Genomic DNA, 72,089 nt, shown 5'->3' with positions numbered 1-72,089 from the left:
AGGCAGCCAAGAAGAAGCTTGAGCACAACATGATAACGAAAGTTAGCACTAAAAATCTTTTCCAGCACAGTAAAAAGCAATGCTTTCTCAGTAGGCATTTGAAGCGAAGCATCTTATTGAATGGATACCGCTGTTCAATTGAGCTTTGGCATACCTGGTCCAGTTTTGAAGCAAGATTAAGCATTTTGAAGCAGGTGAAATGACGACAAAATAACCAGTATGGTTTGGGAAGCTGGGTGTCTTTTTTTCTCACTTTTTAATTGTTTTAGTACAGGGACATACGGGTAAATAGCAAAAAAGACAGCGGTTTTTAAACCAAACGGTTTTAGCAGATGTTTGAAAAAATAACTGCTGAAATTTCAGTTTTTATGAGGTAGCAAACATTTTAGGTTTCGCAACACAGAGTAAATGATTGACATAGGGTTCATGGATAAAAACCTTGCCACAAGAATAATTGGAGATAAAAATCGGCAAAGAATACTTAAGTACCCCCCCCCCGAAAGGCAAACTTGTAGGAAGCAAATATGTATTCTACAAATCTTCAGCCAGATGAGGGCAAGCGGGCAAAATAAATTCTTGATAATTGTAGGTTCAAGTACATTTTTGAAAGAAACTAAGTTTGAAACACAAATCTTTCCGAATAAAGTAAAGGGTGGCATTAAGACTAAAATCAAACAGAAATTATTCTTTATATGAGGGTTAATGCCACTACAAAGAATAAAAAATAAAAGAAAATGAAAATGGGTTTTATAAGGCCAACAAAAATACTGGACGAACAAAACGGATATTTTCTTAGAAAAATTGTGTAACATTCCTCTTGTGCTAGAGAATTCCAGCACAAGGCAGGGTAGGGGTAAGGGGGCTGGGAAATTTACAAACCCCCCTCATATACGTGATAATTCTTATTTTTTACAGTTTTAATTTCGCTCTTTACTTTATGTTTATGGACTATGTGTGGGACTGTGTAAGCCATAAGCTTTCAATATGTATATGTATAAACATATACATATGTTTATGGACTATGTGTGGGACTGTGTAAGCCATAAGCTTTCAATCGTGTGATTGATCTGTCGTTGTTCAAAATGCCCAGGCGCTATACAAAAAATTCGCTGGCATAAATTTATACACATAAATAGTGTCTAAAAGAGGTGCAATTTGGTATGGGGCCGGGGAGGAGGGGGCGACTAACCCTCCCTGACATCGGTTTGCCCAACCCCAACCCCCGAGCTCAGTTTGCACCCCCTCCCCCGCCCAGCTGACATTTAGTCTCTTCGAAAATCTTGTCAAAACTAAAATAAGCCTGCGTAATTCAAGAATCCACAGAAAGGCGTCAGTTTTCTTTAGTATATATTTAGCTTTATGGTACTATATAACTCATTTTTCAGAGTAATTTTCACTTAATCTGTGAGATTTGGTTCCAACTTTTCAGGCGTTATGCCTGATCAGTTCTGAAAAGATCAAAAAGTTCTGCTTTCAGTATCGAAGTTATCATGAATAACTACAAAGACTAATAATTATCACATGGTCAAGCCATTTACGATCAATAAATGCTAAATAAAAATCTACCATCATCAATATCGACCGAAAATTAAAAGACTAGAAATTGTTGAAGTAATTTATTTATCGCACAAAATAATTTTTTCTGTATCAAAATATGTACAAATTATCCAGTTTGAAGTTATACATCGAAAGGTATGAGCATGCACACATTTGCATGATTTTTTTTTGAAAAGTGGAGGGACATCTTCAAACGGTTGTGAAACTTGATGGGAATAATCCACCCAATTCAACTAATCTGAGAAATTTGGAAGAATTCCAACCAAACAGAAAAATACTGTCTTATTTATCCTTGTTAAAATTGTGCTTTACCTCGATTAGTTCTTTTTGCAAGCAAATCACGCTCTTCGTTACGAATGTGACAGAAAGGGAAGCCAAATGACACGCCTTTTCTACCAAATTTTCAGCCACTAAAAAGAGCGAAAGACCTAATTGGTTCTTCTTTATGATATATTAATCCAGTCACATGAACGAACAGCTTTTGAGTAACAAGGTTTTCTTACGAGTAAACTATCTGTTTCTTTATGTTTTAACCTACGATTTAGAGCAATACGAAATGTAATATTCTTCCTGAGAAGGATAGTCATCGGGGCATGACTGTTTGTTTGTATTTTTTGCAGTGGGAGGGGAGATGATAACCAGTGCTGTTGCACTAAGACATTAGAAGTGGGTCTCGTACAAACAGAGTATCAAGGAAATAGGATGTAATCAAACAATAATAAATTCAAAAATCATCAACGGGCAAAATAATAATTGAGAGAATTAAATTGAGAAAGTATAGCGTCAATTAGGCAAACACTGAGAATGATTACTTAAAAAAAAGACTGGCCTAATTTATTTTATGACCGCATGCTATCAAACTCATCAGAGAGAAACCACCAAACCTTTACAATCGTCGCTGCTTTGTTTTATTCATAATAGATTCGTGTTTGTCTAAAAAATGAAATTACTTGGTTTTTGCTTCATTTATAGCAATTTATTAGGTGTCAGTGAAAAAACAGTCTTGCGCTTTATTGTTTGTCTGTTTAATCATTCTATAAAAGAAAACCACAAATACGTTGACTAAAGCAAATTTTTGTGTTCTTTTCTACCCACAAATTTCTCCTTCTCTATAAATCGACGGAGTGTTTCAAATGCCGAATTGATTAACTTCTAAGGCTTTATGGATTAGCTGGGATTCAATATCACCATTTTTTCTAAATTTGGAATATTGAACCTTGTTTTTGCATTTTTTTTTTTTTTTTTTTTTACAAAAGCGCAAAGCTATAGAGCAGATAAGTCTTTTTTTCACATGCTGACCAATGGTCAAAGTAGCGCAGGTACCGATTTCCTGATACGCTGCCTTCGGACGGGAGTGAAATGCGTGGTTGCTGGGATATCATCCGACGCTTCCCATGTTCTCCCCCCCCAAATTTCTCCAGGCACTCATTTGGAGCTAGGTTGGCTTTGGCTGAGCTGGCAAAGCCACTTCACTGACCACCGTTCCAAACCAAATACTGAGCCACCGAAGACATCAGTACTTGAACCCTTGCTCTAACGGAAACAGGATTTCCATTAGAGCGTGTTTACCATTCGGCTAGCCGCTCTGACGCTAAATCGTATAAAGTTGAATGAATCAACATCTGAGCAGCTGCAATTAAAACGGCATTTAAGCTTAGTTCTGACAGAGCGCGAATTTCGTATCGCCTAGTAAAATTTGCAACACCCCACAGAAAAAATACGCTTCGTTCATCGAAATCTTCGCTTCGCAGCGCTTCAAGGTCAAGTTGAAATAATTCGCATCGCTATCATCATTCACTCCAGAAATAAAAACACAAGGGGATATTGAAAAACTTATTAATCTAATTTCTACTTACCCTTGTATTTACAACATAAATAAAGCTGAAGCAGCACTGATTAGTCTCTTTATTCTTTTACTTTTGAACTGCATTTTCTCAATAGTAACGAAATTCGCGGTCTGTGAGAACTACATGGCGAATTCCGCAAAGCGGCGCGATGCGAAATATCGCAGAGCGAATTTTGTTCGCGCTCTGTCAGAACTAAGCTTTAGAGTAATTCTTTCTTATCTTTAATCTGTTATATATCTATATGATACATATATATATATATATATATATATATATATATATATATATATATATATATATATATATATATATATATATATATATATATGTATGTATATATATATCCCTCCCCCTGGAAATTTGGGACTATAAAGTAATTATATGAAAAACAAAGGAAAGAGAGCAGAATAGGGGAAAAACATGGGAAAAAGGGGTGTTGCCTCATTGTTGGCTGCCTGGCAGTAGATTTTGACCCTTTATAAGGAAAAATATAAGTTCTAATTTGTGACTGACTGACCCCTTTCTAGTTTTCCACGAACATTTTTTTCTATATGATTTGGTTGGAGCAACAACATAAAAATCCAATTCATCTTAGTAATGAATGCTAATTAAATACTTGTCAGTAACGAAAGTATAAGAGCCTAACTATTGATAACATTCAATCAAAGAATCAGCTTTTAATGATGATATAAAATAGGTATTTGTTTATTAGTAATTAGTGCAGTTATTAGTGCATAAGAAAGTTCGTATAATTATAGAACACAATTTAATAAGGGGCAATTTCGGTAAAAATATGCCGTCAACTTTTGGTTGCATTGTAAGAGTACCCATGAGTTAATATATGAAGCCACTAAGCTGACATGTAAGCCACTGTAATCCGAAATGTTTGCCATGAGCGGAATGCTGGGAATTTCTATATTTTACCCCTGTACGGATACGTTCTTTGTGTTTTGTTATCATTTTTTTCCAGAAGTGATTTTACTTATCAAGTTGTCACATTGAAAAAGATTTAATTATTTACACTTATGAAGTATAAAGGTGTTAAATATATTGGTTTTTGGTATTCAAAATTAAATTAAAAATATTGAATTAAAAATTTCTATTTGATTTTCTTAATCTTAGTTTTAATGTTTTACTTTGAACAAACTGCTTTGGTAATGCTTTACTTTTTATAAACACTGAGTAGTCTAAAGGCATTAAATATTTTGGTGTTTGATAACCAGCTTCAAAACTGTCGATATTGTTAAAAAATATCCGTCCAACGCTTCGGCATTGCACAACAAAACTGAATGCTGGCTATCTTAGGTTGTGTAAGTAGGCTATTGTTTTGCGTATTTTTTTTGTAATTACTTACTTTTTTCATTTTTATATACTTTTACTTTAATTAACATACTTTTTTCATTGCCTTTAAAAAAAATGTTTGTCTCTTAGCATCATTAAATAAAAAAAAACAAGTTTTTTCAACTGAAAGTAAGGAGGAACATCAAAAATTAATATGAACATAAATTATTACGTATATGAGGGGAGTTGTCCCCTCCTCAACATTTCGCTCTTCACGCTACAGTTTTTTTGTACTTTAAAAAAAGTTACTTATTGCTCTAATTAAACAACTCTTGTGTTTCAGGAGTCATTTTAAAATAATTTTGACGAAATTTAAACTTTAGCGTAAAAAGCGAGGTGTCGAGGAGGGGACAACCCACCTTATATACGTAATAATTTCTGTTCGTTATAAGTTATAATGTTGCCCCTTACTTTAAATTGAAAAAAACTTTTTTTTTATTTAATTTCAGACCGTTTTCTAAATAAGGCCAGGAAATCTGGCTCCACCTCCATGTAAAGATCTCCTACTCCACTGAAATATCCGCTGGTCAATTCAACCCTGGCGAAAATTTACCCCGGACAATTACCCTTAACATCTCCACGCGGAAAAGTGAATCGGTAAAGAGAAAGCAAGACACATTAAGAAATTTTGTAAAGGAGTTCTGGCAAATTCACCAGTGTGAAACTTCCCCTGAAAAGTTCACCCCCTTGAAACTTCCCTCTCCATGGAAAATTCTCCCAGCAGAAAATTTTTCCTCCCCTCCCCACCCAAGAAAATGTATGAACACTTCCCAACAATAAATACTATACGGGAACAATGGGCAAATTTTATAACTTAAAAACCTTAAAACTTAGGGGGTCATTTCAACACCTTGTTCGTTAAACATTAGTTTTTCAGTGCTTTGAAAAATCTTTTTTTTTTCAATTGCATATTTTCTTTAAAAATTTGGAAAAAAATCAAACTTCACAGTAAAGAGCAAGGAACTAAGAAGGAGACGGCTCCCTTCATATATAGAATACTGAAGCCATCACAACCTCTAGAATAGGATTTTCTTATCGGTAAATACCTTACATACACTTCTTTTAAATGCATTGAAGTACTTCATATAAATAGAAAAAGAAAAATATTACCATTTAAAATTGCTGAAAACTAGGTTCCAAGCAGTACTTGCCACTCCAAAGAAATTTCCTGGCGGGGCTGATGATGGCCTGTCTTGCTTTTTCCACCTCTGTGCTGGTAGATTCAGGAATGTAATATTTTAGCTAAATAGAGAAACATTTTAATTAATTCCTACTCCCCCTACCTCTTTCAACATTTATCTGAAGCCTCATGAAGAGTAAGCAGTTTGCCCATTAAAATGTAACTTTTTTAGGAATCTACCCTATCCCCACCTAAACAATGACTCCCCCCCTCTCATTATAGCTGATACGCAATTACAGATCACCAAACGTAGCCTAATTACATTACAATTCAAGCGAATCATATTGGCTGAATCCAGTACTACCACCGTGTGGCATTACTTCTTTTGTAACTGGAAAGCCTAAAATGTAGTAATTGATACTTTTAATTCAATTAGCTTCTCAGAATGTTAAATTGATTGCAAATTCGTCCTCTTTGGGGTAAAGTCGTAGTTTGGTGCCCTAAAATAGCATGAAAAAAAGACTTTCCCCTGGCCCAATCTGTATGGTCACTTAAAAAAGAATTTTAAGTTTACGTTTGAATGAGCTCCCTCCCAATTATCTTGGACCTTCGGTTTGATACAATGCCCCTGGGAAAAATTAAAACAGATAAACATGCATCGACGATGTTTCTTCTGAAAAACAAAGCAAAACTCTACGTTTTGAAGATTGGAGCTTGAAACCTCTACGGTAGGGTTCTCTGATATAAAGTATCTAATAAAGGGATTTCCAATAAGATCGCTAGTTTTTTTAGGGCGTTCCCCTTTTTTTCAAAAATCAGGCAAATTTTCTCAGATTTTTAGTTTTGGTTGGGTGACAATAAACTGAAAGAGTTTTATATATTTAGAATCAGCATAAAAAGCCAATACTGCCGGTGTAGCCATTGTCATGAGAATTCCAATTTTAGTTTTGGTGAATATTGGCCCAAGTCTCTTTTTACTACAATTATTTGATAAGATCCTCCTGTGACGAAATTTCTTTGAACCTGTTCATTTTATTTAGTTGAATAGGATAATAAAAAGAAAGAGGGGCAATTTGACATCTGGATAGTAAGTTTTTTTTTCTTTCGCTATTCCATTTTCTTTTTAATGTCTGAATATATAAGGGATTCAAAATCAAAACGTGGTATCTATGCAGGCAGGATGATTTTTGAGTATATCTACTCCTTCTGTAAACTATCTAAGGCGTAGGAAATTGCATAAAGACAAGTCTATATCTGTTATAATCTACGGAAGCAATAAATCGTTATGTAATTTTGGTTTGAGTTTTCTTAAATTGATCCCTTTGCCAAGAATCCTTGTTGTTTAAAATTTACTGTATTTTGTTTCATTTTACATGCAATTTAATTGCTCTTTTTATTTGAGTTTTTTCCTAAAAGTATTTAAAAATAGTTATCCCTACGAAAAAATCTGATATATATCCTGAAATATATTCCCTGTCTCCCAACCACCACTGCGTTTTGGCGTCTCCCCCCCCCCGGAAAATTTTCTGCCTGCGCCCTTACCTTAGCTGTTCCTAAGATATTTCATACACGGCCTTTTAACCTGGATGTGCATAGTTTAATTTTGTAGTTGTAGTAGCCGTATTAGTAGCTGTAGTAGCAGTATTAGCAGTAGCTTTTGAAGCAGTAGCAGTAGTCGTAGCAGATGCAGTCGCAGCCAGAGTCGCAACTGCAACATATGTTGTATTAGTGATCGCAGTCACAAGTAGATGTAGTACCAAGTAATCACAGTGACGAGCAATAGAAGTCTTAATTTGTTGCTGTTACAAGTAGTTGCAGTCACAAGTGGTTAATAGTCTTAGTCGCAAGTAGTTTCAGTCACAGTTGCGTGTAGACACAGCTGCAAGTAATTGCAATCGCAGCTAGTCGCAGTCACAAGTGGTCACAATTGCAAGCAGTTCCGTTTGCAAGCAGTCGCAGTCACAGTTACAAATAGTTGCAGTCGCATGTAGTTACAATTACAAGTAGTCACTGCTACTAGTAGCCATAGTCGCAGTCGCAAATAGTCAGAGTCGTAAGGAGTCATGTTGGCAGCGGCAGCATTTGTATTAGTTTTAGCAACAGTATTAGTAGCGGTAGTGCTAGCAGTGGTAGTAACCATACTAGCTGTAGTAGCATGCACTTAGCGTCTTTTGATTAGTTAAATATCCCTCTCAACATGCACAGAAAGCTTCAACTTAATATCGCAAGTCACTTTATATATTTGCTAATACACCTTTTTGACAACCTGCATGCACATGCTATATTTTCATTAATTTGACGTCCCCCTCAAAACTAGCTGAAATTTTTACCTTCATAACATTAGCCTTAGTAGTAGTAGTAGAAACATAATTCCTATTAATTAGCTCAACAGCCTCCCTCAGCATGCTCTGAAAGTTTGAACGTAATACTCTAAGCCGTTTCTGATATATTGCTGATACGCCCTTTTGATAATCTACATACAAATAGCGTGTTTGGATTTAGTTTAATATCCCCTAAGCCTTCCCTTACAGTTTCACCTTGATTGCCTTAGCTTTTGAAGCAGTAGTAACAGTAGTAGTACTAGTAGAAAATAGAAGTAGTAGTAGTACTAGTATCAACAGAAGTAGTAGTAGTGACAGTAGCAGTTGTGATAGTAGCAGTAGTGTGAATAAAGTACCTTTTGGTTAGTTCGAAGTCCTCAACATGGTCTGAAAATACAAATCTAATACCCTAAGCCGTTCCTGACACTACTGATAAACCATTTAGACGACCTGCATGCACATAGTGTGTTTTCGTTTAGTTTTACATGCCATCGAAATTCCCTAAAAGTTTCACCTTAATACTTTTACTCTAAGAGGTAAAAATTGCAATAATAGTAGTAGCAGCAGCATCCACATATTGCGTTTTGGTTTGTTCACCCTGCCTTGAAAGTTTCAAGCTAATAATCTAAGCCGTTCCTGAGATATTGCTGATATGCCTTTTTGACAAAATGGATGAACACAGTCAGTTTTGATTTAGTTCAACATCCCTTTTCCTTGAAAGTTTCACCTTAACACCCTTAGCGCTAGAAGTATTTATAGCAGTGGCAGTAGCAGAAGTAGTAGTAGCAGTAATAGCAATGGCACTAGGAGTGGCAGGAGTCGTAATAATAGTTGAAACAGTAGTAGTACTATGATCATGGTGCCTTTTAATTAGTTCAACATGCCCCTCACTCTGTCCTGAATGGTTGACTTAATCCCCTAGGCTTTCCGCAGATATTGCTGAAACATCCCATTGATAACCTGCATGCGCATAGTGTGTTTTGATTTCGTTCAACATCCCCATCAACCCTCCCTCAAGTTTTTTACCTTAACACCCTTAGCCTTAGAAGAAGAAGTAGCCGTAATAGAAGTAATAATAGCAGTAGCACCAATACTGGTAGAAGTATTAGTAGTAATATTGGTATTAGCAGTAGCAGTAATAATAGTAGCAGCAGCAGTGGTAGAAGTATGCAAATAGTGTCATTTGGTTAGTTCGACATTCTCCTCAGTATGCCCTGAAAGCTATACCTTAGGCCGTTTCTGAGATATTGCTGATATGCTCTTCTGACAACCTGTTCTCAAACAGTGTGTTTCGATTTAGTACAACATGTCCCTCAACATTACTAAAAAGCTTCACTCATATATAAGCGATTAGGAACTGCAGAAAAAAGTAACATTATAAGCAGTTACCTTTTGTCAAGCTCCCCAAATTTAATGAATAAGCCCATAAGTTTCATATTAGTCCATGATTTCTGAAGATGCCTTGTAAAAAGTAGCCAAGTCAGGTTTCTAACGCTCAACATTCCTAAATGTTTCTATTCAACTGTAGGCTTTACAACAGTAAGAATAAACAATTGATGCCTACTAAAGTTCACTATGGTTTTTATTTACTTGACGATTGATGCTGACTAAAATTCTAAGTTTCTTTGCTTAGCTTCAGTGTTGTGTTTAATAAGTTAAAAAAGTAGAAGTTAAAGAACAAGAAGTAGAGCTGTCTTTAAGAAACCATCAGAAAAAATAGTGAAAAATCACAAGAAATAATTGAAGATGTTATCTTTTTTAGTTAGAAAACTTTCGCTATTATTATTTATGTTTTTTGCTTGTAATAATTATCATTATGGTGAATTTCTCTCTTTTCTTGTCGTTGCAGTTTAGTTATGACAAATGAAACCACACTGTTCAGAAAACATATCGTTTTCAATGAAATGCAAAGGATATTAAGCTTTTTCAAGGGTTTGAGAAGGAGAGAGAGAGAGGGGGGGGGGTTAATTCCATTCGGTGACAGCAATTCATAGAAATTTTGCTGGAGAGAGGAATGCAACTTATTTTTCGAAGCATAGGGAGAGGAGCTCATTCGTCATTATTTCTGTTTCTCAATGAAAATACCCCCGGACTAAAAAGAGATTACTTTTCAAAATCTAAGAGGGGATGAGAAACAATGTAGGGGGAACAATTCTCTCCCTCCTCCCAATTGACAACACTGGTTGCACCACTCATATCAGTAAATTTTGAATAGTCTTGAGATATGATTTTTGTTCAATTCAAATGCATAGCAGCTCCTAAGCAGCCGAAATAAGCAGCCACGAAAATGCACAATCAGACGTAGAATTTTCTAAATGGTATACACCATTCAGGGAAAATCTCTAGTGTCATCCTCCTACTTGGCGGATAAAACAAACTCATAACTACACGAAGGTGATGCTTCCCATTAGGATTAGTTTAGATGGCTCAGGACTTACGGAAAAAATTACCACAACAGGGTTTCTTCGATGGACCCCCAGAAACAACATCCCTTTTTATTATAAATTAGAAGGAACCGATATGTGAAGGAATGAGTGGTCTTTGGCAGGAAGCTTTCACAAATTGCCTAGAAGACACCAGAACCGTCATAGAGGAAACTTTACCTAAGAACCTAATATTCTAGCCGAAGCTGTTGAGCTACTTATGTCGTAAGGTCCCAGGGATAGGTTTCTTTGCTAATGAATTGAAATGTAAAGGAGCTCCTAAGCAGCCAAATAAGCAGCCACGAAAATATACAAATCAGACGAAAAATTAAGTTTCCACTTAAAACACTCTCTCTGGTTTTGTTTCGTTGATGATATCCTTTCTGTTTGTGAACATGGACAGGACTCTCCAAGAGATTTTTTTGGCACATTTGAACCCTTTTGATTCGAATCTCCAATCCAAAATGGAACTGGAAGATTCAGGAAAGCTGCCTTCTTGGATGTTTTAATTATAAAAAATACTCCTAGCCTTGAATTTTCTATATATAGAAAGCCGACCCATAATGATCAGTATCTACATTTCTCGTCAAATCACCCTCTTTCTGTGGAAAGAGGGGTAATAACCTCTTTAGTCGAAAGAATTCTAAAAATCTCTTCACGTAATCATGTAAATTCTGAATTAATCTATGTCAAAGATATTCTATTCTGCAACGGCTACCCAATAAACCTTATTGAAAATGTCATAGATAGACGATTAAAAATGATAAAACAAGAAAATACGGAGCCCGTCCCCCTTGATTCAGTTATTCCGGCAATTGAGAACAAAACTTTAACCACTTTACCATACATCTCAAAACTCTCCGACAAACTTGAAAATTAAAAAAAAACATAATCTCTCTGTTTCTTTCAAAACTGAACAAAAAGTTTAATATTTTTTCAACTCAGGAAAATTAAAACTGACTGGGTAGTGGTGTCTCCAGAGTCCCGTGTTCATGTGGGAAATTTTACATAGGTAGGACCCATCAACAACTTGGTGAACATTTGCATGAACACAAAATTTCAAATGACAAGTCCCTGAGATTCGAAAATAAACATGACAACTTTGATTCCGCCTTCGCCCTGTATATTTTTCAAAATCCTACAAATTTGGTTCTTTTTTTTGAAGAGGCAACTTTGATGTCTAGTGTAATTGGTCTACCGCAGTCTTTTAAGGAGTCAGTTAAGATAAAAATATATAAACACAGATTTGGCTACAAAAATAGACACCGGAGATATTTCCTTAATTCCAATTCATAATAACTTAATTTCAAAAGGCTCTATCAATATTTTCACCCAGTCTAATTTGAGACAACCTGTCCGCATACCTCATGAAAATCGAAATTGCAGAATGGCGAAGTCTATTGCCAGGCAACGGGTGCTTATCCAATCCGATTGGTGATTTTTCTTTCTTTTATTTCTGGCTGTTTTTTTTTCTTTTAAACACGTGATAAAGAAAGATTTAAAGGAAATAGGAACTTCTTGGGAGGGTGTAAAAAGGGAAGCTTTGAATAGACTGGGATGGAGAAGGAGCGTGCGTAGCTGTGTTGGCCTCAGGCGGCTTGGTGTTGCGGTGAATTGTTAGTAGTAGTAGTAGTAGTATTCTGCTCTTGTTGGATTCACTTCGGAAGGTTAGATTTTTTTTTTTAGCACTGAGGACGACTTGGCGTAGGTCCTTGTCAAAATATTTGCTTGTTCTTCGTCTTCATACTTTGCCACTGGCTGACAAAATCCTCGTTTTCTCACCTATTTGATTTTATTTTTCATTTATTATTTCCTTTCCTCTCTTGGTTTCATACGTCATGCATAGCCAGTGTGGTGTATCTCAAATAAGTTAAAGAAGTAGAGCTGTCTTGAAGAAACCATCAGAAAAAAAGTGAAAGATACTAATAAGTAATTGAAGGTGTTATCTTTTTTTAGTTTAAAATCGAACTTAAGATTCAGCCTTTTTAGCAAAAAAAAAAAAAAAAAAAAAAAAACTACTCATCTTTTGGATCCGCAATGTGTATAATTTCTTATAATTTACTTTTCATTTCGGAGCATCAGACAATAAACTGTAAAAGAATGTTCTTATCGTCCAACTTTGGGCTAATCGGCATAAATCAACGCGTTGCATATGGTTCCGAGCTGGCGTGCCCCAATATCCGGATTCAACACTATCCATTGCTTTGGAAACCAACTCCAGCAGATATGTGCGACTCCCTTAAAGATATAGGCCTCGGGATCCCAAACTATAAGCAATCAGTACAGTTTCGCTATTATTATTTTTCGTAATTTTCATTATTATGGTAAACTTCTCTTTTTTCTTGTCGTTACAATTAAGTTACGATAAATAAAACCACACTGTTCAAAAAACATACCGTTTTCAATGAAATACAAATGACACTAAAACTTTTTTTTTTCCAAAAATAGACAAACAGTTCAAAATGCTGTACGAGATACGTTTGAAGAGACATAATAACAGAGATTACGACAGGAATGTACCGGAATTACAAAACAGATTAATCAAAACATTGTAACAAAAGATTTTCAGTAACTGAAGATTCATCTTGAATATTTTCAAGATAATTACAACACGCGTGGCTCTAGTAAACTCAAATGCTTTTATTTCAAATTTCAAATTTAAAAATTCAAGTATTTATTTTTACGGCTTTTCTAATAAAATACTTTCTTCCGTACCATTCTTAGGGTTATCTTCTAGTTGGGGTAACTCGACAACTTCACCTGAAAAGAATTTTTAGTTAGCAGTATTAATCTTTTTTTAACATCGGAAACATTACTATTTAAATTTATACTTTTAAATATTATCAACTTTATAAAAAAACTAATAATATTAACTGCAACCAATTAACTGCATATATCACTAACGTTTAATTAAATCATTGAACCCTAAATGGAGCTTGTAAAAATCACCTGGAAAAACTAAAATTATGAATAATTTTTACAAAGATTGACTATTAGGGAATATTATTTCAGACATTTTCTAGAAGCATGATTACTGTTAAAAATCGAAATTTCGAGACATGAGAACTTCAAAAAAAGTTCATTTGTTAGCCATAATCTAAAATCCTCATTACGGTTCCCTTGAAAATATGATTTATATGTATTGCCTGAATAGAAAATCATTTTGGACTTAAACATTAGCAAAAACAAATTCATACATTATTATTACTAAAATTATACTTCTAAAACGTTAACAAATCTACAAAAGCTAACTAATAGTATTAACAATAATCTTATAAATGATGTGAATAATTATAATTATATATATATATATATATATATATATATATATATATATATATATATATATATATATATATATATATATATATATATATATATATATATATATATATATATATATATATATATATATATATATATATATATATATATATATATATATATATATATATATATATATATATATATATATATATATATATATATATATATATATATATATATATATATATATAATATATAATATAATAATAGTTTTAATAATTTAATAATAATAAAAAAATAATTTTATGACTTGTCTACTATATAATTTTAGAACATTACCAGAAAAAAAAACTAATTCACATTTCATGACGAATCACAAGGAAATTAAAATAGGCTGAAATCAGAGAAGATCTGCAGTTGATTTCTAAATTCGTGAAATCGAGTAGGGTACATGAAACAGGGTATGAAAAAAAAGTTGTTTTTCCATCCGCTTAGTGTAACCCTTTATTCCAATCCATTGTACATACAATTGAAACCCTGAGTAACATGAATCAGAAAAAAAAATTGTCCTTTGGAATAAAATGGGGACATAATTATGCAGTTCTTTTTATGTTAAAATATGTTGTACATACTTAGAGCAGCTGAAGTTGGATGAAAAGGAAATTGAGGTAAAACCTTTAAACACAGCGATTACATCACAAGAATATTATTTATATTGCACGAATTTGTAATTTTTTCTTCGAAGCAACCTTATTAGAAAAAAGAAATCAAACGTGTTTACGTATGTTTAAATACATTAAAACATTGCATATGAATATGAAAAGAGGAATATTAGCAAGTGCTAAACTCCCTCCCCCACCACTGAAATTTCTTGGTGAGGCTCATAATGGCCCACCTCGTTTTCCCACCTCTACCAGAAAGCATGTGAATGTAATATTTTATGCTATACAGAAAAAGATTGTCGCAATAGGAGGGACGGTATTACCTCCTCGGAGGCGTGAACCAAAAATATTTCCGAGAATGAAGAAGGTCTACCTCCTCACCCCTCACTCAAAACCCATTGTACATTTATCTAAAGGCTCAACGACATTTAGGGTATTTAGGCATTAACATACAACCTTTGAGGCACCTGTCAATTTTTTCTGACAAACGACCGAGTGTTCTTTTTCCTTTTCAACTGATTCTTTATTTCTCATATTTTTATCTAATATCTCTGTTTATGTGATTAATCCGGTCCGATTCCACCTTAGCTAAACTTTCTCTTCGACTCAATTTTTTAACATAGTTTTCATCTTTAGAATTTATTTCTTGCGTATTTTACTTCCAATAGAATTTCGGAATATTTCTAACATAAACGCAAACTTATAATGCATCGACGGTGTATATGAGTAACAGACTAGTTTGGCGGGGCTTTTCACTAAAGTAGACCTTGCAATTTTATGGAGTGCCGCAGTAACCACCAATCAGTTTTAAGTGTAAATCTGGTGCGTGCAAAGTATCCTTATAATTAAACTTGCGGCTTATATACTGATTTAAAATTTTTAAGCAATCAAATAGCTAGCAACTTCATCTTCTGATCCACTTGACAAATAACAAATCACGTGTAAGTTTTCAGGGGTATATTTTATAAATTTACAAAATATTATATTTGAATTTTACAGAAGTTTGTCACTAAACGCTATTTTTCAAATATATTCAACCATATTCCATTTATTTAAAAAAGAAATATATTCCCTAAGAACAAAATATTTTTTTCTATATAAAACTAAAAAGTTTCAACCATAACAATAATTTCAGTCATAATTCTTGTCGGTTAAAAGTACTTTATTTTAAAAATTTCTGTGTTTTTAAAGTTGGTACTTCAAAAGTAGTACGAGAAGAGAACGTTAAATTGAGACCGACTTCCCTAAAATTGAACTATTTTTGTAAATTGAAATTAGCTAAATCATTTAAACTACCAAATTTGACGTTAATTCTATAATTTGTTGAAAATGTAGAACAAAAAAGAAAGAAAACAAAGATCCTGTAGAAAAAAATTACCAAGTGGGGACTTCAAGGTGAAGAGTACAGGAAAATCGGCTAATTTCGGGTTGGTTTTCTCTAAGAATCGGATCCAAGAGAGAAGGGAATCACGACTAGATGATCCTGTTGCACAGCACCCTAGGATCGTTCCGTCTTCTTGTTCATGCACCGTTGGCACAGCTTCAAGTTCGTGTTCTATTTCTTCTGGGTCTCTTAAAATCCACGATTTGAGGTGGGTGATGTCTGACAAAAAATAAAAGTACATGAAACTACATAACTATACAAAACATAGCATAGAACTGCATAATGACACCTTTAGAGTTCGAAAAATACCCTCTTTATAGCCCCTACTAGTCTGAATTCTTGCTTTGAACATATAATACACTTGTGAGACTCATAATTTCTCATAATCAATCTCATAATCTCTCATAAATTCTCATAATCAATATAAAAGCAGTACGCTTGATGATGGGTAATAATTATTTAATTCTAGTAAACGATAAATATTTACATCTGATCCCATACTTAACAACCAAAAAAAAATATTTCTGTAAGACTTAGCTCAATGATTACGGAAAACAACTAAAGATTAAACTCGAGCATTTTCAGATCGGTTTTAAAGGATTTAAATTAAATTAACGCCACTGATAGTCTTCTTCTTCATCTTTTACAAGAGAGCCAACTAGAGTCCTTTCAAGCTTTTGGCATAATGATTTGCATAGCTACTGGGGATGAGGGGTCAACAAGTGACGCTATTACTCTTCAATACAATGCTGTGGCAACTGTGGCAACGCTAGAATGTATCGTTACCAAGCGGAACTTCTGCAGAGTCATTTTGTACAGTGCAGAGTTGCCCAACATAACTTCATTATAAAAAGGAAGCAGAGTAGCAAAAAAAGAGTAGAAGAGCCTAACGAAAGAAAGGAAGACTTACGAAAGAACGACTATGCAATGAAGATGGTACGTTTGGTCAAAAATATAAATTTATTTTAATTATTACATTTGAAGTAATATCTGTGGATGTTACTACCTCGAAAAAAAAAAGCTGTCAAAGCGCATAAAGGCAAAGAAATGTAAGTCAGGCTATGATCGTTCCAGTCCAGCTTCAACGGAATACTAAAAAAAAAAGCGAGAGGCATTGAAATGCCATATCTTTTTCCGATTCTTTGGTTGTTTTTACCTTTCAAGATTGATATATGTAAGGTTTGTGATTCAAATAACGGCCAAGTCGGAAATTATCCTCTAAGAAATAAAAAAAAGTATTAAGAAAATAATATAATTCACATAATAAAATCTTTTAACAGCTTTATCCTCCTGAGACCTGACCATAGAAATACTTTTCTGATTATGTTCATTTCTTTGTAGTTTACTTAAAAAAAATCATTTTGACCATTGATCAACTAAAAAAAAAGTTGAACCCCCTCCCTCCCTTCTGGAGGATGTCCACAGGTGTGGACATTGGGTCCCTATCGAGCTAAGAGTATAGTAAAAATCTGTTTCATCTATTAAAAGAGATTTGTCAAAACGTTGAAAACAAAACATTACTCTTCATGAAATTTCTTGAAGCAGTTGTTTTCTCCTGTCAAGCAGAGAATGATTTTACACTGCGAGCGCATCCATCTTGACCTTTTGCAGCATCCAGGCCTTCTGCACCGGGCTGCATTCGCCAAGTCACAAAATTTTGGTAGATGCAGTGCAGCTCTGGCATATAGTGGAGGGATTGGCCTCTTTTTCACACTCAAAACACGGTGTTGAGTTTCACCCAATGGCTCTTCGTTGCTATTTTCTTGACCTCGTGACTCCGAGCTTCCAGAATTGAGCAAAAACGGCCACGTTGAAACGAAGATCAATGAGCTGTTTGAGGTCACCAGAAACTTCTGGGCCATGGCCCTTTAGCTCATGAAATGCATTGGCTAGTGCAGAATCCACAAAATGATGAAACAGACGCACAGTCCATTTTTTAGTACGCGTCTCAAATCGGTAATAGCTGACCATGCGGTCCACAAGGTCGACCCCACCCATGTAGGTGTTGTAGTCGGAGACTACTTGTGGACATTTGACCTGCACGTAAGACCCCTGGCGCTTGTCATACCGTTTGACCTCTGTCTCCTCTTCTATACCTTTGCAGTTTGAAGACAGGAGAAACACTTTGTTATCATACCACTGGGTCACGGCCACTTTTCTATCTGAGCGCACAGACATGACAGAGGGTCCTCTACACTTTCTTTTCATTTCTGTTTCGGTAAAAAGCGTTGGGCCGTTGGCACCCAAACGGTTCTTCATGATAGTTCCGGTCGCATTTATTTTTGTTTCAGCCAGCATGTCGAGGAGCTTAATAGACCAGAAGAATCGGTCAAAATAGAGGTATGTACCTTCTGGTAGGGTCTCAGACAAGCGCAGTACGATCCCAGCTGACAAGCCATGTGCTACCAGCTGTTATCCCAGGGTGGTGGCTCCCTGGTAGATTTGGAAGTCAAGTATCAGCCCTGAGGAGCTGGCAAGGACAAAATTCTTTAATCCAACCGGATTAGGCTTGTTAGGGACATATTGCTTGAGAGTTGACATACCCTGGAAGGGTATCATCTGTTCGTCAATTGAACAGTTCCTCACCCGTGGCAACTGGAGACAGATATTCCTGAAGTTGTCAAGGATCGGCTGCACCTTCCAAAGCCTATTTTTGTTTGTTTTTTTTTCGTCTGAGATTTCTGAAACAACAACGAACTTCAGGTTCGACCGGATTGTGAAGAATCTGTCTCGAGTCATCTTTTGTGATATGGCTTCCACCCTAAACTTCCCAGACCAGTACATGCGGATCCGAGGAAACTTGAGGTTCCCCATCAGGATGACAATGCCAACAAAAATTTTCAGCTCGTCTGGAGTTACATTCAAGCTTTTGTGGTGGGCCAACTGATAGTTGTAGTTCATGCAAGAATTATTCTGTACTCCAATTGTCGTGGTCCTGGAAATGAGCGGGGCCCACGTCCGGCCCACGATGATTATCGAACCGCCGAGACTTCCTCCAGGACAAGGTTGCTGCTACTTTGTCAGCCTTCAAGCGTTTGGCACGGGTTGCTAAGGGTACGTTGTCATCAGATTCTTCACTTTCAACATTTGGAAGAACAACATAACTGCTTGATGACAGAATGGCTGCAACAGCTGGTTCACCGTCAGAGTCTGAAGACGACAAGGAGTAGTTTTTTATCCATTCCTCATCATCATCTAAATCAGAGATGTCCAGGTCACTCTCATCGAGCATTCCAAGGGCGTCATCAAGGGAAACTACAATAAAGGAACAGGTTTAGTAAGCTTGAAACTAATAGCTAGATAGATAGATAGATAGATAGTGATTGGCAAAATAACTACTCACAAACCCTAGTGGACCAAATTTGCATTTCTTAGTAAAAAAAAAAATACAATAACAACACATAGTTACCACTGTAACTAAAACACGACATGTAACAGTCAGAAAATATAAAATACAAAAGTCATAAATATAGGGCATAACTATAAAATATTTTAAAGGTCATAATATAAAAAGATAAAAAGGGTAACAAATAAAATAGCCAAATATTCAACAATGAAAAAATAATATATACAAAATAGTTTAATTTTTAGCAGACTTACGGGTTGTGATTTTGGTTGATTTTATTTGCAAAAAAGGGAATAAAAGTTTTTTATAAAGTAAGCAATAAAAGGGTATGGGAGACATATTGGGGGGGGGGGGGCACACTATACGGAGGTGGCAATTTCTTATGGGTGAGTAGCGGCTAAGTTGTTGTCAATTTAGTAAATAAAACAATCATTGGCCTCGGCTATCCCCATTAGAATCGAGATTTGAACAACGAAAAATCAACCCTAGCTTTTTACTCAATTGGAACCGCCTGGCCATAGACGTGGACATAGAGGTTTTCCAAGTTCCAAAAGATAGCCCTTATCGAACTAACTGCTTTTAAAACTATCTAAGCACTGTCTACAATCAAGAGAGTACACCTGACTTTTCTCAGAACTCGTTCTCACTACTTTCTTTTTTTTTTCTTTTTTCTTACCTTTGCTTTTTTTCATCTGCTTATTTTAGCCTTTTCTAGCTTGTAAAAAAACCACTAAAAGTCGCAGAAACTTTCTGAAAAAAATCGTAGATGACTTTCCAGGTCCAAAAAGCACGTTGAAACAACAAAATCTTTGCTAGATGGCGAGGCCTTTGCACAAAAAATATTTTATGGGGGTGTCCACAGACGTGGACACCAGGTCCCAGGAGGTTATTGAGGATTTTTTTAAATTCCTCAAGTGGAATTTAAAGTGTCAACTATTCCGAGAAAAGTTGATATCATGCCCTGAAAAGTGAGAATGGTAGAATCTGGAAAAAATACCAATACTTTATTCAAATCTTGAGAATTTTGTTTAAGTTCAACAACCCAAAATGTCCCTTTAACCTATGGCATCAAAAGAAAGAGATATTTATATTAGGTAATGCAGTACCAAGCAAATTCAAATAATAGCGAAGTTGGACTCTGTCAGCTATCCTCAAGGTGACAACTCTGTCTAGAGAGATTGAACGTAGTTGATGGTTCTCGGCTTCAAACCATTCTGAGTCTGAATAAAAAAATATGGATAACTTGCAATATTGATTTTTTCAGAAACAGAGATGACACTTGTTATTGCACTTGCTTTAGCATTTACACTAATTTTTCTTATTATTGAAATGAAAAAATACAAAGAAACGTGAGACACTAGACAATCTTTGCGATTTTTTGTTTTTTGATACCAGCGCCCGTTTTCATTCTTGCAGCTTACCCCACTATTTGATCTAGACTACTTCTGCTAAGGGCGAGTAGGAGGCCGTTGGCCATTCTTTATCCGAGAAAACCATGTTGCCCGCGTATGATCCTTGTCTGTTTTAACAATGCCTATTAAAAAAGCTAGTAATTTTCTACTTGTACACATTAGCAGGAAACACAAATAATTCATGCCAGAGCAAATCTTTTTAAAAATAACTAAAATTAGAAAATTATAAATTATATACGTAACACTTTAATCATGAGTTTTATTTTAGTTTAGTTTATTCCTGGCTTAAAAGGCGCAACAGTTACTGAAAAGTCATGCGGAAAATATTACTCGAGGGCTGACGAAATGGATAAAACCAAATGCTACTAGGGAATAGATTCTGAAAACAAGCTTTAAAAACTCGCAAGAATTTAAGTTTTAGGCCATCCTGGCTGGACATACTAAAAATTAGGAAACTTATTTATAACTAAATTCATCAATATACTTTAATAATTGATTGTAATTAAGTACTTTTTCCATTAATTTAATTAAATAAAGCTTAAAATTAATAAAAATTCAATAAAATTACCTTCAATTAGTTGTATTCCAAATTTTAAATATTAAAATTTTTGCTAAGGATCCTCAATAACAAATCAATGGAGATTCAAAGGAAGTGAGCATCATGAAAAAGAGTAGAACACTATATTTCTATTCTGAACTGTGAACCTTATATTGTAAGCTGAATTTATGTTTATAGGGAATTAATTGCGCTGTTGCAACTGTGGAAGAGCAAAAATTTTAGTTTTTCATTAATATTTACTTAAAATACAAAACAAGCAAAGCACCATTACTACAGTAACAGTAACAACGAAATAGTAATACCATCAGCTTCTTCCGGATCTGGTTTCTTGTTCATACTCTCAACACTTCTTCCTGTAGTTTCACCTCTGAGAATGAAATAGTGGACACACATCTGCCGAAGCCAAACTCTGAAAGCACCCTCAACATAAAGCGCGGTTCCTGGAGGCAATTTGCTAAGTAGTTCCTTCTGTACTACGCTTTGACCACTGACAATCCATGTGTGGTCTATTGCATCTTCAAGTTCTGATGCCTGGAAAATTTTAAGCATTAAAACCAAAGTTAGGGCTAAAAACGAAGAGGCTGTTTTTGTATTTCTTTTTGGCCACTAAAAATGTATTTGTAGTTTATTATATTTTCAAATTCTGATACCAGAAACTTTAAAAATCATAAAATACAAAATAGTGGTTAAATATGGTTCAAAAATAGAGTTTTCAAAGCTCTCCTGTCTTTTATTATAATTATAATAATGAATATTACAATAGATTATAATTTATTCTTTTGTACTTTTGAATTTTGCAAACCCATTTGTAATTCATTGATTCTTCATATTCCCATACCTGAAAGCATAAAAAACGAAACTGTAGCAGAATAGGCCTCTTTTTAGCAGATTCACACCGCTTCCATCTGCATATATAAAGAGATTATAATTTATTTTTATACTTCTCTTTGGTCACTGAATAACTATTTGTAGTTTACTGAATATTTAAATTCTGATACAAAGAGCATAAAATATAAAATTATGACTGAATATGGTTGGTAAGAGGTTAAAACCCTTTCTCACTCCCAAACAAAATTTTTTTTTGACGGTTATTTAAATTATACAGTTTTTTTTCACTCATTGAGAACTTTATAGCTTTCATTTAAGCAAAGTTAATCTAAATCATATTTCAACAGCATGTCACATTTGACCCAATACGTGATATGCCACGTCAGGTGGTAGACAATTAGAAGGACAAAACAAATTGTGCACCTATTTCTGATGTCATAAATCGATTCAGTCTAATTTTATCAAAGCTTTTCGTCTTTGTTAAGGTTCTATTGGCCCTTTCAACACATAAAATTTGAAATCGATTGGGAAAAGACAATTTGCGGTTTTCCAAATTCACAATTGGAGGAAAAAAACTGTATGGCTCTCATTTGGCCAAGCATTTTTTTTTTTATTTATTTTTTTTTTTTTTTGTTTTTTACTGTAGGTTCTGCCAAGCCAGCAGATAACAGTTTCTAGTCCAGTTTTCAGTCCCCCTACTCCCCTGGCTATAAAACAGGTGTGGTTTCCTTAGCCCAGGCAATGATCCTTGAAAGATTCAAGGCAATCAGAAAAAAGGTATTGAGATTTTTTGGGTCCCATTTTCGGAGGCTGGATGCTACCTAAGAAAAAAAAAGTTCTTGCAACACATTCGGTACTTCTTCCCGGAGTTCATAGTTTTAAGTTTCAATCTGCCTAGAAGAAAAGACTTGTAGGCCCTTTCTGGGTTCGTTTTCAGGCAGACAATTTTTTTCAATTTCGGAGTCGGCTTTGCTTAAGGAATTTTATATATAAGTTACAATCCAATTAAAAAAAAAAAAAAAAAAAAAATTATTCTGCATATTAGGGCCCCTTGGCACAAAAACTTGCAGATGCAACTTTCAAGCCTCTTGATAAAAATGCCCCTATTCGGGGGAGCCATTTTTCCTAGTGTGTTGAGGTCCTCTTGGCTTAAGAACTTAAGGATATATGTTTTTAGACGAATAAAAATTTTTGACCTTTTTTGGTGACCTGAACCAATACTTTTTTTTATAGAGGGCTATGCTCCTCTTGGCCCATAGACTTAAAACTATACGTTTCAAATTGTTCAGGGCAACAAGGTACTTGGATATCTCCTAGCCCATTACCATTCTTCTCCTCCAATCCAAAAATGTGTGGTCTACTTAGGCAAGGTAACGATCCTTGAAAGCTTTAAGCGAATCTGAAAAAATTGGTGCCATTTTGCGACACAACTTTGAGGGAGGCCTGTACCCCTTCCCTTAACTAAAATTGTGTCTGTATATTACAGTGCGCTTAGCCAGGGATTTACGGTTTTGAGTTTCAACCGGCCAAGAAAAAAAATGATTGGCCTTTTTTCAGGCGAACCGTTTGTTGTTTTCTTTGGTCAACCGGGTTCCATTGAGTCAATGACACTGAAGTTCAAGTTTCAAGCCAACCAGAAAAACTTCTTCCACCTCCAGTTTATGGAGGCCCTTTGCCTAAACTACTTTTTGTGCATAAGAATTCCCTAAGAATAGTAACTTACGAGTGTAAGTTTCAAGCTGTCCAAAGAAAAAATTTTTTGGTCTCAAATGGAATCAGTATTTTTTTCTTCTTTTTTCTTATTGTGCGTTGGGTTTTTCATGACCCAGGGACATAAGGTATAAGTTATCAGCAGATCAGAAGAAAATTGGACTTCTCAGATACCAATTTTCGGGCAGTAATGCCCCTAAAATATATTTTAATTAGATTCCCCAGGGCCCATGGACTTGTAGCTGTAGGTTTGAAACTGACCCAAACACTCTTCTTTCTCCCGACAAAATATTTAGTCTCCGTAGTCCATACAGCAATTCTTGAATTTCGACTCCATTGAGGGAAAAATTTACCATTCTCAGGCCCCCAAATAAGTTTCATCCTTTTCCTTAAGCTCATTTTGGGGGAACAAAATCTCCCTTTCAATTCTGTCTAGTAAATTGGGGTGCCAATGACTTGAGGATGCAAGTTTTAAAGCAGCCGGAAAGGATACTGGGCCTTTTTGTAGGGGGGAGTACTCTACCCCCAAATTACAACTATTTATGTAAAGTATGGTCTCTTTGGACCACGTTTTACTGTTTTAATTTGCAAGTTATTCAGAGAAAAAACTGGTCCTTTGCAGGGCCTCGTTTTGGAGAAATTATTATTTTTTGCTTCTTGTACATTAGGATACTTTAGTAAAAAGGCTTGAGGCTTATGTTCCCTCTGTAACTTTGCTATCCATTTCTCTACTGTTGTACGTTTTTAATACGTCAAGGAAAGAGGAACATTTTGCTATCATTCCATAGCTAAGATTCAGCTCTATCCATCTACCGAATTTCATTTTTGAAACTTGGGGTACGTTGTTTTTTGTATTGAAAATACGTGGAACATATGCTGCTAATTTTTGAAAAAAGGATAATTTTGTCGTTTTCATAAGTAAGTTTAGATCCTCCAAGAAAAAGTGTTAATAATATCATAAATCCGGCTCAGTGAATGGATAGATCTGAGACTAATGAATCTAATAAGTGTCAATCAAAAATCTATATGACATTCACTGAATTTTAGAAGATATTTGGCGCAGTGGGTCACCAGAGTCTGTGGAAGATTATACTACACTATGGAGTTCCTGAAAAAATAATTTCACTGATTGCTACACTCTATGAAGACAGCAGATGCATAATCGCCATTGAGTACATACTAGGAAGCACTAGTAGAGACGGCATCCACTTGAATTCAGAGGCGCATTTCAGCGATATAGTCTCCGCCGACAACATTGTTGTCCTGTGATCGTGCAAGCAAATAGTCAAAGAAATCAGAGACTAGGTGACAGAAAAAAAGACGCCAAATTGGCCTGAAGACAAATACTGAGAAAACGAAATGCATGGTTACCACAGACTCACCCTTGAGCATCAAATGCGGGTACCAACAAATAGAGCAAGTTATCCATTTTCCATACCTTGGATTCCTAACTGACGAAACTGGATAGACCTCAAAAGAGTTACCGTGCTCACAAGAATAGGTCACACTGATGGGGCCTTCGGACTTCGGTCACACTTGTGGATAAAATGGACTACGGAAGTTTAGGCGGTCCAAAAGCTTCTCTCTACGGCCGAAAATGCGACTTTTCAATAGCAATGTTACTCCAGTTCTCCTTTACGCAGACATTACCTGGCACCAGAACCAGGAACAAGACAGAAAGATGCTCGCTTTCGAAAATTCATGTCTAAGAAGCATTCTTAACACCCACTGGCAGCAGAAGCTAACTAATCAATACATCCGCAACACGACAGGCCAGCCTCTTGATACGGATGCCATAAGAGATCACAGATGGAGATACCTTGGCCACACACTAACAACATGCAAGACCGATCTGCGTAACATCGACATATCAGTCCGATATATATAGGATGATCTTCTAATAGCAGGAAACCATCAGGAAGATTGAAGTAGCCAAATAGATTTAGCCGAGGAAAAGTGGCACAATCTCCCATATTAAGCTACCCGGTAACAAAGGAAGTAATGTCTCACTATGGCATTACACTATTTCTTAAACGTCAGGTAGTCTATAAAAGATAATGCAGGCAGAGAGGAGAGTGCTTCCAGATGCCAGAGTAGATTTTAATGCCAAAATTTCCCAACTATCATTAAGCCAGAAGTTATTTATAAAAAGGGTTTCAGACAAACGGGAGGGTGATAGAAATTCATATATAATCCCTGTTGATTCCCGGGAATACTTATGGTCCATACCTTTATTATTGGTGCTGGAAGTGATAGCACCTCTCCCACTGCGACAATCTCTTCCTAAGTAGCATAAACGATTATATACATATGGCTACTGGCACAGACGTGGTTAAGTGGGAGAGGGGATCATAAGCCTCGTCAGAAAATTTCTTTGCGGGGGGGGGGGGCAATTGCTACCGGAATTTCGTGTTCTGCAAGTTTAAACGACAACTTTTCTTGTTTCCTATTCACACATTTTCTTTTTTTTCAGGGGCGTCACTCCTTAATGAAGCCCAGGGGGGAACATCCCTATAAAACAATCTTGTTTGGAGAATTTATCCTTAAAATTGTGGAAATGATTACACAATAAATATTATTCGGTATTCCAACCTCACACATAAATATTTGAGCAGCTCATTTTTTTTTCAGGGATGAATATCATTCTTGAAGCAACATTTTATAAATATTAAACTAGAATGTGAAAATAGGAGGTGAACGAGGAAGTAGTAGCTCTCCTTCAAGTTTGGATTACAATACATGCAACAACGAAATATATTATTCACTCTGATTTTGGATGCGCAAAATGTATTGATTTTGATGTTGCTCATCAAAAACTTTTGTCAAGTGGAAATATAACAAATTTTAGAAACAAGAATGAAACTGTGAACTGAGGTGTCATCTTGATGGAAACTGTATTTGCTGTAAGAACGTCAAATTCGTATTTAAAGATTCGGGTTTGAGGGGTGGTAGCCCTCCTTGCATTTATGGTAGCAATGGGTATACTACAAAAAACGAACAGAAATTAAATATTAAAAAAAAATTCTCAAATGAAAGCAGAGAGGAATTTTAAACTTCAAACGAAAGGAAATTATTCCGTGTATCTTCATACACGGGAGGAGGGGCTACCCCCTCCTCAAATAACTGTTCTTTATACCGAAGTTTTATAGAGATTTATAAATACTGCTCATTTCAAACTGACACCTTTGTGAAAGTCAGTAAAACCTTGTATTTTTATTTTTAAAAGGTGGCAAAATCCAGGGGGATTTTGTTATTTTGAAAATACAAAAATAAAGGTATGTTTCAAAACTTATGGGGAGGGGACAAACAATCTAGGAAGAAGTAACCCCTTCCCCTAATTAAGGTTTACTAAGACAATATAACTAAGACTTAAACGCTATCAAGAAAGAGGGGCTGCACACTTAGGCTTTGGATAAGTACTCGAAAAAACGAAAAACCGATATCATAGAAATGGTAAGTTATAAGATCCAACTATTTTAGGACACTAAGTTCCTTCTCAGAGCCTTGAAAGTAATTCTTTTTCTGTCGAAGAATTAGTGTAAGTATTTAAACTAGAGTTCTTTTTATACCTTTTGCGCATATTTTCTCCTTTTTCTTCGAAAAAACGAAGAATTCAAAAGCAGTCGCATTAGTTTTCAACGGACTTTTTCTGACTCCTAGTGTACGTTGAGGATTCGTTTTTCCAACTTTATGTGAAAGGTCCGTCCAGTTGGGGAGAGGGAGTGTACCTTGCAGTACCCTCTCATTGGAAATAATATTTTTGGATAGCATAGCTTATATGGAGAGAATGATAGAATAACCTGACTTACCAACCTGATAGACATCAATCTCAGTTTGCAGATCTGGCAACGTAATCCTTTGGATAGCCAACTTAGCAAGTTCTAATGTGTCCATTGGCACTGGGTTAGGTAACGGGAATGGGGATAAATTCCTGAATTTAGGCATCCAGTATGCCATTCTTCTTAGTTTGTTTACTGCAAACGAGGTGTTGCCAAACGCATTGACCATTATAATCTCCAGCTCCCGGTCAGGTATCACACCTGAATTATATAAATATTTATTTAATAAGTATCTATGGTAATATGTACGTACTAGACTGCATACAATAATAATTTCACATTAAAATTCTTTTTAATTTGGATTTTACCGATAATGGTACTTAAATATACAAAAAAAAGTAAAAATCAACAAAATCAACTCAACATTGTTTCACACGGGGTGCTACCATTTCGACTAGCCGTCACAAGCACCAAACGTCATAACATCTAAAAGGAAAATCCGTCAGAACCACTAACCGTCATAAGATCTAAAAAAAAAATATAAGTTTATATAATAGTAATAAGTATATAATAGTTTTGAAACAAATTTCAGCTATATATTAGCACATCAGGGGGGTGGGGTTAAAGCATGGTATTTATTAAATACGTAACCTAGCCTAACCTACGTACCTTTCCCCCCCAAAAGCCCCAAAAAACTAAAATTTTAAAATTTTAAATGTATTAACGGCTAGTGGTTCTGACGAATTTTTTTGTCGATTTTATGACGGATTTTGTAGACGAAATGATTTGCTCCTGACGGTTAGATGTTATGACGCCTTCCCGTTTCACACAAGTTAAACACCGCGTGACATAATTACGATCATATCTTAGATCTATTACGTTTTCAAAAATGGGAACCAAACTAAGTAATTCATATCCCGCATGTCGCAGGCCGATCGGTTGTCATTTTGGGAAGAGGTGCTGCCACTTCGCAAGGGATTCTAGGAGTGTGTTCCAGGTTGTAATTGCAATTTAATTCGTATTTACTTCAAATTTAATACGAATTAACTGCCAAACTGGAACAGTTTATTAACTAATGCCTTAATATGCATTGTAGTTTATTGTCAAAACACAAGTAATTTTAATGAGGAATGAGTAAAATATGAAAAATATGAGTTTTGATCCCTTAATGCTCATTAATTACCATTAGATTGGTCATTTGCCTCCATTTTTTCCACTTTGATGATGAATGTACAGAAGTTAATTCAGTAAATGCGCTAGTTAACCGTATTCACAAAATTTAATACGAATTTAATTTTCGGTCGTTCCAGCTGTTAATTCGATCTCACCTGGAACGAAGTATTACATTTTTATTAAGTATTATTCACTTTTCGTCGGACCGGGAACACGCCCTAGGTATTCAGGAGTGATGAAAGAGGGGAAAGATATTTAGGTGAACAGGATGATTTAGAAGACATTTTGATGACCATCAGGCACGGTTTTAAGTTTAAAGTTCTCGAGCAACATCAGATAGGGAGCCTTACCTTCCCTTGGTGCAATTACTAATGCTCTAAACTAAATTCTCTCCAGCAAGTCAGATCCCAAAGATGTCAGATCAGACTGCCATACATGAAAAGAATATTTCAAGGCTGAGAGGATAGAAGTTTATCCTCTGCTCTTAATTAAATGATAGGACAAACAAATAGTTAAATGTGTTTTTTTTTTCTATCACAGGCAATTCAGCAAGGAAACGTTAGTTAATATTTGCTTTATTTATGGTATTATGAATAATTTTGTCTATTTATACCATCTAGGCCATACTCAGGTGCTTGACTCTTTCCTGGATTAAGTTTGAGACTCTTCTTCAGACGGGTCAACAGTTTAAAATACTGTCTGAAAACTGAGTTTAAAATCATTGAACTTTTACAAAAAGGTTCCATAAAAGCTGCTAGAATTTTCATTTCGTTGAGTCCTTATCTGTTTCTTTTTTTAACTACTTCTTCCTTGGCTATTTGAGCAAGTTAGCTTCTCAAAAAACAAGCTGCCTTAGCACTAATTGGGCTTACTTATATCATAAAAATATGGCGTGTTTCCAATTTTATTGTTGATTTCTTCAAGAAAACTGTCCCAAATCCATTCCCTTCATTTACTTGTTTGTTGTAAGTAAAGTAAAGCAATCGGATTAACGATACTTCTTGACTACTAAGGTCCCTACTTCGGCCCTGAAGTGTGTTGCTACAGCTGGGTTCAATTTTTGAGTCCCGTATCACCGAGCTAAGGTCAAACCCACCGCGGCACCACAGGACCTTGTTTACCATTCTAAAATTTGAATTACCTTGCCTAATTTGTTGGACCCAGTCTCCAACTCGGTCTTTGAATAAGCTCCAAGCATGAAAAAGCTTCAGAAACTTGGCTTGAGACAGAGCCCAGCGTGTGAATGCTGCTTTAGGAGAAAAAAGAGCGGATTGCAACAATTTACGCAGTTGCCAGCAACTTAGCAAATAACGCACTTTACTTTACATTTTGAGGGAAAATCTTGGATCTATTTACCTTATTCACCATACTCCTGAATGTCCTAACTTGGAAGTTTTTTTATTTTACAATGTGGCCGATAATGACATCCTAATTGTCATTTTGTTACTACATTCATTATTTCACCATGGGAATCCCAAATGCATTATCTTACAAGAAAAAGGAACTAAGCGAATCCTGTGGTGGGGTATGAGTTTGACCTTAGCTTGGTAATACAGGATCTAGAGTTCGAAACTCACCTGTTGCAAAACACAGCAGGACCAACGCAAAGACTTAACGTAGTTATGAAGGGTCGTTAATCCAGTTCAATACAAAAGGTTCAATTGGAGCATGGAGACCTAAACAAAGACTGTTGTTGTTGGCTATTGGACTGTTAATAACAAGCAACCCCTTTGGGTGAAATTTCCATTTTTTAATTATTTATATACCTGAAACCCCCATGGACTAAAAAATTACTGGACTAAAAAATTACTAAAATTACCATGGACTAAAAAGAGTTCAAACGGACCCTTTATTTGCGTATGTAGGTGGAAAGGACTCATGGGAATTTGGATTCGGGTCCATGTTCCAAAAGAAAAGAAAATTGATGACTTTCCTCATAAGCAACAATAACTGTCAAACAATTTGTCTGATTTATTTTTTGTATTTGTTTAATGAAATCCCAAAAAAATATGAATGCTACACATAATAAGTTTGAAAATGTATGCTATAAGTGCTGTTTTGCCGAAAAATTTTCACGTGACATCTCTGAACTACTACAAATATGCTAATTAGGTTCATGAACATGGTGGATTTGCGTAGCTTATGCTTCTGTTTAGAGCGGCCCTAAAAACAATAAACATTGTCTATGGACAGAAGAAGTCTGGCATCCCCATTGTAATATATATATATATATATATATATATATATATATATATATATATATATATATATATATATATATATATATATATATATATATATATATATATATATATATATATATATATATATATATATATATATATATATATATATATATATATATATATATATATATATATATATATATATATATATAGAAACTGTTGACACACTTCAGAGGTACTCGACTAAAATGATAAAAACATCCTTCTTCTTCTTTGACATAGAGGCCTTTGAGTTCTAGTTTGTAAAAGCCCTTTCTTTTTCCAGAAAATGAATGTTAGCATATCAGTGCAATGTTTTCTATCAGGGCTATACCTTTCCTCCGTGTAAATCTTCAGCTTTATTCTTCACTGGAGATTTAAACCAATGCCAATTAAGGAGCACATCCTTCTTTAGTTTTCATATTGGCTTATATTTAATATTAGATGTCAAAAGAGTCCAATCCAGAGGAGCGATTAAAGAGGGTGTCAAATAGACAGCAAGAGCATAGGAATTAGAACTGAAACTAGAAAGATCCTAAGTAAATCTTTTTTTGGGTTTGCTGGTTCAGTTATGGAGGCGTGGGTTCCAATATTACCGCTAAGACTTGTAGATTTTAACAAAACTCAGGTCCCCTCATATTAAGAACACCCATGCCATCTCAAGCTACAAATCCTTTCTCATACAAGTAAATGAGGGGAAATCATTACTGCTTACAATATTATATTTCAACAGACACTTCCCAATCTTCTTTCACTTCCTCTGTAAGGAGCATTTTAAAGAAAATTCTCCAGATGCTCTGCTGATGCAGAAGACAACATTACTTCTTCTCCAACAAAGTTCGTTAGAACCCTCTCAAAGTAGAAGCCAGATTGGGCACTAAATGGAGCAATGTCAAATGAAAGAACAATTGTGACGGCACTGAGTTCTTACAACGTTATTAAAATCTTCATTTGTGAGTACAGAATCTCAAAGGCTCAAAATCTTAGATTACTTCAACTTGCAATTTCAGCTTCAACTTGCAACTTCAGCTAATCAAAATTAAAAACCAGTCATACCAAATGACTTTGCAACCCATAGTACAATTACTTTTTGACACAAGAAGAAGTTCAGATTCGCTCATTCTAAAGTACAGGTTGACTATATGAGGGGTGTCTGGAAGTTCGCGCAAGGTTGTATGAGATGCTTTGTTTAGTCAAGAATAGCGTAGTGTGAATTTTTCAAGGTAAGTAGAAAGCCCGAGGAAAAGTACAAGGAAATCCAGGCAGCAATACAAGAAATGAATAGTAAATTTTTTTGGAGAAAAGTCTAACATCCACTGGGAAAGACATTTCAGTCTAAAATTCAATTAGTGAAAACTTGATCAGAGATGCTAGGAAAGAAAAAAGAGGAGGCATTGTTTTCAGAGGCCTGAATGAATCAAATTGGCAATTAAGTTGGCTTCCCTCTTAAAGAAGACATTTACCAGTTTATAGAGCCCGTAACCGTCGAAGAAGTATGGAATAAGCTTAAGAAAATGAAACGATAGTCTTTTCAAAGCTTGGATGGTATACTAGCCGTGGTCTGGAGGCAGAGCAGTACCCTGATACTGCACCTCATATCGCTTTTTTTCACGTTGGTTGTGAACAAAATGGAATGATCAGCAAACCAGAGCACATCAATAAGAGTATTTATATTCAAGAAGGGAAACCATGAAAATTACAGGTGGATTTACCTTGTGAATGCTATAGGCAAGTTGTTTGTTCAAGTACAGGATAGTTAGATTAAAAACGAGGTTGAATAAAAATGAAATAATAGCGCCAGAAAAGGTTGGTGGTAGAGAACAATACACAACTATTGATCAGCTTTTGGATTTAGATTTTATAGTTAAGAAACAGTTAAGTAAGAGGGGGGAAACTATATGAGGCAGTCTTAGATTTAAATGGGGCATTTGACTATGTTAGGAGGGATCTACTAATCATTGATTGTTTCAGCATTAATTTAAGTGTTCGTTTATTAGGCTATTGATTGGAGCGCATGACGTAATGAAGTTTGTGCTGAGAGTACCAAGAATATCCTCTAGGATGACTTGGTCAAATCTGGGTGTGACACAAGGATGTCCTCTCTCTCTCTCCACAATTATTTTCCGTTCTTGTGAACGACTTCCCAGCGTATTTAAAGGTAAATAAAAGACCTATGTTAGAAATCGATATGGGTGAATTGTGGGTGTTAATGTTGCTTATGTGTGTTAATGTTTGCGAAGTATATAGCGTTAGTGATAGAGTCAAGGTATAAATGTAGAGCACCTGATTGATAGGGTGTCATGCAACTTAAAAGAAGAAGCACTTAAGTCTAAATGTGAAGAACCCTCTTGTGTCATGGCGACGAGCCAGTTAGCTAAGGTTAGTGACATGAGGATACATAAACGAATATATCTTACTATGATAATTCAGGCTATTCATTATGCATGCGAAATTTGGAAAAAATTGAATTACTGCTAAGTTGGAAAGTGTTCAGGTGCTGAATTTCAAAAGAGTTCTTGGATAAGTAGATTTGTTGACAATTTGATAATAATGGGGGACTTGGGACTGATGTCATTGAGAAGTAAAAGACTGGTATCTATGATTAAGTTTTGGGGAAAGCTTCTGAAAATGTTTAGGTCTCGTCTTGCGAAAGCACCCTATTTAGACACCATACATGAGACTAAGGATGGTTCATGTTCAGGCGCAATAAAGAGAATACTAGTTGAATATGACCTAAGTGAGCTATAGAATGAATGTGCAGATGTGAAAGTAGATGTTGGAGTGAAAATGAGGCCATTTACTTTGGAACCAAAATGGGGGAGAATGGATTGGGTTGTTTGGTAATTATGAGGTCGGACGGGTTACCATTTGGGGAAAGACAGAAGTGTATGTGTTGGTTGAGGCAAAAAAAAACCTTTTGCATTTTGTAGGGAAGCCATATAATTGGCTGATTTAAGGAAATAATTTTTAAGGCAATGTTATTGAAACTAATAACAGATTAAGAATAATGAGAAACAACAATTTTAGGGTAATTTATAAGCTGGGAAATTCCTGAGACTACGGCTGAACCATAGAATTCCCTTTTGTAGGTTTTCGCTGGATGGACTACATTTACAGATTTATGCGTTAGATATTAACTGCTGTCACTTGTTGATTGGTGTCTTGTTCTTTTTCTCACGGTCCTTACTGGCCTTTGCAAAATCAAACTATTAATATTATTACCAATTTAGATAGGCCTACCAGGTAATATAGGCAAAGCATTGCAATGCACAAGTAGGTAAAGAGTCACCAAGCATCCAACAAGAATGGTGGCAATCAATCAAACAATAAAAAAGCGTACCTAAATAACCGTATTTGCCTACTTTAAACACCGTGTTCATTGCCGTGACATAGAATAAATCCCAAAATACGAAGACCCAACATCAAGCATCCATTTCCCTACAGATGGATCTTGATCAAATCGAAAAATGGTCTGATACATGGATGATCAACTGTAATGCATTGAAAAGAAATGAGCTTCTTATTACGCAATCAAAGGTGCCGCGTGAACACCCCAGTTTCATTTTCAAAAATGAAACTATAAAGAGATTCGACGAGCTTCGTCTACTAGGAATTCATTTCGCCACCGATCTCTCTTGGAATAACCACCTTGATTAGGTGAGAATCTCCTGCGCAAGAAAGCTCGGAGTCACTCTTTGCTGCAAAAAAACCTTCTTCCATCCACCTCGATTATCCCACTTTACAAGTCCTGTATCAGAACGACAGCTGAACATGGATAACGGCTGTATGCGGATGCCCCACAAACGCTGTTAGCACTACTGCAGAAGATCCAGAATAGGGCAAATAGGACGGGCTGCGCCTTTACACATGACTTGCTCAAAAATCTAAATAAAAGGTTTGATCAAGCATTGATGGCTGTTTTCTACAAGTACATAAATTTGCCTCCCTCAAACGAGCTCTCTCGCATTGTTCTCCCTTTTTCCAGCCGACAAGGCAGACGTGAAGGCATGCAGTTTGGTCCAATTACCTAAAGGCGCACTAAGAACCGAGTACCTGAGGAAGAACTTCATCTGGCGTTGCACTTCTATTTGGAAAGATCTTCCTGTGGATATTATTCCTGCAAATCCTTCTATTGACTCCTTCAAAAGAAGGTTCAAAAGACATTTAAAACCATGATGTTTGAAAACTAGCGGCATATCAGATACCTTTAACTACCTGGCGCCATGAATATAGGAATAAAAAAAATAGAATATTTGTATCTTGTAACTGATCAATAAATATTGATATTCAGCCATTAATTTATTTTATCATCAATGATAACCCAATTCTGTTTTCCCCATTCCCTAAAATATTGGTCACGTTCATGATTTAGTCATCTTTTATGTTAGTGCATTGAAACTGACAGTATTTAGTCAGCAATAGCTGTTTATAAATAGTCATTCCAAAGTTTTTGTTTTTCCTTACTCAGAGATGCACTCTCTTTCTCCTCTTTACAAAAACTTTGACATTAGTGTGTTTCACAAATTTATTGTATAATTAATTAATGATGCCAAAGTTAGCTTACTCTAACAAGAGCCATCATTATCGATTTGAACAGAGAAGAAAATCCTTTTTTGAAGCCTTAAATATGCCTTAAGTTTCTTACTAATCTTAAAAAAAACTTAAATATATTAGCTGACAAAAGCAGAAATTCATCAATGTCGTATGAAAAAAAAGATGGTATCTTACCATTATCTTCCATCTTTTGTAATATATCCACTGCACAATGTTGTTGCTTTGGATAGTGCTGGAACATTGTCTGGAATACACTTGTGGGAATCATTTTTCCTTTTGGAAATATATCCATAATCCTTTTATAAGCTTCTAAGTCCTTATGTACACCAAATTGTTCCATATAAGACAAAGCAGAATATATAAATTCCACATGCCCACGTCTATGTGTAATCCTTTCATAGTATCTGCCAATTGCTTCTAAAAAAGTATCTCGATTTTGCTGATTTTCTTGCTCAAAATAGGATGCAGGGAGCAAGCCACTTTCTTCACCTAGTTTTTTAAAAGATGCTATGCCTGTAGTTAAGTGGCAATGAGTAAGTGATGAATTGGGCCCATGCAAACAACAAGCTTTCAATAGGCAGTTACTATGTTGTAAACACAGTCCTACAGATCTGAATGATCTACCAGCATGTCTATAAATAATCATCTCTGCTTTGTTTCACCTGAAAAAAAATATAGTTAGACTAAGTATTTTAAGTTCATCCACAGCTATGGATTTTCTGGCATCAAGTGTTTTTTTAACCTGAATGAATCGGATTCTGAATTTACCATCGGTAGTATCAGTATCAGTATTAGTATCAGGAAGTATCATCATCAGGCAGTATCAGTATCAGTAGTTTTAAGTTCATTCACAGCTATGGAGTGTTCTTTTTTTTTAATCTGAATGAATCTGTTTCTGATTTTATCCCATTTTTCGTCTTCTTCTTCTTCTATTTAACAGCAGGTGGGCTTTTCAGTGATACTATTTAGCCCTTTTCCTTTTGCTTCACTCTGTGGGCTACAGAGCTAATGGCTTGATTGCCTCATGATTATTAGATATTTTCAGATATCTTTCAGTAGATCTTTCGACTCTAGGAGTTCAATTATGAGATGATAGATGTCGATTTCTACGCTCCGTGTGCCGGTATAGTTGGCTAGGCTCTTGGCTGATAGTGAGATTTTGTGGTGTTTGAAGCATTTGAACAGTTTACAAAGCAAGGTATGTTGTGCAGACGTCAGCATATTACATTCAAATAGGCAATGGTCAATTGTTTCATTATTCATATTACAATGCCTGCAAAGAGGGGACAGGGGAATTACACCACTTGAATTAGAAAACTTATACGAGAATGTAAGAAAATTTAGTCCATTTGTTCCAGAACGAATTCTATGATAAATTTTAGAAAGATACTTATTAGGAAAGGGGGAAAGGATAGGATTAATCTTATTAAAATTAATATCTGATAGCCTCCATCGGTAAATATCTCTAATCGGGATTCGTCTCCCACTTGGCTGGTCAATATTTATAGCATTTTTTGCTATTTCATCAACCTGATGATTACCACTTATGCCAGAGTGGCTAGGAATATACTAAAAATAAGTTTTTATGCCACTTGAAGCAAGATTATCTATAATACTGAGACAAAGATAAATGTCAATGTCCAACTTATACTGAGGAGCTGAGGCCAGCAACTCAAGGCTTGTTAAAGAGTCGGAATGTACAATAATATTATTTGAATTTGCAATCAAAGGTTGGTTTTCCTTAAGGTGTTCTAATGCCATGATTATGGCTTTTAACTCAGCAAACATTCTAGATACATTATTATATAATCTCTCGCCCATTGCAATTCTCAGGAGAGGAAGGAAAGCACCACTTGCTACCTTCTCATTCATAATTGACACATCAAAAAATATTTAGAAGTGATTTTTATAGGTAATTGTATTAAGTTCAGCAATTTTTTTCTGGACAAAAGCAATGGGAGTTAAATCTTTATTCCACTTTGAGAAATTTATTATGGGACTTGACCAATTCCATGGAGGGGAATGGGGGAAAGTAGGTGCAATAGACTTTGCTGGTACGAGGAACTTCTTCTGAATGTTGGCATACTCATCTGCAATGCCTCTATACATGGCTGGATTTCTTAACCAATTATATAGGGCGTGTGAGCTATTTGATTCAATTTTTGTAAGATGTTTTGTCAAAAGAAAGTTACGTCTTTCCTTTATTGTTGTTAATCCACTCTCCATAAGCAGAAACTTGGTGCTTGTGGGTTTCCTAAGACCAAATATGAGACGTATTATATCATTTTGTGTTTTTTTCAATTTTTTGCATCTGGGTCTTTGCACATGCACCATATACAATGAGCCCATAGTCAATATGGGGTCTTATTCGTGATTTTTAAAACCGGAGTAAGGTTTTCTCCTTACATCCCCAGGGTGTGGAAAGAAGTCTTTTTAGTATATGTGTTTTTTTTATAGCATTTTTTTATTGTGTTTGAAATGTGGAGGTGGAAATTAAGTTTTTGGTCAAGCATGAGATCTAGGTAATTAATATGATTATCTTCTGGAAAAGTTGTTTTATTTAGTTAGTTTTGCATTAACATGGTTTCTTTTTCGGTGAAATTGGATTATTTTTGACTTGGTAGGTGCAATGGGTAAATCTGAATGTTGAGAGATTTTTTCAAATTGGAAAAGTGACTTTTTCAGATTTGACTGGGCTGTCTCAAAGGTGTTGCCAGATGACCATAGCACCAGATCATCAGCATATTGTAGATTCGTGTGGGGTAGGTTCATGTCCCAGAGATATAGGGCAAAGAGGAGGCAACTGATGACTGCTCCCTGAGGTAGGCCTTTGGTTGTTGTCTTTTGGGTTGAAGAGGCTGAACCAACACAAGCAATTAAATTTTGCAGTTCTATGAAGGATTTGATAAGAAATACTAGCTTGGGGGGTAGTCCAAGGTTTGCAAGTTTGTTTAAAGACATTTGGCGGTTCACATTTTTATATGCCCCTTCAAAATCTAGTAAAGCTGCAACTATGACAATATGTTTTGAGAATGATTCATTTATGGTATTTGTTAGCAAAATGAAAGCATCTTCTGAGGAGTGGTGTTTCCTGAATCAAGTTTGAGTGTGAGGGATCATATTGTTTTTTTTCAACAATCCAGAGGAGTCTGTGATAAATCATTTTCTCCATCACAGGAGTAATCATTATGGGCCTATAGGACTCAGGGTTATCTTTGGGTTTATTTTTCTTTAGGATTGGTAGGTGGGACGAACATTTCCATATATAGGGGAACATAGAAGATGCCCAAGCGTGATTATAACAATTTAGCAGTTCTTGTTTGTATGAAGGGGTGAGATTCTTTATCCATGTAGGGTGTATATTGTCATAGCTGCCGCTAGTTTTGGTCCTAATATGATGTATCGCATTATTCATTTCCTGGATTGAAAATGGACTAGTTATATACTCGGATCCTGGGCGTGGTTGGTAACTTGGGTTCATAGGAATTGGGGACATTTTACTTCGATTATTTGATGTTAGCTTATTAACAAAAAGAGTTGCAAATAGCTTAGCTTTTTCATTATCATTATCATAATGGGTATTATTATGTATAAGCTCATACAGGAGTGGGTTGGGTGAAGTCTTTTTCCCACAGATGTGGCTTATGACTTTATGTATAATTGGCGCATGTGTTTCTCTGGAGAAATTATTTTCAAAATTATTCCAGCAATTATATTTAGCATCTATTATAGTCCTTTTTAGATTAGATTCTGCTTGTAATTTTTTTAAATATATAGTAGGTGATGGTTTTTTTATGAATTCTGTCCTAGCTGCCTTTTTTATTCCCCATTTATTTTGGCACTCATTTGTCCACCCTGCTTTAGGAATGTGTTTAGGGAAGGTTTTTTGGGTGTTGTCCTGGGGATAGCATGATTAGCTGTATTTATTAGTAAAGATGTCAATACTTCAGCATGTGTGTCAACTGTTATAATTGAAATGCATGAATTTTGGGTGAAACTTGTAATTTCATCATTTAGCTTATTTTGGAACATAGACCAATTTGCTTTAGTGTTGATATATTTGGAGGTGTGTAATAGAGTTTCAGCAGGTTCATTTAGGGAGCAAACTATAGCAAAGTGGTCAGTACATGGACTATCAATTTTATTTATATAAATTTTATTCAAAATATTTAATGACACAATTTGTAGGTCAATTGTAGAGAATCTGCCACTTTTGGGGTTGAAATATGTATTCAGGTTTGGAGGGGTAGCAACAGCTAATTCATTATTATTTGAAGTCATATGCTCAATCAATTTACCAGCTTTTTTTGCTTGTTTATTCCCCCACAAAAGGCTATGGGCATTGAAATCTCCACAAATAATGATATTTTTTAACATATTAGAATTATTTATCTAATTCAAGAAAGCGTGGGTATATGTAGTTTGGCCTTTGGAGCTATAAGAGCTTATTATGTGTGTTGTTGTATGATTTAGCAAGAAATAGATACCAATTACATAAACACTATGTACAAAATTTAGAAAATTGATGCTAATTACTATAATAAGATTTTTAACTATTAAAGCTACTCCACCTCCTTTTCCATCTGATGATCTATCCTTTCTCAGGATAGTATATCCCAGATACTTAATTTGTTGATTTTGGGTTAAATGAGTTTCCTGGAGGCAAGCAATATTAATGGAATTATTATTCATAAAAAATATTAGTTAATTTAGCTTATTTTTTGTGAGTGATCATATGTTCCACTGGAGTATTAATATGTGTTTTGTTGTTGATTTATTTTTCATATGACTATGCATCAATGTTTAGTTTTGTAAAAAGTAAAGCAAGATCTTTATTTGCTTGAATGAGCATATCATCAGGGATGTAGATTTTTGCCAATTCTGCAATGATTTTTGTTTTCTGTAGTTGATGTATGTTCATGGCCTGAACTGCATTACAGTTTAGAATGAATAAGCATATATTTGGGGATTGCATGTTTGGTTGTGCATCCTGTTTGTCAGTTAAGGGATTAATTCCTGGTAGTGTTTCTGGTTTGTTTCTTCTTGGGCCAGGCTGACCTCATCTCACCAGACAAGGAGGCTTGTTGACTTGGGGATTCCTTCTGATAGGGATGTGAGCTAGAGAGCTTAGAGTATCGTGTTTTATACGGGGTACTTGATGCATTGGGGGCGTTTGACTTGGGGGTTTTGGTTGGTTTCATTACTGGCTTTATTTGTATTGTTGGGCAGCATTTGCTTCCATTGCTGCAAACGGCTATGGGATGGCCTTCTCTGTTGCTATTGCGAGTGTTAGTGCTATTTTCTTATATTCAGGGCATAGTGATTTATTGGTAGATACATGTGGGTCTTTGAAATTGATACACGTAGGCTGAGTGTTGTTGCAAGTTGTCAACTCTTTAGGATGGAATGCTTTACAATTACTACACTCTAGAAGAATTTCATTGTATTTGTTTGTTGTGTGTCCCAGTTTGAGACACTTCTGACACTGGATAGGCTTTGGTTATTATTCCTTGTGTGGTTTGATTTGCCCAAATAGGAATAACTTTTCTGGGATAGTAATTTTTTCCTTCAGTGTAAATAAGAAAGATCTACTTGTTTTAGGCAATTAGAGTTAGGTTTACCAAGTTGGGTAATATCTTCAACTGGGATTGTGTTTCCAGCCCTATCTGAGAGCCCTTCTTTTAACTCCTGAATATGTATTTCTGGGGGAACATTATAAACTACTATTTTTGTTGGGGATTGTTTTGGGTTCCATTTAGATGCATTAATTGGGGTATTCAGAAGGGATTTTAGATTAATTATTGTGTCTGCTGATTTCTGATCTTGGACAGCTATTAGCAGAGATCCATCACGGTGAATATTAAGAGAGAACATTGATTTTAGCAATTTGAAAATTGCAATTCTTATTGCAGTAATCTTTTTTATTTCAAAAGGGGTAATAGGAGAAATTTTAAGGTAAATTCCCAAGTTTTGGGAGGGAGGATCTTGGGTAGGGAGAGGGGAAATGCTTTTGAGCCTTTTTTCCACGAGCCTTTTATCTTTGTCATTTCTTCTTCTATTTCACAGCAGGCGGGCTTTTCAGTTGATACTATTCAGCCCTTTTCCTTTTGCTTCACTCTGTGGGCTACAGAGCTACTGGCTTGGTTGTCTCTTATTTATTAGATATTCTCCGATATCTTTTAGTAGATCTTTCGACTCAAGGAATTCAAATACAAGATGATAGATATCGATTTCTGTGCTCTGTGTGCAGGAATAGTCGGCTAGGCTCTTGGCTGATAGTGATATTTTGTGGTGTTTGAAGCACTTTAACAGTTTACAATGCAAGGAATGCTGTGCAGACGTCAGCATATTACATTCAAATAGGCAGTGGTCAATGTTCTTCTTCTTCTATTTAACAGCAGGCGGGCTTTTCAGTATAACTATTTAGCCCTTTTCCTTTTGCTTCACTCTGTGGGCTACAGAGCTACTGGCTTGATTGCCTCATATTTATTAGATATATTCAGATATCTTTCAGCAGATCTTTCGACTCTAGGAGTTCAAATATAAGATGATAGATGTCGATCTCTATGCTCTGTGTGCAGGTACAGTTGGCTAAGCTCTTGGCTGATAGTGGGATTTTGTGGTGTTTGAAGTATTTTAACAGTTTACCAAGCATGGTATGTTGTGCAGACGTCAGCATATTACATTGAAATAGGCAATGGTCAATTGTTTCATTATTCATATTACAATACCTGCAAAGAGGGGACAGGGGAATTGAACCACTTGAATTAGAAGGCTTATATGAGAATGCAAGGAAATTTAGTCCATTTGTTCCAGAACGAATTCTATGATAAATTTTAGAAAGATACATATTGGGAAAGGGGAAAAGGATAGGATTAATCTTATTAAAATTAATATCTGATAGCCTCCATCGGTAAATATCTCTAATTGGGATTGGTCTCCCACTTGGCTGGTCAATATGTATAGCATTTTTTGCTATTTCATCAACCTGATGATTACCACTTATGCCAGAGTGGCTAGGAATGTACTGAAAGTAAGTTTTTATGCCACCTGAAGCAAGATTATCAATAATACTGAGACAATGATAAGTGTCAATGTCCAACTTATATTGAGGAGCTGAGGCCAGCAACTCAAGGCTTGATAGAGAGTCGGAATAGATGATAATATTATTTGAATTTTCAATCAAAGGTTGGTTTTGCTTAAGGTGCTCTAATACCATGATTATGGCATTTAACTCAGCAGACATTATAGATAAATTATTAAATAGCCTTTCTCCCATTGCAATTTTCAGGTGAGGAAGGAAAACACTACTTGCGACTTTCTCATTCATTTTTGACCCATCAACAAATATTTGGAAGGGATTTTTATAGGTAATTGTTTTAAGTTCTGCAAATTTTTTCTGGACAAAAGCAATGGGGGTTAAATCTTTGTTCCATTTTGAAAATTCAGTATTTATTATGGGAAATGACCAATTCCATGGAGGGGATTGGGGGAAAATAGGTGCAATAGACTTTGCTGGTACAGGGAGCTTCTTTTGAATATTGGCATACTCATCTGCAATACCTCTATACATGGCTGGATTTCTTAACCAATTATGTAATGTGTGTGAGCTATTCGATTCAATTTTTGTAAGATGTTTTATCAAGAGAAAGCTACGTCTCTCCCCTATTGTTGTTAATCCACTCTCCATAAGCAGAAACTTGGTGCTTGAGGGTTTCCTAAGACCAAATATGAGACGTATTATATCATTTTGTGTTGTTTCAATTTTTCGCATCTGGGTCTTTGCACATGCACCATAGACAATTAGCCCATAGTCAATATGGGGTCTTATATGTGATTTATAAAACTGGAGTAATGTTTTCTCCTTACAACCCCAGGGTGTGGAAAGAAGTCTTTTAGTATATTTGCTTTTCTATAACATTTGTTTATTGTTTTTGAAATGTGGAGGTGGAAATTAAGTTTTTGGTCAAGCATGAGACCTAGGTAATTAATATTATTATCTTCTGGAATAGTTGTTTTATTTAGAGTTAGTTTTGCATTAACATGGTTTCGCTTCCGGTGAAATTGGATTATTTTTGACTTGGTGGGTGCAATGGGTAAATCTGAATGTCGAGAGAATTTTTCAAACTGGAAAAGTGACTTTTGCAGATTTGACTGTGCTATCTGAAAGGTGTTAGCAGATGACCATAGCACCAGATCATCAGCATATTGTAGATTCGTGTGGGGTAGGTTCATGTCCCAGAGATATAGGGCGAAAAGGAGGCAACTGAGGACTGCTCCCTGAGGTAGGCCTTTGGACATTGTCTTTTGGGGTGAAGAGGCTGAACCAACACAAACAATGAAACTTCGCACTTCTATGAAGGATTTAATAAAGGATACTAGCTTAGGAGGTACTCCAAGGTTTGCAAGTTTATTTAAAAGGATTTGGTGGTTCACATTGTCATAAGCTCCTTCAAAATCTAGGAAAGCTGCCACTATGATATTATTTTTTGAGAAAGATTCATTTATTGCATTTGTTAGCAAAATGAAAGCATCTGTTGAGGAGTGGTATTTCCTGAATCCAGTTTGAGTGTGTGGGATCATGTTATTTTTCTCAACAAACCAGAGGAGTCTGTGATAAATCATTTTCTCCATTATTTTCCCCATCACAGGTGTAATCATTATGGGCCTATAAGACTCAGGGTTATCTTTTGGTTTATTTTTCTTTAAGATTGGTAGGAGGGACGAACATTTCCATATATTGGGGAACCTAGAAGATGCCCAAGCGTGATTATAACAATTTAGCAGTTCTTGTTTGTATGAAGGTGTGAGATTCTTTATCCATGTAGGGTGTATATTGTCATAGCTACTGCTAGTTTTGGGCCTAATATGATGTATTGCATTATTCAATTCCTGGATTGAAAATGGATTAGTTTTGTACTCGGATCCTGGGCGTGGTTGGTAACTAGGGTTCATAGGAATTGTGGACAGTTTGCTTTGATTATTTGATGTTAGCTTATTAACAGAAAGAGTTGCAAATAGTTTAGCCTTTTCATTATCATTGTCATAATGAGTATTATTATGTATAAGCTCATACAGGAGTGGGTTGGGAGAAGTCTTTTTCTCACATATGTGGCTTATGACTTTATGTATAATTGGCTCATTTGTTTCTCTGGAGAGATTATTTGCAAAATTATTCCAGTATTTATATTTAGCATCTATTATAGTCCTTTTTAGATTAGATTCTGCTTGTAATTTTTTTAAATATGAAGTAGGTGATGGTTTTTTATGAATTCTGTCCTAGCTGCCTTTTTTATTCTCCATTTATTTAGTCACTCATTTGTCCACCATGCTTTAGGAATATGTTTAGGGAATTTTTTCTTAGATGTTGTCCTGGGGATAGCATGATTAGCTGCATTTAGTAAAGATGTCAACGCTTCAGCATGTGTGTCAACTGTTGTGTTAGAAATGCATGAACTTTGGGTGAAACTTGTATTTTCATCATTTAGCTTATTTTGGAAAATAGACCAATTTGCTTTAGTGTTGATATATTTGGATGCATGAGATAAAGTTTCAGCAGGTTCATTCAGGGAGCAAACTATAGCAAAGTGGTCTGTACATAGACTATCAATTTTATTTATGTAAATTTTGTTCAAAAAATTTAAAGACACAATTTGTAGGTCAATTGTGGAGAAATTGCCACTTTTGGGGTTGAAATAAGTATTCAGGTTTGGAGGGGTAGCAACAACTAATTCATTATTATTTGAAGTCATATGCTCAATAAATTTACAGCTTTATTTGCTGGTTTATTCCCCCACAAAAGGCTGTGGGCATTGAAATCACCACAAATAATGATATTTTTTAACATATTAGAATTATTTATATAATTAAAGAAATCCTTGGCATCTGTAGTTTGGCCATTAGGGTTATAAAAGCTTATTATGTAGGTTTTAAATTATTCAGTCAAACACTTATACCAATTTCCTCAACATCATTTTCCAAATCTGGAAAATTGATGCCAAAAAATTTTATATTATTATTAACTAATAAAGCTACACCTCCTCCTTTTCTCTCTGAAGATCTATCCTTTCTCAGAATAGTATATCCCGGAGACTTAATTTGTTGATTTTTGGTTAAATGAGTTTCCTGGAGGCAAGCACTATTAATTGAATTATTATTCATAAATGATATTAGTTCATTTAGCTTATTTTCTGTGAGTGATCTTACATTCCATTGGAGTATTGATAAACGTTGTGTTATTGATTTATTCTTCATATGACTGTGTATCAATGTTCAGCTTTGTTAACAGTAAATCAAGATCTTTTTTTGCTTGAATGAGCATATCATCTGGGATGTAGATTTTTGCCAATTCTGCAATAATTTTTGTTTTCTGTAGTGGATGTATGTTCATGGCCTGAACTGCATTACAGTTTAGAATGAATAAGCATATATTTGGGGATTGCATTTTTGGTAGTACATCCTGTTTGTTGGTTAAGGGATTGATTCCTGGTAGTGTTTCTGGTTTGTTTCTTCTTGGGAGGGAGGGCCAGGCTGGCCTCATCTCACCGGACAAGGAGGCTTGTTGGCTTGGTGATTCCTTCTTATAGGGATTTGAGCAAGGGGGCTTAGAAGATGGTGTTTTATATGGGGTGCTTGATGCATTGGGAGCATTTGACTTGGAGGTTTTGGTTGGTTTCATTACAGGCTTTATTTGGTATCGTTGGGCAGCATTTGCTTCCATTGCTGCAAAGGGATATGGGATGGCCTTTTCTGTTGATATCTGGCGTGTTAGAGCTCTTTTCTTGTATGCAGGGCATAATGATTTATTTGTAGATTCATGTGGACCTTTGCAATTGATGCATGTAGGCTGAGTGTTGTTGCAAGTTGTCAGCTCTTTAGGATGGAAAGATTTACAATTACTACACTCTTGGAGAATTTCATTGCATTTGTTTGTTGTGTGTCCCAGTTTGAAACACTTCTGACACTGAATAGGCTTAGGTTTGTATTCCTTGTGTGGTTTGATTTGCCCAAATAGGAATAATTTTTCTGGGATATCAATTTTATCCTTCAGTGTGAATAAGAAGGATCTACTAGTTTTTAGGCCATTAGAGTTGGGTTTTCCAAGTTGGGTAACATCTTCAACTGGGATTGTGTTTCCAGCCCTATCTGAAAGGCCTTCTTTTAACTCCTGAGTAGATATCTCTGGGGGAACATTATAAACTACTATTTTTGTTGGTGATTGTTTTGGGTTCCAATTAGATGCAATAATTGGGTTATTCAGAAGGGATTTAAGGTTAATTATTGTATCTGCTGATTTCTGATCTTCTACAGCTATTAGCAGAGATCCATCAAGGTTAATGTTAAGAGAGAACATTGATTTTAGCAGTTTAAAAATTGCAACTCTTATTGCAGTGATCATTTTTATTTCAAAGGGGGTAGTGGGAGTAATTTTAAGGTAGATTCCTAAGTTTTTGGAGGGAGGATCTTGGGCAGGGAGAGGGAAATGCTTTTAATTGGGGAGATTTTTTCCTTTTTTAGAACTTCTAGAGAGGACCTCTTGAAACCCATTATCATCTATGGTTACATTAGCCCCTACACTTATCATTGTCCTATTCTCCGAATTGGAGCTATCATTATAACTTTGAGATAGGGTGCTTGACCAGCCAGGATGGGTATCTTTCACTATGACACTTTCACTGGAATTTGATTTGGGATCTGGGGGGACTTTTCTTTTGGAGAACTTCTAATCATTGCCTATTAGAAAAAGCTTTAAACACAGAAATAAAACTAAAACAAAAAGGGAAAATAGAAGATATCAAACCGTCTGCACTATACTATGGGGGAGGATAAACACCACAGTATAGCCCTGAGGATGTCTTGAGCAGAATTGGTTTGGTACAACTGCTGATTAGAATAGATAATAATCACAAGAAAATATATTTCGATTTTCTTAAAAGGTTGCTGCTGCTGAGTCAAATCCACTAAAACCCTTCTTCTTCTTCTTCTTCATAAATTCAGAGGTTCTTGAATACAAGAGGCAGGTGAATCCCTTGTTTAAGCTTTTTATTTTGAGCAGGACTACTCTTAATTATTTAAGGAAAACATCAATATGTAGCAATGCCTGCCTGCCAGGATTTGCCTATAGGCCCAGGCCTAGGGGCGCACAATGCCAGGGGCACAATAAATTATCACTTAGTGATTCCTTTTTTAACAAAAACTGCCCTATATGATTTATCATCAAAGTACCAGGTGCACTCCACTGCTGCTCTGCATATTCACAGAAAAGTGGTTTTAAAACCACACAGGAATTACATGGCCATTTATAAACTATCAGATGTCTCCCAAGACTGGCAGCTGAGAGTTTGGTATCACCTCTCTCTTTCATTACTTTTGTATCATCAGTTGTGTTCTGTTCAGTCCTGCCACTATCCCCAAATTTTCCTGAATTCACCTGAAAATCTCACAAAAATGGAGCGCCAAATAAACACTTGGGCCTAGAAGCATCAAAGCTTTAAATCTAGCCCTGAAAACCAGGATTAAAAATCAGGAAATATTCATTGGAAGAAATTCATACAATGCAACTGGTGAATGCTGATAATTATTTAGATACTTCATCAAAATGAGGATTTTTGTTAGGCAAATGGAGAATTCTTTTCAGGTTGCACTTATTAATCAGCAAACAACTGATCATGCTCCAGATTCTTTCCTTTATTCTTCACATATTTATGATGTCTATAGATGCTGTGGGGGATCCATCAACCTCTTTTTGCCATATAATTGTCAGGATTGTTTGCAATATCAAACATGTTAATTTTTGAAAACTTATAAAGCAAATAAATACAAAACATGTTTCTCAAAGAACAGATCATTTTCAATAAATTGCAATGACACTCTGAATTTCTGGTAATTTATGGTGATTTTAAGATTGACTTGATCATTCAGTTTAATTTCTGCTTGTTTTTGGTTTCATTGATTCGTTCAGAGTAATTTCTATTTGCTTAAGTTCAGTTTATTCTTTGATTTCATTTCTGTTTGCTTTGGTTTTAAGATGGTTCTTTGCTTTTTGTCCAAAAGTTTCACTTTTGAACAACATTTTTTTTTATTCGTTTTTTTTAAACTTCATTTTTTAGAATTAATTCAGTTTGATTTTTACCTTGAGATGGTCTTACCATTGGCTAACTGAAGGAATATTCGCAAAGTTCTTTAAATTTTTGTCTTGGAACCACAACATTATATTGCAGTTAAAATTTTGGGTAAAATTTGAATAGTTGGTCAAAATATTCAATCAGCCATCAATTTGCAGAATAATTTTATAGTGAGAGTAGTACTGCAAGATTATGGGTGGGTGGATGGGGGAATTTTTATTCAGATGGATTGAAGATCTGTGCGATTCGCTGTCTTTGATAGGCCTGAACCCATTGTGTAGAAGTATTGAATATTCACAGATCTTAATCTTAATCACTGAGATAATCTTGCCATAATCTAATTTATTGGTTACTTCTTTAAATAAATGCATATCAAAGTTCTATCCTATTGTCTGAAAAAAAAAAAAAAAAAAAAAAAGCAAGACGTCAATACAACCAGATTTGGATCCTTAACTTTGAGTCTTAATGATTCCTCTAAAATTGTTAACATACCCTGAAATTCGCAAGCAGAACATTGAAAAGAAAATCGATTTTATTGTGCAAAAAATCTTGACTCTGGCTTAAAGCTCTTGTTCATTAGCCTCATCAACCTTCATTGCTTGGGTCTGAGTTATGGACCACGTCTTTGATGACAAGTATAGCATAGCATTAGGTACCAAAGCCAAATTTCTCCACGCTTGAAAAACACAGCTGATCTAGGGCTTGTGAAGTATTATTCTTAAAACATGGCCAAAGATGACATTCACCTTTTCTGACCTTGCTGATATCTCTGCATCTAGACCTCCATTTGAGCAGACAGTTGAACCAAGTTAAGTGAACTGCCTGATTAACTAGACATTTTGGCCACAAACTGGTGATTGTAAATAATAACTGCAACTAAATTTGTCTTGGGGGAAAACAATTTTGACCCATTTTGAGGTGTCAAGGATCAATACAAGCTTAAAGAAATATAAATAAAAACACTGAGTAAAAAAAAAGTGAGTCAAAACCACAAATGACAGCCACACATCTAGCACTTGGTACTCTGGTGTCCTTCCAAACATATACAGTTGGGTCAAAGACAAGGCACTTGGAAATTTTTTGGGGCAGATAAAGTAGATGTTCATGCTAATGCAGTGAGCAAGACACAAGCTGCTTGGATAGAATTGATAATTTGAAGAACCATAGAATTTCCAAGTTCTGTAACTGTCAAACCATATGACATGTTAAATTTTTCTGAGATGTTTCATCTGGATGGCATCTACCTTCATTGCTTGGGTCTGAGTTATGAACCACGTCTTTGATGACGAGTATAGCATAGCATTAGGTACCAAAGCCAAATTTCTCCACGCTTGAAAAACACAGCTGATCTAGGGCTTGTGAAGTATTATTCTTAGAACATGGCCAAAGATGACATTCACCTTTTCTGACCTTGCTGATATCTCTGCATCTAGACCTCCATTTGAGCAGACAGTTGAACCAAGTTAAGTGAACTGCCTGATTAACTAGACATTTTGGCCACAAACTGGTGATTGTAAATAATAACTGCAACTAAATTTGTCTTGGGGGAAAACAATTTTGACCCATTTTGAGGTGTCAAGGATCAATACAAGCTTAAAGAAATATAAATAAAAAAAACTTCTCAGGTTCTTTTAATCAGTGTGTATTCCCATTTTGCAAGCAAACTGTAGAATAGTCAAATTTGAGTCTAGTCTGGGCATCACAAATTCATTAAGTTGTTTTGAATCACCAATGTGACTATTACCTCTCTTCATCTCATGTGCCTTAAGGCTGATTGCAGAAAACAAAAACTTTTGGCCTAGCTTCAGATATCAAATACAGCCCTTCAATAAAACTAAACTTGAAAATCTTTGTGATCATTGAGGTGTACTTGGACCAGTCTACAAGCTCTGTAAGTTTTATAATTATCTGAGATGAAATATGTTACAGCTAATTTCCAGGCATCAGGAATTGATACAGCCAACCTCAATTTCAGATCTGTGTAACAATTATCTTGGCTTTATTAAAATGAAATTCAAGTTCAAGCACTTATTTTTTGTTTTTTGTTTGTTTTCTTGAGTAGTTAAGACTTGGAACTGGCAGTCAGAAGTAAGTTCAATTTTAAATTGTTAGTAAAGTTAAATTATTCCAGCTTGAACTTCTGTTTTTTTTTTTTTGCATCAATCAAGAATTGTAAATTTTTTACTTATGTGAGCAAGCTAGTACAAAACCAATTTCAATAACAAGTCATATTTAAGAATACATGGAATGAACTATAGGGGCGTTTTTTCACTCATCAATGTGCTAAGATCTTACATCTTTTGTCAGAAAACGCTTAAAAGTGAAACCTTTTAACAAAGATCTTACATCTTTGGTCGTTTTTGTGCAACCCTTTTTCAGAGGGGGCAGCATATAAACAGGCTGAAATTATTTAATTCCACTTGGCCAATTGACTTACAATTCTAATTTAAATCTATTGAGAAAAAAAGCACATGTTCACCCTTTTTAGGCCCAACTTTCAGTCATACAAATTTTTCCTTTTTCTGTAAACTGGGGTCCCACTGCCCCAAGGAATCTTAGATTACAGTTTCAAAGTCAATAAAAAACTGTTTTAGTACATTTTAAGTTTCCTATGTCCCGGATCTGATTGTTTTTGCATTTTAGGGTCCCTTTTGCCCAGGTCATAATAGGTGTTGATTTTAAGGCATTTGAAAAAAATTTGTTAGCCCTTTCCAGGGAAACAAAAATTTCTGTTTTTCCTTGTGCACTGTTGGACCAAATCGACTACTTCATGATACAAGTTTGATCTTGATCTGAAAACAATCTAGCCTTATTTGAGGGGCCCATTCCCCCAAACTATTTTTTGTATATTAGGATCCTCTTTGCAAGCAATATTATGGTTGCAAGTTTCAAAGTAATCAGAGTCAACAAGGTTTTTGGTCAGTTTCCAGGCCACATGGCACCCAGTCCCTCCAAAAAATGTGTGATCATTTTAGATGAGGCAATTATCTTTGAGAGGGTTAAGCCGATCAGGATAAAAATGTTGGCCTTTGTCTGGGCTACAATTTTGATAAGGAATATACCACCAAATTACTTTTTTAATGTTAGGGTCAACTTGGCCAGGGACTTACAGTTATGAGTTTAAACTTGCTTAGAAAAAAACTCATTTGTCCTTTTTTAAACCAATTTTCAAGCAAACAAGTATCCCTCCAAGGACTTCCAGACACAGTTTCAAGCTAATCAAAAATAATATTTCTCTTGTCTGAGTTTCTGTAGCAGCAACACAGTACCAGAAGAAGAGGATACCTTTGAAATCCCTTAAAAAGTAGCTACTAAACTAACATCTTGAATCTCAATGCCTTACTTCAATCTGAATGGGAGGATGTCTGGAAAGTCACAGGGATGAGGGATAACTGGTGACTCTTCTTGGAGGCACAGGATGATCTAAGGTCTAAGGTAATACACAGCAAACCACTTTACATTGCCCCTACACTTTTTTTGTGTAAATACACAGTCCAAAGTATTTATATAGGTCTAAGCTACTCAATAAATTTTTCTGCTGCATGCTGGCATTAATACATTGGAAGGGGGGGGGGGGCACAAAGTAAAGTGATTTGCTTTTGGGAATAGGCTAATATAAGTGAGTATTTCAGAATTTTAAAAGTAGTTTTAGAATCTTACAGTTGTTTTCTTCTGGAGATGCAAACCACTACAACAGTGCCCTGGTTAGAGACAAGAGTACCCTATGATTGCTGCATTCCCAGGGCACCACCAACCCTAGCAAAAGCTCTGGTGCCATGCATTCTAAAATGTGATTTTCCTTGTTGTTCAACATGGGAGCTGTAAGTTTCCAATTTAGGCTTTTTAAAAATGATCCCTCTAATAGTGCACATCTTGCTTTTGTGTAACAGCATTTTTGAGAAAAAATTCCAGGCTTTTCTTTTTAATAACTGCAAATTTGTCTGCATAATTATATTTTACTATTAAGACTAGGCCTACTACTACTACTAACAACTCACCTCAGCACCAAGCTGCCTAAAGCAAACATAACTATACATGCTCTTCCTCGATCCCAATCTATTCAAACCCTCCCTCTTTACACCCTTCCAGAGAGTTCTGATTTCCTTTAAATCTCTCCTTGCAACATACTCACACCCTAGCTGAAGACAACCTACTTTCCAGTTAGCCCTAGATGGCTGGCAAAAAGGACAATCTTTGGCAATCTGTCATCCTTTATCTGCAGAATGTGTCCTAGCCATCTTGACCTTTCTCTTATTAAATTGTATTGTACCATACTTTTTGTACAGGCTACTGTCTGAAATATTGTCAGTCAGTTGGGTACCCAAAACAATCCATTGGCAATTTCTCCCAAAAACATCATGCAAATCTTCCTCCATTTTTGTTGCACCCATGCTTCAGAACCATATTTAACCACTGTCATCACTGTAGCTTCTACTTTTCTAATCTTGGTGTACAGACTTATCTTCCTATTCTTCCAAAAAAATTTCAACGGTAAAAAAAAATGTCCTGGGACTTGGCTATTCTACTTTTGACATCTTCACTGGACCTTCCGTCTTTACTAATGATACTACCAAGGTAAGTCAAGCTGTCCACAGGATCACTCTCTTTGTTACCTAATGGTACCATATATATTCACTTATTCTTAGCCTTAGCAACTTAGTCTCAACATTAATTTTCAAACCTATTCTAGCCCCCTGAACTTGCAAAACCTCAAAAAATTCAATCATTTTGCTTGCAAATTTATTAAGATACTTAAAACAACAGCACAACATATTCAGTAGCTTATTTCTAACCTCATAATCACTATATTTAAGAAACTCATTTATCATTATATCTACACCTTGGGCCTGATTGTTTTTAATTTTTTTAATACTGTCACTAATTCTTCCTTACAGATTGAATCTTCCTTCACATCCAAGGTGTCACACACTTTTTTTTCCTCTATATCTTTTCCCAAACTCTCTCATGATTTTGCACATTCTCAAAATGTTTTGCCCATATCTCTTTAATTCTTTCCTTATCACCAATTGTGCCCCTACTCCTATCATAGGACAAGTCCAGATAGACCACTGTCTTTATTATTTATTAACATGCCAATACAATATTTTACTATTATGCCATCTAACTGCATATTTTAGATCCTTGGCAATTTTATCCATGGCCTCTACTTCATACCTCCTAGTTCATATTTTAATGTTTTCTCTACTTTCTTTACATTCCTCTTATTTCTATATGATCTATCACTGAGATAATTCTTGTACCAGCCCCTCCTCCTCTATATTAAACATAAAGCATTTTCACTAATATTCCTAGCAATATTCTTAAGTTTCTTTCCTTAGACACTATCTGCAACTTCACAAATAATAATAAAAGGATTTTTTTTTTCACTAGCAATTTTTTCTTAGAAATATATTTCCAGACTTTTGTTTACTATGGAATGTTTTAGGCTTTTAAATCCCTTTGACTGCTCAAAATGTAATTACCTCTAGAAGTCATTATGAAAAAACATAAAAAAGGCATCAAGTGATGTAGGGTAAAAGACCTCTTTTTGTGTAGGACCAATTTTCTTTGGCATTCCAGTAAAATAGCAATGGTTTTTTGGACCACCCCTATTCTACTATAGCATGACACAATGTGAGGGCAATAACAAGAACTCTGCCTTCTTGGACAAATTTTCACCAATAATTTGTCAGCATCAATCAGTGGTGGATCCAGGGGAAGGGTCCCCCCCTAATGTTGTCTAAAGTAGTGTAATTTACTTAATTAATGCAAGTTTATGTTAATTAAACTTGCTCCGAATGCTAGTTTATCAGATCAACCTATTTTGCACCCCCTCCCCTGAAAAAAGTTTTGGATCCACCCCTGGCATCAATTAAAAATGTGGTCTCTGTTTTGACAAGCAATTTAAAAGAAAAAATATATATAATATTTGTGATTTAAAGAATAAATATCAAGCAATAAAAGTTACATTTTTAGAATCAGAAGAAAGCCTGCCTTCTATTAATATGTGAATAAAACTGAAACAATAAAAGGATATATACATCAAAATAGAATAATTGGTATTTCCAAAAAGGGGTCCTTGCAGGTAAGTCAATAAACTAATAATTTCAAGTGCTTGATCTTAAAATTTCAAGTGCTTGATCTTAAACAATTTTGATAATGACCATATTGATGCATAGCTTTGATTTTTAGCTTTTCTCTGATATGTACAATTTTTCCCAATTCCTCTTTGGTAACAAGATGTAGCCTAAGGGTTTTAGTTTTACAAAGGCTAATTTTGCTCGATTGGATGCTGTTTTTTTACAGACATCAACAACATAGCTAATATGGGAGTAAAGTTCATTTGTGATGCAAATGGACTTTATATTTAGATTGAGGATACAATTCTAGGTATACATTTGCACATTAGGGGGGTGGGGGTAGGCCTATATATTCTGTAAATATATAGATTCTAAGAAATTCATGAATTTCTTAGAAAAACTGGAAAAACAAGGAAAGAAGTGAAGATAAAGGCTCTCTCCTGCAAAATAGGTTAATTAGGATCATTCTGCATATTATAGAGTAAGAATTGTTTTCTTAATTTGTTTCCTTATGCCCAGCTGGACTCCTAGGCTTAAAATACTGGTTGGCTGGTTAGCTAATTTAAAGATTTGTATATATATACAATGTCAAATTAGCCATCTGGTGGTATCCCGTTTATTACCCTATTCATTTTCATCCTGTTTAAATTACGTTGAAAACTGTAAATTTTCCTAAACTATAACCCTGACCCCTCCCCCTACCTTAACAGTCAAATATTGCCTGTACCCTGACATTTGTAGTCTATTTGCAGCAAAATTTGTACACACTGAATCTGGTACTGAATTGCTTTTCTGCCATTCAGTCAATTTGAAGACAACAATCATAAATTCACAGATTCATTGTGTATATAAAATTTGGGGTATACATTTACCATTAGAGGGAGAGGAGTAAAGTAAAGTTCCTCTTTTGTCTGCCCTCTCTGGTAATTCCCTCTGTCAAAGAATTTCACAACCAACTTGTTTCAGGGAAGGTCAACTTGATCTGGTTACACTCAGTAACCCTGACCTTCTTATTAAGAATGTTATAACTACACCTATTGGTAACAGTGACCATATTGTCATTATTTCAGATTTATGTCTACCTACCATTCAGCCTTCCTCTAAGCAACAAAAGTATGTTAACTACAAAATAGTCTCTGAAAAACTTGCCAAAGTCAACTGGGAAAAGCTTATTACTGATGATATCAAGGAGAGTTGGTCAAGTGTAAAAATGTAAATTCTAAATGTTGAAAAGTCATGCACCAGAATTTTTCAGGTAAAACAGGTAAAAAATTTACATTTTTAACTACTAAAATTAGTAAGCTAATCAATAGAAAACACAGGGCATGGAACCGTTATAGAAAAAATAAGACCACAGAAAATTATCTAGTCTTCAAATCCTTTCGTAATCAAACGACAAACCAAATAAAGGTGTTGAAGAGAACTTTTGAGGAAAAACTGGCAGAGGAAGTTAAGGTTAACCCTAAATCTTTCTGGCATTATGCCACTCAAAAATGTAGCAGCAGATGCACAATCCAAGATATCCTACATGATAGTAAATCAGTTGCTGACCCTGAACTGAAAGTTGAAATTTTGAATCAATATTTCTCTTGTTTTTTTTGTCCAACCCCAGTATTGTATATCCTGCACCTCCCTTATATGATATATCACATAATATGGAATCAATTCTGATTACAGATACTTTGGTTCTAAAGAAACTGACATCCCTCAAACTGAATAAATCTGCTGGTCCAGACAGCATTCGCCCACATATCCAACACAAATGTCATACAGTTTTGTGTCAACCTCTTTCCCTGCTGTTGAAGTCATCATTAAATCTTTCCAGACTACCTCTGGATTAGAAAACTGCACATGTTATTCTTATATTTAAAAAGGTAGAAAGGAACTTACTGAAAATTATTGACCCATCAGCATGACATCAGTAGTTGTTAAGGTTCTTGAAAGAATAAATAATTCTGCAGTTGTTAAACACCTTGAAGCAAATAATATTTTACACAGTTCACAACATTGCTTTCATTCTGGAAGATCTGTTGACACCAATCTCCTTGAATCATATAATCACATCACCAAGTTGCTTGATATTGGGTTCCTGCTGACATGATTCTGCTTGACTTTTCTAAAGCTTTTGACAAAGTGTGTCACAATTGACTTGCAATTAAATTGCACACAATTAAGCTCAAAGAGAAATCCCTTCTCTGGATCCTTGATTTTCTTTACTTGCAAAACCAATGTGTTCAGTTGTTTGATGACTCTGGAGATCGTATTCTTTCTTCCTCAACGTGTGTTCTGAGTGGAGTTCCTCAGGGAAGTGTCTTGGGTCCTACATTATTTAATATTTTTATCAATGATGCTCCTTCCATTATCAGTAGTAATTCAACTCTTTATACAGATGACCTGAAGCTTCTTGGACCAGCTTTGTCCTGTGAAGATCATGCCCTGCTAAAAAATAACCTTTAACTGCTGGGTTAATGGGCTCAGGCCTGGCTTCTTGAATTCAATGTTGCCAAGTGCCATATCATTCACTTTGGCAAACTGAATCCTTGCTGCTCTTATTTTTTCTTAGGCCACCCACTCTCCTCTGTTAATAATGAGCAAGATCTTGGTGTCACTATTGACAATAAACTAAAATTCAGCACACATGCTAAGAGGTCTGCTGCTGGGGCTAGTTCAACCTTGGGTTTGATCAAGTGTACTATCTCCACTTGTTCTTCTAAAGTCATCAGTGTTCTTTATAAGGGACTTGTGCATCCTAAGTGTGAAGTTGGAATGTCACTTGCCTCTCCATATTTTAAAAAGATATAAAAGTTCTTGAAAATATTCAGAGATGTGCCACTAAAGTGATATCTAGCATGCAACGCCAATAAAGAAATATATTTCGGAAAAAAAATTTCCTATCCTGTAAGACTATCAAAGTTGAATCTCCCTACACTTGTATACAAGAGAAATAGAGGGGATGCCATTTTACCCTTTAAGTTGTTGAGGGCTAACATTCTCCCAGCATTATTCCCAACTGTTAGCACCAATTCTAGAACTAGAGGTCATCAACTGAAACTTGTCAAGCAGTCTTCAACATCTAGAGTCTGTACTCAATTCTTCTCAACATGTATTATGTCAACAATTGGAACAAACTATCTAATGAAACTGTTACTGCTGAATCTGTTAATGTTTTTAAACATAGGCTAGATGCAGAGTGGTCCTCTAAAGAGTGTAAATTCAATTGGGATGCTATCACAGGTGGAGCAGCACCTGGTCACCAATGATTCTTGCATACAATTAGTCATCATTCTGGAGCTCTACAAGGAGAAATCCTTAGGTTGCTCCTGGCTGCAATTTAAGGGATTAGGCCTAGGCCTATGCCTTAAGGAATGATATAATATCACTAACCAAGTAATTCTATTTAAAAATCTTTAAAAGGAATTTCTAGATTTCTATAGTGTTTTCTTTTGGAGAGTAATAAAATATGTTAAATTCTACTTTAGCTACTTTTGGCTATCTTGGAAAGGAGTTTGGTTAGGAAAATGAAACTTTCAGGGATAGATCTACAGGCTAAAGTATGTCCCGCGAAGGTATTTTGAAGCACCTACCTCCACTCCTTCTCCCTCTAGAGGGTCCTGACCTTTGATGACCTTTAAAAATCTGTGTGTTATAAAAGTGAAACATTGTAAAATAGATCTTATGCTTAAAATGAAGCTAAACAAAATTGTTTTCAGCCTTACAACTTTGTTCAATCCTGATTTATAGAGTTTTAAAGATATGTAAAGACCTTTCTTAAATTTTGAAAATTAACATTGATATGGCTTAAAATACTACTCAAATAACAGGAATTGCATTTTCAGAACTAAAGCCAGAGAAAAAGAATCTTATAACTGAAAATTAAGGTTAAATGTTGTTTTGTCAAAATTTCAATAGGTATAGACTTGTCATGTAGGCAAATTTCAGGATCCTCTAGTGGGAGAAGGAAAAGAGATAAGTATTTCAAAATACTTCCCAGAATATATTTTAGCCTGTAGACCCATCCCTGAAAGTTTCATTTTCCTAACCTCACCCCTTTCCAAGATAGGTAAAAGTAGCTAAAGTAGAATTTTACCTAAATATATATTATATATATATATATATTCTGGTAATCGAATAGTATTAGTTGTTCAAGTTTTCAATACAGAAATACATTACAGACGAAAATCCATGTTTATAATTTGTGAAAAGTCCGCGATGGATAATTGATTCGGTTTCTATAGTCCGGGTCAGGATTCCGGTAAAAAAAATTTGGTGGGACTGTTTTTCATGTAGTATTATGTTTTTAGACATGTTCGAACGATTGGAAAGTAAAATACCATATTCTAGGAGTTCAGAGAGCAAATTTATAAGAGCTAGATGTGATTCTGGAATAAAAAGTGGTACTTTTCTTCATATTTATGTCATAATTCTTCAATTTCTGTCTGTCAGTCTCTGTGATCAATTTCTTCCAAAGTTGGCCTATATTCTAGGGGAACTTCAGAAGTACGGAACATAAGAAAATACGATTATATATTTGATATATTTGATTTGATTATAAAAATAATTGGAGTCGTGTTTCCTTCAAATTTTAAATTCATGTTGGCCAAAAACATTTGCCTTCATCAAAATGTAGATTTTCTTATTATTTCAGGCAACGCACAACACACTGCTAAGTTCATAACGGTAACAGAAAAATCCAAACAAATTCTGGACACCGCGTTCTCAACTACTCATATTGAGTTGTGCAAATAAAACGTTTTATCATCCCCCCCCCCCATAAAAATGTTTATTAATGAGCCATAAAGTTAAACCACCAATATTTACTAGTATTCATGTTAGTAGAAAAACAGCAAAAAAATTAACACAGCTTATAAAGACATACACTGCCCTCCAAACAGGAAGACAAAACATTATTTGGGCCATCCAACTCCTATTACTGTTTAAAAGGCCTTAAAAAAGGATTAAAAACGAAAAGAATTAAAGAATGCACTCTAAAAAAGTGACTAGAAGCAAACGGTGATTCATCATCCTGTTGTTATTTTTCCATTCTGGTAAAACATGAGATAGAAAAATTATAGACTCAAATGGAAAAGAAAGAGTTTTAGTGTTTTGCTCTAAAAAATAATGAAGAATGGCTATAAACAAGGGAGATAACCAGCAAAATAAATGCAAGTAACATGATTGTATTATATGCCTTTTAAACACATATTTATTTATTTATTAATACCAAGATACGGTAAGCTTTAACAAGCTTGTCGCACAAAACAATTATAAAAAAGTCTATAACAACGTCAATGACATAATAAAAACATACAGTAACTGAAAAACATTGGAAAAACAATATTACTGAAACATACAATAACATACCAACTTAACTGAAACATATCTGTTAATATTCCATTTCAATGACACTGTAACTAAGGTCTGATGACAAATACTACTACTCCATTAGCCTCTTTCTGATACATTGGCCAACCGTCAGTTAATCCAGCTTGTTTCATTCCTAGTTTGGTCAACATCTTAGAAGTCACAATAACCATTGCCAAACGATTTTATTGGTCTCTTTATGTTTCCTTAAGTAGAATAACCTTTCTGAAGCTACTTTTGAAAATAGCAAGGCGAGAAAGTATCGTTGTGTTAAGCTTGGAAACTGTTTGTTTCTCCTGTGGTCCCTCGTCAATGAGGCTCACTGTCAGTAAAACCACTGTTTCGTCGTCATTGATATTCTCTGGGTGCTCCCACTCCTGTTTTTCAATTGTAAAAGTCCGACACCCGGGCAAAAAGTAATACATTGAAAAATGAAGACTGTTGGTGGATTTTATGGTTTACGTGTTTGGATTAAATATTACTGTACCAGTGTACCATCAAAATTTGATTTTTTCTTATGTGTGGTCGATAACCTTTTTATAAAACTCACGAGGTGATAAATGGATTTTTTGTTTCAAGATCTCAGCTTCCTGCTTCTCCTTTCTGTGGTTTGGTTAATCATTAGCTTCTGCGTAACTGACTAACTTTGCAATATTTTTCATCACATCAAAGCCTATATAACCATTTTGCAGATAGAGATGCTGCGAACTAATTTCGGAATCAACTGCCATTGCATTTTCTTGAACACACACGGTGGTCACGAAATTTCACGATAACCTTTTTTACAAACTTTAATAGGCCTGATTTATTAATAAAGCGTCACTCCAGTTATTTATTGCTATCTGTATTTTATTAGGGAATGATTTAACTTTAGTTAACAAAAGAAGAATAGACAAGGTTTTTTTTTGGTTTATTAAGGAATGATTATTTCCCTATCTAGAAATAATAAGGAATGATAAGAACTTGCTACTGCAGCTAGTTTTTTTTTCATTCTCAACTTGGCCAGACAGAGTAAGAATTATTCCATTATAAAACAAGAAAAGTTCGTTGATTCCTTTTCAGTTAACAAAAGACAATATCAGTCCCTAAAAAAAATATAGAAAGTGAAAGATGAACTGGAATGCAGGTTTCCTAATAAAACAGGCTTATTGTGTCCCTGTCTCCCCCATGTCTCCTAAAATTTTCGGAAGCTTAAAAGGTCACAGTTTAAAAGTTCAGAAGAAGAAAACCAATACAAGAAATATGGAATGGATAGTGCTCATACATGTGCTAGAAAATAAAAATTGTGCTGTCTCTAACAATGTTCTTTCACTCCAGAACAAATCCGTAAAAGAACACAGACAACTGCCATATAACAAAATGAATATAAAAGTGGCAAAAGAATTTTTCGACATGCAAGAAAACCGAATGTTCGCGAAAACCTTTTTCATGGAAGAAGCAAACTGATTTTTTGCCTTAGCAATCACATTAGTCATTAGTAAATTTGTTTAGAACAGAAATTTGTAGACAAGAAGATATAATTTAGCCCAGAAGAAATGTCTATCAATACTGCACACAACCAAGCAGGAATCCTGATTCATGCTGGAGAACAGTAAGTAGGCTAATGCTGCAATTTATGCACTTGGTGTTTGCCTAGCTAAGCTACTGGTAGGTTTCTAGAAGCTGTATAATCTGCCAAGTAGATGATAAAGGAAGAAGAAGAAACCACGGGTAAATTTTTTGCAGTTCATATTAGACAATTGACTTATGAATAAAGTGAACATACCACTTCATGCCTTTTTTATGCTCTTTATGAATAACCTAGACCTTATAATCATTGCTTCTAGCCTATTGCAAATTCAAATTTACCCCCCCCCTGATGTGGAAATATACCCTGAATTATAACTATGCAAAGAAGTTATCAACCCTAGCTAAGTTATTGAAAAGTGGTTAAAAACATATCACTAGCCTATGTCATCAACAAAAATAGGCTAGTGCTGAATTTTGCTATTCAAAACTTTTCATGGTATAGGCTATATTTGCACATTAGGTGGGTAAATTTTAATTTGCAATAGAAGTGATTATTATAGGCCCTAATCATAAAGAGCATAGGCCTAAAAAGAAATTCTACTTTAGCTACTTTTGGCTATCATGGAAAGGAGTTTGGTTAGGAAAATGAAACTTTCAGGGATAGATCTACAGGCTAAATTATGTCCCGGGAAGGTATTTTGAAGTACCTACCTCCATTCCTTCTCCCTCTAGAGGGTCCTGACCTTTGATGGCCTTTAAAAATCTGTGTGTTATAAAAGTGAAACCTTGTAAAATAGATCTTCTGCTTAAAATGAAGTCCAACAAAATTGGGTAAGTTCTACCATATCATATTATTGAGTTAGGAATAAAGTGAATACACTATTTGATGCCTTTTTTTATGCTGATTACGAATATAATAATCATTTCTATCGGAAATGAATTTCAGTCCCCCCCCCCCTATATACACCTAACCTAACCCTGAACTGGCATAAATAGGGGGGGGGGGGGCTGAAATTCATTTACGATAATAATGATTATTATATTCGTAATCAGCATAAAAAAAGGCATCAAATGGTGTATTCACTTTTGTCCTAACTCAATAATATGATTATGTAGAACTTTACCCAAAATTGTTTTCAGCCTCACAACTTTGCTCAATCCTGATTTATAGAGTTTTAAAGATATACAAATACATTTCCTAAATTTTGAAAATTAACATTAATATGGCTTAAAATACTACTCAAATAACAGAAATTGCATTTTCAGAACTAAAGCCAGAGAAAAAAATCTTATGACTGAAAATTAAGGTAAAATGTTGTTTTGTCAAAATTTCAATAGGTATAGACCTGTCATGTAGGCAAGTTTCAGGATCCTCTAGAGGGAGAAGGAAAGGAGATAAGTCTTTCAAAATACCTTCGCAGGACATATTTTAGCCTGTAGACCCATCCCTGAAAGTTTCATTTTCCTAACCTCACCCCTTTCCAAGATAGCCAAAAGTAGCTAAAGTAGAATTTTACCAAAACATCAAATGGTATGTTCACTATTTGTAAGTCAATAATATGAACTGCAACAATTTTTACCAAACCAAGTAACCTAGTTAAACAGCCAATTATCATTTTAATAATGTAAACTGTAGCCTATTAGCCTAGGCTTTATACCACCTAACCATTAAGTGGGTCAAAATATTCTAAGGGGAAGATGCTATCAAGCTACTATAATTAGGCTACCCTGTTTCTTGTTTCTAGGGTTGAACCTCAAAAGATTATGTAGCCTACATCATAGGTCATTAGCCTACCTAGGCTATCTAAAATTATACTGGAATATTTTACCTTAATTTGTACTTCAGAGCAAAATAAGGTTCATGCTGGATCTGTTCTGCTCTGCATCAATGATGTTAATTTGGAATGTTGCTGTGAAATGGGACCAGTAATGTTGCATTAGTTGGCAGCTGAGAGGGATGGACTGTTCCACTTCTATTTCCATGGCTTGTTGTTCTATTCTTGTGGGTACAGTGGTGCACTCATGCACCACTAGTGGGTGCAGTCATGGTTTTGTCTTGGAGGTGGTTCCTGTTGTTGGAAGTATGCTTGGTGAAAAAGTTTTGGCATATTCTGTTCTTCACTCTTGCTTTGCTAGCTCCTGTGAGTGTCCTCTAGTGTTGTGTTGACCTGTATGTTTTGTGAGGAGGGTGTTTTTGGGTTGACTAGTATATTTGTAGGTTAGCATCATATCATATCTGCAATGTCTGAAGACCAGTATTGGGAGTTTTATGTGCTCCAGTCTCTTATCATACAGCTTATTTTGCAGACCTGTGATGCATTTGGTGGCACATTGAACTCCTTCAGTTATTCTGGTGTCATGCTTGTAGGAGGGGGAGGTCAGGCATGTTCCAAAGTCCAAGAATGGCCTAACAATAGCCTTGTAAAGTCTCAGGAAGACAGTACAAGAGTGGCTGGTGGTAGTGCATTTCAGCAGGCCTAGACTCAAATTAGCTTTCACCACAACTTGTTGCAAATGCCCATGGAACTTCAGTTGCTCATCAACAAGTGCTCCCAAGTCTTGTTCTTCATGACTGGTTTGTAGCTGAATATCAGACTGCAACTTCTGGTCACACATGGTATACTGGTGGTGAGGATTGTTATTGCCAAAATGGAGGACTGTATTTATTAATGTCAAACTCAAGCAGCCATTCACTGGTCTACTTCTGGATTCTCTGGAGGTCTGATTGCAGGCTTTGTTAAATGGCTGGTCCAAAAAGCTTAGACTCATCAGCATAAAGTTTGATATTATTTGTGGCTTCCTTTGTCATACCATTTATGTAAATGAGGAAGAGGGTGGGGCCTAGGATGGTACCCTGAGGAACTCCACTGACAATATCACATGGTTTGGAGAATACTTTATTGCTGTTATTGGTAAAAAGTTGGACCTGTTGCTCTTGGTCTGTCAAGAAATTCATCAACCCTTCTACTACATCAGTGTGGATGCCAACTGCTGATAATTTGGCCCTAAGGTGTCTGTTGAGCACCTTGTTGAATGCTTTGGCCAGTTAAAGCAAAATAAGGTCAACAGGTAATCCTCTCTCCAGAAGGTCAGTGATGATATTGTAGGGTTCAAGTAAGTTGGTCTCAACTGACTTTCTGGGAAGGAAGCCATGCTGGTCTGGTGACAGTATACTGTTGGACAGAAGATGTGTTAGAATTTCAGCATTCCAGGGTTTTTGCTACAGCTGAGGTTAAGCTGATTGGCTAATAATTTTCTGCATTTGTCTTGTCACCTTTCTTGAAGATTGGTGTAATGTAAGAGCTTTTCCAATCTAAAGGCAGAGTCTTTCAGTCAAGGGACTTCTGAAATATTTTACATAATGGAGTTGATATCTCATTAGTCAGTTCTTTTAGGAGGCTTGGGTGTTTTGACTTAAGTTAGAGTTTCCAATCTCTTTTTCATTGACTCTAGTTTTTTTTTTGTATATATTTCTATGCTATTACCTCCTAGAAAATAAAGCTGTAGACTATAGGCATTTTCCCTATAAATTTAAGATATAGCCTAGATTTACTAATTTTTAATCAACTTTAAGAGCAGAAGTAGCCCTGAAAGCTTGAACATAATACCCTCAGTTGTTCTTGGGATACTGCTGAGATGCCTTATTGGGAATTAGCATTAACACAGTGCATTTGGATTTGATCTTAAGGCAACATTTTGTTTTTAAACATAATGGGCAAGTGGGAGGGGGACTAGTTGCCCTCCAATCATTTTTGACTATTAAAAAGGGCATTAGCCTTTTCTATTTTCAATCAAATGAGCCCTTTTAGAAGTTACTATAACAAATCCTTTGATATGAAGTGCCCTGGTCTAAAAAAAATAATACATTGTACCCACATTGATCTTTACTATAAAAATGTCATGCCTTCCAATCACTTTTGAAATTTAAAAAGGGCACTAGCCCTTTCAATTCCCAATCCAATGAGCCCTTTTTGAGTTTCTAACACAATGCTTTGCCCTGAGGGCTGTGAGGGGGATGTCATCCTCAAAGACCTAATTTCCAGAACTTTCAACTACATTGAACAAAATGGCTGTCTCAAAATTTTGATTGGATGTGTTTGGGGAAATGGTGGGTGTGAGAGGGGGGGTAGTTGCCCTCCAATCACTTCCAAATATTAAAAAGGGCACTAGCCCTTTCAATTTCCAATCAAATGAGTCCTTTTGAAGTTTCTATGACAGAACTTTCTATAAAAGCCTTATATGCCCCCATGGTATAACCTACAACCTTTGCCCTAAGGGTTGTGGGCAGGGGGAGGATTGTCATCCTCAAAGACCTAATTTCCAGAACTTTCATCTACATTGAAGAAAATGAATATCACAAAATTTTTATTGGATGTGTTTGGGAAAATGGTGGGCATAAGAGGGGGGTTAGTTGCTCTTCAATCACTTTTGACTATTAAAAAGGGATTTACCTCAATCACAAATCAAATGAGCCCTTTTTGAAGTTTCTACAACAACTCTTTCTATAAAAATCTTATATGCACCCAGGGCATAACTAACAACCCCTTCCCTGAGGGCTGTGGGGGGTTGTCATCCACAAAGACATAATCTCCAGAACTTTCAACTACATTGAAAAAAAATGACTATCTCAAAATTTTGATTGTATGTGTTTGGGGAAATGGTGGGTGTGAGAGGAGGGTTAGTTGCCCTTCAATCACTTTCAACTATTAAGAAGGGCACTAGCCATTTCAATTTCCAATCAAATAAGCCCTTTTTGAAGTTTCTACAACAATACTTTCTATAAAAACTTTATGCCCCCAGGGCATAACTTACAACCCTTACCCTGAGGGCCGTGGGGGGGGGGGGGGGTGTGTGTGTCATCCTTAAAGACCTAATTTCCAAAACTTTCAACTATATTGAGCAAAATGGCTTCTAAAAATTTTGATTGGATGTGTTTGGGGAAAAGGTGGGCATGAGAGGGGGTTTAGTTGCCCTTCAATCACTTTCGACTATTTAAAAGGGCACTAGCCCTTTGAATTTCCAACTGAATGAGCCTTTTCGAAGTTTCTACAATTTCCAGACAACAATTTCTATAAAAAAAAAAACCATATCCCCAGGGCATAACTTACAACCTTTGCCCTGAGGGCTGTGGGGAAGTGTCCTCCTCAAAAACATAATTTCTATCTGGAAGTCAACTATGCTGAACAAAATGACTTTCTCAAAGTTTTTGATTGGATGTGTTTTGGGAATGGTGGGAATGGAAGGTGTGTTAATTGCCTACCAATCACTTTTGATTATTTAAAAGGGCACAAGCCACTCCAATCACCATTTGAATGAGCCCTTTCCAAAGTTTCTATGACAACTTCTTTGATACAAAGTGCCCTGGTATAAAGGAAATAATACCTAATACATTGTGCCAACATCATTCTTATATGCCCCCAGGGAATAATTTAAAACCCTTGCCCTGAGGGCTGTGGGGGAGTATCCCCCATAATTTCTATCTGGAAATCGACTATGCTGAACAAAATGGCTATCTCAAAATTTTGATTGGATGTGTTTGGGGAAATGGTGGGTGTGGAAGGGGTGTTAGTTGCCTTCCAATCACTTTCAAATATTAAAAAAGGTACTAGCCATTCCAATTTCCAATCAAATGAGCCCTTTTCCAAGTTTGTAAGACAACTCCTTTGATCCAAAGTGCCCTGGTAGGGAAGAAAAAAAAATAATACATTGTGCCAATAATGTTCTTTCCTTAGGCAGCGCTATTGCACTGCCTATGATATTCACTCTTATTTAGCACACTTAAAATTAAAAGATAACTTGAAATATTGCTGTTCTATTGTTGGTTGGTCTACAACCCTAGGATTCAGTACAGAATGTCTACAAACAAATAAGTATACTGCCAGCTTCTTGACTATGATAGTTATATGCACTCTTATTTAGTTTTAGGCTGCTATATTATAAAAATCATACACAAAGTTGGCATAATTTATTGTAAAATCTCTCATTAAAAAATATCAAGGATACTGCTAAGTAAATAAATCTCCTTGGCTAAATTTCCATCAATTTTAGTTATCCAACTTTCAAACCAAGAGGCATCAAGTGACAAAAGAAGAAAAAAAAAATGGTATTATATAGTGGTAGTAATAGTAGTAGGAGCTGTAGCAGCAGCAGTAGTGTTATATTAGTACTAATAGTAACAGTAGTAGCATGTACATTTTGCTTTTTGGTCACTTGAACATCCCCCAAGGAAGGCAGCGGTTGTGCAAATTACCCCCCTGGGCACAGAAAAAAATTTGAAAAAAGAATGTTTTGTTTAAGAATGGGCCCAAAACTTTTTTCCAGTTACCTAAAACTTGTAATACTTTTCTTCTGCCCAGTTTCTTGGCTTTGAGTATTAAAATTACTGAACTAAACATGGAATATTTCAGACCCAGGGTGGGGTTTTAGGTCTGCTTCTTTCTTTAATTTGAATGGCTCATTAATTTGAAGGTTTCATGAAGTTCTTTCTTCTTTATTTCATAATGATTTAGGCAGGAGGGCTACACCATTATAGGATTATCATTGTAAGCCAAGAATGTAATAAAAACAATACACCAAGTTGTAAGGCAGTAAAGGAATGTAGATAGGACAAAAGGAGGTTAGTGGAAACCAAGAACATAGGGGCAAGTCTGTGAAAGTCAGGATGACCTAAGAGAAGTTGGATGAGATTAAAAGGGATCTTGTAGCTGTTTAAAACACATTAAATGTATATATCTCACAGGGATCAGGGGTAGAAAATTTGCTTGTAAAATAATTTGATAGTTACTCACTTGGTAGCTCTGAGGCAATCCTTTGGGCCTTTTTTGTCCCTATGAGCCTTCATATCTCATTTAGGCTACTTGCAAGAGTATGCCTCTGGTTCCTTACTCTCAAGCTCATTTAAGGGCACTTCCATTCACAGGTCTACTCATTCTATCAGGCTTGCTTGAGGAATATTTAGTTTCTCTGGTGTTTTTTTTTCTTGGAAACACCATTGTGAATCATTTTCAAAGCTTGTGTAATTGCATACCCATATGTTAAGCCCCTGGTTTACTTTCTTAGATAAGTTCTTTCACTTTAAACATAATTAGCTATTTTAATCTGGGTGTGGAACAGATTTTCATCATGGTCACTATGTCCATATTACCATGGTCATTAGTGTTCATGGTACTTGTATGATATACACCCAACCTAATTTTCTTCTAATATGTTTCTCTGACACTCAGTCCTAATAGAATATACCAAAATAAGATAAAAATATAATACTTTAAAACAAATTTGGGCTATATATTTGTACATTAGGGGAGGGGGGGAATAAAGTATAGTGGCTCTGCATGCCTAATGTGTTAGGTTAAAAGCTATCTGCAACTAATAAAACTTGCTGACAATTTTAATTCATTAAAAACCAAGAAATTTACTTTGTCTATGAACATTCTAAATTTGTACTCTCAAGAAAGAATGTATAATCCAAGCAACAGAAGCAATTAATCACATGTCTACCACCAATGCCATCTATTTTGGTTATAATAAATTTTAACCCAGAATCTCCCTGAGTGCATGGGAATGGGGTGTCCATTTTGCCCTGGGCTTCCCTGCCTCAAATTACAAATAGCCCTATGCAATGAATTTTTCATATGCTGACTTCTTCCAATTGATTTAATAGTGACAGGAGTCAGAGAGAAAAGAGTCAGTAAATTGAAAAGTAATTGCATATATGTAATTTAGAGTATACATATAACCAATGGGGAGGAGGGGTAGTTAAAGTCTTGTTGGAACACATCAAGGTTGATATAAGTATGTATTCTTGATTTTTTTTTTTTTTTTTAATAGAACTTTTAAAAAAGAAATTTTATAGGTTTTCACTGTGAAAGTAATGGTACTAACAGATATCCAAAATATTTGTGTTTGAATAGGCTGCAGGGATAACCTTTCTTTAAATTTAAATGTCCAAAAATTATGTTGGTCAATCTTGTTACCAACCAATCCCAACTAGCCTAGTCCTAACTATGTGCCAATCCCAACTCTCTAAACCTATGTGCGTCGTGTCCAAGATTAGGAGCCTGTTGTCCATGTTTAGGTAAGATCAATTTTGATCAAGATATTTGTCTGAGATTAGGTACTGTCTGAATAATTGATGTCTTATCCTAATATTGGGATATCAGTTTAATGCTTCTATTCTCCTGCAGGAAATGTTATCAAATTCAGTTTAAGGACACTCAGTAAACAAGCAGCAGGAATAAAAGAGTCACTGCAGAAAATCAATAAGCATATGTAATTTGGTATATATGTGCCCATTAGGGGAGGAGTGAAGTGAAGCAAATTATATTTAGAAATGATATGATTAAGCTTTTAGAATGTTTTAAAGTAGTTTCCAGGTTTTCACAATTCTAGAAATTTCTTATTAAGAGTGAAAGTAGGTTATTAACTGATGCCCATGTTGGTACATAGTTCTTGGCAAACATTTAGTGGTTAGCCTCTTCTGAAGGAAACATGCCAAACAAACAAAGGTTAGATTATTTTTATTATGGTATTTCTAAATTTCATGGTCACTTTTCTAACAAAGCACCAGCCCCTCCTGATAGTCTCAATTGTAGACTTATTAAATATGTTTTTCCTTTAGTTGAACTTATGATGCATCATAGGCTCTTTGTTGAAACAGGTATTTGCTGTTTCAACTGAACTTTTATCTGTTATTGTTTGAAATATTAACCATAACCTTATGTGAAATTGTCAAAAAAGTGTATTAAATGGAAGGAAACATGATAATCTGATTAATAGAGACATGTTGCATATTATAAACCAGAATTTTCATTATAAGTTTATTTTTATTTTTTCTTTATGCATTTAAAGGGCTAAATCTGGGACCATCAAGGGGGAGGGGGCTAGTTTGCATTGTCAGAAAAGTAACTATGATATTTGAAAATAGTATACAACATGATATCTAGTGGTACTATATTTATTTATATAGCATGATTCCTTCAGAGAAGGTAAACAGAAAAGCAACAGAAGTTGCTTTTTCTTCAGGAAAGCAACTGTGATACTTGAAGAGAACATAAATAAGGAATATAATGCTACTGATTTTTTTCATTTGTGTGTTTGCTTCAGAAGAAGCCAAGTAGTAGGTATTCACCAGTTCTTTTCATCTCCTGACAGTTTTGGGCTACAAGAAAGGATACCCAATACTGGTAATCACCACTTCAACAGTCAAATCACAATTGTCTTAAACTGTCTTAGTAAGTATGTGATTAGCTTGAATATTTGTAAACTTTGAGTTTTTTTCATATCATATCTAGATAGAAAGTGAACACACCATAGTCCTAGATAAATATTAAAATCCCAGTGAGGCTTACAGTGGAGCTGAAATCATTCAGCCGTCATTATAGTTCTATATAGACTATAAGATAAGCTTACTAGTTGACAATTATGATCTTATCCATATGTACACTAGAGCTTGAATCAACAAACTAGCCAGCTACCAATAGAGCTCTAATCAGTATACACTGTGAAATTAGCTTACTATTGGGCTACTAAACCCTTATTTAATGGACACTTGAGCTTGAACTGGCCAATTAGTCAGCTAAGAGTTGAGCTCTAGGCAATACACACATGATATTAGCCTTCTAGTTAGCTATTAAAATCTCAAATATATTAGCCTAATCATTTCATTCATGGTAAAATATCATTGCAAACATCAAACAGTACATGAAGCTTGGCTTATTGTAGGCCACACAATAACATAGTAAAATACCAAAAATTATGGTGAACAATACATGCATAAAAAGCAATAAATTATCCTTTCCACCCAAGAAGTACACTAAAATACAGCAAAACCAGTCACAGCAAAGCAGTTAATAATAGGGATAATCCTAAACAAGGAAAGTAGAGAAAACAGGAAATAACCTAGTTGGCATTAGACCATGACAAAAAAAACCCATCAACACTGAGAACAAAGCAGAAAGGAGGTGCCCATATCTAAGAGGAGTAGCTTAAAAGTTATGAACATTGCTGAAACCATTATAACTGAACCCCCATGTAACTGAACCCCCATGCAACTGAACCCCTGTATAACCAAACCCCCATGTAACTGAACCCCATGCAACTGAACCCTCGTGCTACTGAACCCTCCTGCAACTGAACCCCCTTTAACTGAACCCTCATGCAACTCAACCTCATTTAACTAAACCCCCATGTAACTGAACCCCCATATAACCGAACCCCCGTGTAACTGAACCCTTGTGCAACTTACCTCCCGCGCAACTCAACCCCATTTAACTAAACCCCTGTGTAACTGTAACTGTGTGTAACCATGTAACTGTGTGTTAACAGAACACAACTGATGAGCAAAAAGTGATGAAAAAGAGGGGTAATACCAAACTCTCAGCTACCATTCTTGGGAGACATCTGACAGTGACCATGGAATTCCGGTGTTGTTTTAAAGTCACTTTTCTGTGAATAGGCAGTGTGGCAGCAGAGTGCACCTGGCGACGATAAATCACATCAGTCCAGTTTT

The 72,089-nt window shown here is 35.4% G+C and overlaps 3 protein-coding genes across 7 annotated transcripts in view; 1 reads left to right on the top strand and 2 right to left on the bottom strand.

The window, feature by feature from the left end:
- LOC148954332 (uncharacterized) overlaps nt 1-132 on the bottom strand; it is a 149,189-nt gene extending 149,057 nt beyond the window's left edge. For both annotated transcript variants that reach the window (XM_089087035.1, XM_089087034.1), the window contains exon 1: nt 1-132. This exon is cut by the window's left edge and continues 363 nt beyond it. In XM_089087035.1, the coding sequence (XP_088943161.1) occupies nt 1-112 (112 nt within the window). In that variant the 5' untranslated portion in view covers nt 113-132.
- A 13,097-nt stretch (nt 133-13,229) lies between these two features.
- Nucleotides 13,230-58,910, bottom strand: ECSIT (evolutionarily conserved signaling intermediate in Toll pathway, mitochondrial). Of its 3 annotated transcripts, none has more exons than XM_089087030.1 (6): nt 58,883-58,910; nt 35,683-36,170; nt 27,591-27,817; nt 21,542-21,770; nt 15,917-16,141; nt 13,230-13,369 (listed from the first exon to the last, which is right to left on the bottom strand). In XM_089087030.1, exons 2-6 carry the CDS (start codon nt 36,152-36,154, stop codon nt 13,290-13,292), a joined length of 1,233 nt encoding a protein of 410 aa, XP_088943156.1. In that variant the 5' UTR covers nt 36,155-36,170; nt 58,883-58,910; the 3' UTR covers nt 13,230-13,289. The 3 variants fall into 3 exon arrangements, with proteins under 3 accessions (XP_088943156.1, XP_088943159.1, XP_088943157.1); XM_089087033.1 differs by lacking the exon at nt 58,883-58,910 and adding an exon at nt 58,297-58,323; XM_089087031.1 differs by lacking the exon at nt 58,883-58,910 and adding an exon at nt 47,416-47,442.
- Nucleotides 58,911-61,505: 2,595 nt separating this feature from the next.
- The window catches only part of Wbp2 (WW domain binding protein 2), a 41,869-nt gene continuing 31,285 nt past the window's right edge, over nt 61,506-72,089 (top strand). For both annotated transcript variants that reach the window (XM_089086254.1, XM_089086253.1), the window contains exon 1: nt 61,506-61,664. In XM_089086254.1, coding sequence (XP_088942380.1) covers nt 61,609-61,664 — 56 coding nt within the window. In that variant the 5' untranslated portion in view covers nt 61,506-61,608. The remainder of the gene's footprint in view (nt 61,665-72,089) is intronic.

Source organism: Artemia sp. Qi Xiang Cuo, chromosome 3 (assembly GCF_049724085.1).
Source record: "Artemia sp. Qi Xiang Cuo chromosome 3, ASM4972408v1, whole genome shotgun sequence".
Classification (NCBI taxonomy): domain Eukaryota; kingdom Metazoa; phylum Arthropoda; class Branchiopoda; order Anostraca; family Artemiidae; genus Artemia; species Artemia sp. Qi Xiang Cuo.
Note: the sequence above shows the minus strand (reverse complement) of the source record. Positions and strands in the feature narration are given on the sequence as shown.

Coding starts and splice junctions, on each gene's coding strand:
- ECSIT (XM_089087030.1), bottom strand. CDS start 36,154: ATGATTATTTATAGACATGCTGGTAGATCATTCAGATCTGTAGGACTG. Junction 27,818..35,682: donor ACAAAAGATGGAAGATAATG/GTAAGATACCAT, acceptor TATATAATTCAG/GTGTGATACCTGACCGGGAG. Junction 21,771..27,590: donor CTGAGATTGATGTCTATCAG/GTTGGTAAGTCA, acceptor AAAATTTTCCAG/GCATCAGAACTTGAAGATGC.